The sequence below is a fragment of the Lates calcarifer genome, unplaced genomic scaffold (assembly GCF_001640805.2).
Source record: "Lates calcarifer isolate ASB-BC8 unplaced genomic scaffold, TLL_Latcal_v3 _unitig_5444_quiver_468, whole genome shotgun sequence".
Classification (NCBI taxonomy): Eukaryota; Metazoa; Chordata; class Actinopteri; family Centropomidae; genus Lates; species Lates calcarifer.
The window spans coordinates 291532-363620 of NW_026117523.1; the positions used below are offsets into that span (position 1 = coordinate 291532).

A 72089-nucleotide genomic window follows, 5' to 3' on the forward strand; every position below is an offset into this window, starting at 1 on the left:
TAGCAGCAGGACTGTGCTATCCACAGAGAAGATACCGCTGAGTTGTATCTCCTGTACAGGAGTGTGTATTAATATGAATACAGCGTGTTTCTGTTTTCAAAGTGTTGGTTGAAACTAGTGTGTAAACTTTTCACCTGTTTATATTAGCATTCATTAATGTGGTGATCAGAGAGGACACACTGATTCTTCAGTTCACCCACAGTGTGTGGGTCTCTGCTGCAGTTTTTATTTCACACTTCAAAGAGTTTAAAATTATTCTATTAAATCTATCAGAGAGGCTCTGAGATCACAGACAGGAAGAGGAAATAAATCACAAGGTCACAAACAGATGAAGTACTACCACCACAAATATTTGCTGAAGTAACATTAGTCATAGCAGTACAAGTATTTGCAGTAATAGCTGTAGTAGAAGTAGTGGTTGTAGCAGTAGCAGCATTAGCAATAATAGTTGTAATACTAGTGCTAGTCATAGCAGTACAAGTATAAACTGCAATAACTGTAGTACTAGTTGTAGCATTAGCAGTAATAGCTGTACTAGTTTCAGCTGTAGCAGTATTAGTAGTAAAAGCTGTAGTACAAATAATAGTAGTAGTACAGCAGGTAGCACATAGCATATAGCTTAGTACTGGTGCAGTAGTAGCCATAGCATGTAGCAGCCACATTAGCATTAGTAGCTGTAGTACTGGTGGTGGCAGTAGTAGCCATAGTATTGGTGGTAGCAGCAGCCACATTAGCAGTAGTAGCTATATGACCTTGAGATGACTTTTGTTGTGATATGGTGCTATATAAATAAAATTGAATTGAAATTAGCTGTATTACTGGTTGTAGCAGTAGCAGTAGTAGCACAGGTCCTCTTTAAAAAACATTCCTCAGGCTGTAGTCAGGCAGATCATGGGTTATTAATCAGTTTATTTCAGATTATAGTAGCATATACTATTTGAGATGTGTTTGTATTGATACTAGTTTATTAGCATGGGTATCGACTGTTATTTCTAATGAAGCACTTCTTAATGCCTTGTTACCATGTTGCACTACAGGAGGTTTATATGGTGGTATGAGCGTGTTTGTCTTCATCCTGATGTGATGATGTGAGTGAACAGAAATGTGGCGGTAACATGAGGACACTAAAAACAGACTTCATCCATCATCATCATCATCGTCAGTGAGTGTGTGCTCATGAATCAAACACCAGTGTAGAAGAGGCTTTACAAGAAGAATAACACAGCTTTATTAAAATTTAATTTGGCTACATTTATTCGAGCATGGTCATTTCCAAGAGAAATTAAAAATTCAATAATAATACTTCAGACATTTCAGGAATTCCTTCATCATCATCATCATCATCATCATCAGTCCTTCGTCACCTCTTCACTGGGATGAATAAAGTGGATTTTTTTAACTCTCAAAAATACAGTGTTTTCACAATAATCATTGTATCAAAAGTTCCCCAAATTTAGAATTTCCAGTAGTTTCAAAGGAAATAAAAAAAAAACAAAATGAAAAATTGAAATTTTCCAAATACCATAAACGCTCTCTATTCATATTTTTGCTCCAATAGTCAATGACAGAATCATTTTTACTAAAATATATCTATTTGTGAGGAACTCTAATACTGTACACTACAGTATGAAATAAATAAAATTAGGAAATATAAAATGAGTCACATAAATAAAATGGTAAATTCTCAAATAAAAACAAAAAAGAAATTTGTGTTGGAAAATTCAACAAAAAGTAATACTGACAAAAAATACTGTCATGGAACAAAAAGTACAGAAATTGCACAAACATATGTAAACTAACAAACTGCCGTCTATCTATGCTAATACTGACGAATCAAAAACAGGATGAAATATTCATTTTAATACTGAAGCAGAGCAGAGAGGACACAGGTGATGTACACTGTACAGGGATGGCACTTTGCAGAAACGCACAGGTGAAAAGGTTTGCATATAATAAGGCTTTCTCTGGAGAAAAACACACACAAAAAGGCTCTGTCCTTTTTTATTTTCATTATCTTTTTTTAAAACTGAGCCCTTTCATATTCCCGCTCCTTTCCTCTCTCCTTTTTAAGACTCACATCAACATTTTAATTTGAAAATCACACAGGTTTAAATGTTCCTTCACATATAGAAAAACAAACAAACAAACAAACAAAAAAACAAAAAAATCAGGAGGCCCAAAATCGTGTGGTTAGTTGGCAAAAATAATAAAACAGGATAAAAAATAAAAAAAAACGTCACAGTAAATAAAACGACAAAAAAATACAACAATAACACTGACAGAATGTGACCAAGTATTGGAGGCTTTATTCCCTCTTTATTTTTTTTATTTATTTTTTAAAATTATTTTGTAGTGATTCGGGGAGTCGAGTGCAATTTCCTGATGTGGGGTTTCAAACACAACAAGATACAAGAAGTTAAGAACATTATAGCACCACACAGCTTTTAGGCCTTTATAATACTGTACATTAAAACAGCTTCACTTCATTATAATGATAATCATTATTACTTCTTCTTTTATTTCATTATTTTTTTTTTCTTTTTTTGCATAATGTGGATTTTTAAACAATCCCACCCAGCTTCATGACAGGTCGTTGACGGTCATCGTGTTGTATCTCCAGTTAGAGGCTGTACAAAAATGATTTAGGGTTTAGAGACTAAAGGGAATTTAAAAAACCCTCCCCAGAGATATTAGTATTTTCTTTTACCACCTTTATTAAACTGTGGATAGATAAAGCTTCAGGGTCAACTGATAAGCAGAACAGGTTGTCAACATGTGGTGTTCAACTAAACACAAAGAATTTGTGACTTTTCAAATCATCAGGTTCAATCTGTGATCTAAAAGCTTAAATACAATTTCACATCTGAAACACTGACGTACAGCAGAGTAGAGCTGCAGTGATTATTCAATTGAATCAGACAATCAGCAGAAAAACCCAAATGCTAAAAACTGTCACACGATAACAAATTGAAAAGATGTGGGTTTGGGACTATTAGTCCAAATCAAAAAATTAAGAGATAAGTTCTATTTTTAAATGTGTTTTTTCTAGATCAAATGATTTTAGCTAAAACTTTAAGGCCTTTAAATTATGAATTAATGTGTTAATGCAAAATATTTGGTCGTAGAGACAGTAATCGGAACACTTGCAGGGCTAACTGCTAGCTAACTGTTAGCACTATACAGTATCCATCTCTCTTGGAACTTTATCTGATTCGATAAATTAATATGGAGATAAATTATACAAGTTTTTTTTTCTAAATCAAACATATTTCAGCTAAACCTTTCAGTAAGCCTTTAAACTATTAATGAGTCATTACAAAATATTTGATTGTAAGGAACCATGCTGGGTACTCACGTAGGGCTAACTGCTAGCTAACCATTAGCAAAATTTAGTCACAACCTCTCTGATCTAGTCACTTCTAGCATTTTAGTTTAGTTGAACTTGCTAACAGTCAGTTAATAAACTTGTTAGCTCAGTTGCTAACGGCGGAACAAGTGTCCACAGTAGTAGTACAAGTTCACAACAGTTTGTAAAAAATTACTGAACTCCTATGAAATTTTGGCCTTAGTCCTGTTGTTGCTGAGTCGTGAATAATCACATTAATCTTTTGTTAACAAAGGTTGGCAATAGCAGTGTCTGACATGTTAGCTAACGGTAAAAAAGAGCTTTATACGGAGTGTGAACCAGATTTAAGAATGACTCCTTTTAGTTGACTTTTTGATAAAATCATGAGCTTTGCAGTTGGATGATGAACACGATTCTAGCCTTTTCTTTTTTAAATTTAGTGTCTAAATAAACCAAATGTTGATAGCTTTATAGATAGTTTCATGTTAATTTTTTTTTACTGTAACCGGATAAATCCACGGGCTCAGACATTATTTTCTTAGAGAGAGAGAATTAACTGAATAAAATACCAAAATTTAATGTAAAATTGGTGTAAGATGAATGGATAAATCCTCCCTCCTCGCGGACTGCCCCTCCACCCTGATAATTTCTGTACAGCCCCTTCACAATAAAGGATCTTCTTTCTGAAACAGGAGAAGCTGAATCGCGCCAACAGGACAAATGTTCGAAAGCTTTTTTCTCTCTTTTGTTTTTTTGTGATTTTACATGTTCTGGATCAGTCCTTCTGGTCCGACTTGCCGTCTGTCTTCCCTTCTCGTGAACTCTCATCCATCAGCTGCGTCGTGTCTTTGCCCTCCTCGTCCCTCGTCGAGTCCATCTGGCTCCTGCTGTCACCTTCCTCCTCTTCCTCCTCCTCCTCTTCTTCCTCCTCTCCTTCCCTGAAACTTGCCTCCTGTCTGTCTGTCACCTCCTCATACGTCTTGTTGTCCACTTCCGTCTTCTCCCGTCCTCCTCCTGCTCCCTCGCTGCCGTCCCTCAGGATCGTACCGCCGCTGCCACTGCCACCTCCGTCCTCCTGCTGGTCCTCAGGATCCGAGTACCCAAGTGGCCCCAGCCCCTGCAGGTAGGCCCTCCTCATCAGCAGCTCAGTGGGCTCCAGACCTCCCACCACCACACCTCCTCCTCCGCCGCCCTTGTCCCGTGCCTCCCTCTCGGCCGCCTCGCGCTCCTCGGCCTCCCTCTTGCAGTACGAGTAGCGGTGGTTCATGTGCTGCGAGTACGAGCCCGAGTGCGAGAAGCGCTTGCCGCACTTGTCGCACTGGTAGGGTTTCTCTCCAGAGTGCAGGCGCGAGTGCTCGATGAGATGGTGTTTGTGTTTGAAGGCCTTCTTACAGATCTGACACTGGTGAGGACGTTTACCTGCAGAGACACAACACACAGGAGGAGACGGGAGAGTCAGGACGCTACGACGACAACCGAGTTAAAACACAGTTACAACACAACAGGATTAATTTCCATTGTCTTTACACACACAGAAACATTTTTGTCATGCTTGACTTTCATATCCTGTATTTATGACTGATGCTGAAACGATTTCCTCTCTGAATTAATCATCAGCAGGTTTTCTCAGTGTTCTCTGACTGAGGCCTGTTTTTCACACAAAACATTAAAATGGAGGAAACTGTGACTGACATTATGACAACAAAGCAGTAACTCATTCATTTAAAAACCACATTCATATTCATTTTACCTGTAGCTGTTTTTAAAAAACTAAATTAACAAATAAATAACTTCTGTGTCATGTTGTGTACATCAAAACTTACAAGAGTTATAGGTCATATTTATAAAATCTGAATGTTACAGACTTCATACATTTTTATTTTACGGCAGTATTTACATGTAAATTATTCTCCCTTGAATAAATCATGTTTCCATTAGAAACTAAATAAAAGACTTAAATCTACACGACTTGTGCACTCTGTGCACATCAGATAATATTAAGAATTACCAGATCTATAATTTGTTGTGATTATGAAGTCTGTAAAAGTACAAATTCATACCAGTTTTTTTTTAAAATTCAGCTGTAAATTCAAGTGTTTTTGTCTCAGCCGACACTGTATTTTTCTATTTCCTACATGAATTTGTTCATAATTCTACTTTCAGTAAGATGTTTTTCCATTAAACAATAAGTTCTTGTTTACAAAGGCCTTGTTGACATTAACTTGCATGGATTTATACGTGTGCATATATAAATCAGTTAAAATGTTCTATCTCTAATTAATAAAACTGACAGGACAAATCTTCAGTCTGGGTTTTTTTTCCCCTTTTTTTTGTCTGATTTTCTTTTCTTTGGTGATTCAAAGCTAAAAATTCGTATTAATCTAAACCTAATTTTAAGTTAATTTAAACTGCAATGAAAAAAATGGAAAAGATAAATAATCAAAAGTTAATTTCCACTTATTCTCACCAATGTATATAGATATATTTATACACGTGTGTGCATATATAAAATTAATAGAAGTGTAATTAATAAAACTGACAGGACAAATTTTCAGTGTTTAAATGAAGAAAACTGACATTTTTGATTTTTTGTTTTTTATTTTGTTTGTTGTTTGATGTTGTGTCAAAGTCAGAAATTCAAAGCTGAAAATTCAGTTTCGAAACAAACTTTTTAATAAAAAACAAATTTTAACGTGTCACAGAGCTAACGTTATTTCCACAAAAAGACTCCTGGTTGCTCTGTCACCGTGATGACAGTGAAGCGAGACGAGCTGCCTGAGACGTCACAAGGCAAGGCAAACCTTCGACGAGCTGCAATGACGTCGTAGCACCAGATTTAAACCCGAGGAGGAGCAGGAATCCTTCATGGCCGTAACACCACCATCGCCACCACTGCCCCCCTCCTCCATCTTGACACCAACAGACAGAGTGCTGCGTTTACTACGACTGCGTACGAGCGGAAATTTCTTCCATCTGACTGAACAGGATGCTTCAGTCTGCTGCCAACCGACAGGCTGAACAACATCCAAACGCACGTCCCACGCACACATGGACCAACAACACGGCTGCACCGCAAACATGCCAACACACACACACACACTCCTCCTCACAGACACACACATGCAGGCAGATCGTAGCCACAAATAGACCTGGATTGCCTGTTACATCCACCATAGCTGGCATAGTTCACTGTAACACACACACACGGTGCAGCAGCAAAAATAACCGAGACAGTGGATTCCTGCTCCTGAGTGACGGAGGGGGGGCAGACATGAACGAGGGATGATGCAATGGAGTGAAAGAGGCGAAGGTAGAGCAGGTCACAGCTTTTAAAAGAGGATGGCACTCAGGTACGATCTCCAGTTTCTACCAGATGTCAGTGAAAAAAACATGAATTTCAGCCTAAAGCTCAGTTTGGATTCGACAGAGAAAATTTAAAGAAAGTCAAGAGAAAAATGTCCAAATTCTACAAAATGATTTAGGTGGAGATCTGATAACAAAATTAGCTGTGAATGGCTTAAATAATGCCTGTGCTCTTATTCCAAACTACAAATTTATTCACTTAGCGCCTTAAATTTTGTTGGTTACGAGTCCTAGAAATGGCATACCTTGAACAGCTACCACCTTACACGACGACTCTAGACAACACACCAACTCACGTTAGCATCCATGCTAACGTGAAAACAAAACGGCTAACAATCTGCTGACCAGAGCTCTGACTATGTAGTCCCACTAACTGAACTGTTTATTGCCCATGATCTCTAGTGTTGTGGCTGTAACACCAACATTTGATATTTGCGTCAGTTTCCTGGATCTCAGAGATGAACTCTGGTTTTTAATGACTTCTAAGTCTCTTTAACTGATCTACAGTTCAGCATCAGTCTGGAACTGGCTTAAATTCCCATTTTACACACTGTCTCACGTTAGCATGGATGCTAACGTGGAAACCAAGACGGAAAACCAAAACTCCTTCTGGAGTTTCCATGAAAACAACAGAAAATAAAACCGACAGTCCCTGCAACCACATGGTCACTGAATGACAAATTTATTTCAACGACATTTTGACCCATCAAATCTTCCATTTTGTCAGATTTAGCATAAAAATTTAGTTTTAATTTTCATGTTTCCCATAAATTTATCCTGATAAATTTTGGTACTTTGAGATCTCCAGAAAACACACATGGGAGTCTGCTATTATATCAACTTTTACTGTTTTTATAAATCATATCCTATTGTCCCTAAAATGTTTACTCCTGTACATGATGTATTTATGTGTGTGCGTGTCCATATCAAAGATAAAGGCTGACAGATGAGATGTTTACTGATGTGTTTCTATCACAAACTGTTTGTTTCCAGTGTAAAAATGGAAGAAATGGACCGTTTCTCTGCTGTAATTAATATTTCCTTTTGATCTTCCCGTACAGTCAGAGTACACACACATGCACAAACAGCAACACATGCAAACATGCACACCTCCTCCTCCTCCTCCACCTCCTCGCTCCATCTCTCTCTACACAAACACATCACAGTATGAATGAGATGCCGGAGAAAATGTTGCTTATATTTGGGGCGCTGAATGTTTATGTAATCCTCTCCATATTAAATGATCCCTACCCCCCTGCTGAAAAGAAAGGAACATGTTAAAGGCCATGGTTTACAGAGAACAAAACAGAAAAAAGAACAGAGGAGAGAGAGAGAAAAAACTACAGGTGGGGGAAGCTACGTGACTAAAAAAAAAAAAAAAAAGAAATAAAGGAGAGAATGAAACGAAAATCTGAAGACATAAGATATGAAGGGTGGGGGGCACAAAAGCATCGGGGGTGGGGTAAAAAAGAAGTGTCCAAATGTTATATATACCTGTGTGCTCATATTTGTGTCTTAGGAGGGAACTGGTCTTCTGGAATGTTTTGTCGCACAAGTCACACGCGTACATACCACTTTCAGTCTTCTTAATCTTCTTCCTGGAGAGCAGCGAATCGCTGTCTGTCAGGTCGTCCAGGCCTGACAGATAGTCCGCCGTCCCGTCCAGCAGCTCCCCCTGAGACACAAACACACATGCTTTCAGTACGTCTGATAACCCCATGCACCTGTCGACTTCACACCCAGAGACACCTTCTGCTACGACCCCCCACCCACCGTCTCCATGATCCCAAGTCTGGACAGAGCTTAAAGGCCCAACCTGGGTAAGTCCCTTTCATCCAGGAGACACTTAAAAAAGGGGGGAACATATGGGACTCAGAGGTTTTTGGAATCATGTGTTGGAGTTGTGTTAACAGATAAAACATAGCAAGATTTATGCCTCGCCTGCTGCAAACCAAATCAACCTAAAACCTGAACCTGAAACTGATACCTGGTGAACAAAACTGGGTGATTTTTGATGATAGATCTCGAGTTGTGGCCAGCAAAAAAAGAACTCAGCACAACTGACAAAGTGAGACTGCCATCCCTGGAACAACTGGCCATGGAAACCACCTTTATTCACTTGAAATAAGCTCACCACAAAGTCCATTAGTTGCTATTCTGCATCTGTAGCTTTCGACTGTATCACACCATCCCCCTCACCAGGAGGAGTTGCCCAGTTGTCGTGATATTGCATATTTTCAGATGACCAAGATGACTCGGTCTTAAAAACAGTAGTTGATGGGGGAACCCTGGCCATGCTAATATAGACAGAAAATGTATGTTGATAGGAGGAAAGCAGGTCAGAGTGGGTGGTTGGACTTACAAGGTTTGAGACTTTTATCAGAAATTTTTGTTGACTCCAAATAAAACACTACATTGATTTATTTTTTAACATTCCTGAACTTTAACCAAGAGGCTTTATGGGTCCACCCATGAGCTATGAGGGGCCAACAGGATTTTACTCCAAGGACCCCACACAGGGATTAGCCCGCCTCAAGCAGAGAGGAAGAACTCACAAGTGAAATAATCTGCTGAGGTGATTGGTTAGAATTATACCCTACAGGCCTTTTGGCTCTCCTTAGCACCTGGCTGGAAAACCCCAGACAATTTCAGGAAGGTCCTGACAAATGACCGTTTTACGTTTGAAAATTTGGTTTACCTGGAAACCTGGTTTCCGTTGGTACTTTCTCCTCTGCTGCATTTCAGCAAATGTGGCTGCCCCAGTAGCATAGGTGTAGGCCATGTGGGGCAGGAAGCTCATGGGGTCAAGGCCAGGGTAGGGCCTGAGGCCTGGGATGGTGGCCTGGGCAGGAGACATGAAGGTGGGTGGGGGAAACGCTCCATGAGGTGGCAGGGAGGTGTAGACAGGGCCGCTAGCGAAAGGATTAATCCCAAAGATAGGACTGGTGCTTTTCTCCAGCCCTCCACCATCAGAGCCCAGAACCTCCTTCTTGATGTTGACCAGGTCTAAAGGCCCGGACCCCTGTTCTCGTACTTGCACCTCTCCGTTGTGCTCGTTGATGAAACCGTTGGGCCTGGGTCGCTTCTCTCCCACAGCGATGAGCCTCTGAGCCATGTGTTTGGGCAGTGACAGATCCAGTGGTATATCCCCATGGGCATCTTCAGAAGCTAGGCTGTTTGGAGTGTAAGAGCTACTCTGAGAATTCTTGGAGGAAGTAGAAGAAAGGTTGAGCGGCGATGGAGTGTTGCTCCTCAGGTGGTCCAAGGGGTCTAGTGGTTTGTCCCCTGTTGTCTGCCTGTTGGCTGTAAACTGGTTGGCTTTTGTGAGTCTGTGGGAGGCGTCACCATTAGTGAAGCCTCCGTGTAAATCTACGGCAGGAAGCGACATTGGTGACCGGCTCAAGCTGTGCTTGATGTCTGGTCCGCTGCGGTCAGGAGGGGGCGACTTTTTCCTCAGACTGCCTCCGTGGTGGTTTTGGCTCTTCCACTGGGCAAACCACTCCTTCACAAACTCCTGAGGAAGGCCGACAGCAATTGAAATCTTAAGCAGTTCCTCTGAGTTTGGCTCAGTGTTCATGGCAAAGTAGGCCTTGAGCACCGACACGTGGTCCTTGAAGGGGTTGATGGGACTGGTGGCCCTATCGTTAGTTGGCAGCTCAGAGGTCATCGCCCCCCTGCGGCCAACGGGACTGCTCTCGGCTGGCTGCAGGACCGCTTTGATCTCCTCATTCATTTTGCACAGGTAGCGCTCATGTTGATGCAGCGGGATGGGCCCAGGGAAAGTCTCCTTGCAGTACTGGCAGGAGAACGGCAGGAACTGGTTCTGGCCATCGTGGGGTTTTTCCTCCCCGCTGAGGTCCGCTGAGTGGTTTGGTTTCTCCTTCTTGACGTCCACTTGCCTCTTGGAGTCGTCAATCAGACTTTTGGCCTCGTTGACCTTCTCCAGTGTGTAGTCGATGATACTTTTTGTGGGGCTGCTGTGGCCCACCACCTGGAAGCCAGCCTGGGCCAGCTTCTGCTCCTCCATCTGAGCCCCTAACTCCTTCATGTAAGCCCTGAGCTTGGAGATCTCCTCTGGATTCCTGTCCATCTTCTGCCTGCACACCGTGTTGTCCACGATCTGAAGCACCTTCTGAACTTCACTCAGGTTGTTCCCAAGAGGCCCTGTGTAGCCCAGCAGGGGGAGGTCGAGCCCCATGCCTCCCAGGTGTTGAAGGGGACTCTGGGAGGAACTGTGGATGCCCAGGGGGCTTCCACCACGGCCGTTCAGATAAACTCCCGGTCCTCCAAACCCGTGCTGGGAGGCCATCAGCAGCCGGTAGTCGTTGAAGTCCATAGGCTCGGCTTTGATGTCAAGCTGACTCTGCTGATCTGGAGGGCCGAGCGGTCGCCCATTTTCCAGTTTGTGGCGGAGCTGGGCGAGGGCGGGGCTCCCCGGCGATGAGGTCGTGGAGTTGGGGGACGAGCTGGGCTTGCTGTTGTTTCCATTACGTACTCGTCCGTTGAGGGCGATGAGGCCAATGCATTTCTTGCTGCTGATGTGGGAGCTGTAGGAGCCGGAGTGGGAGAATCGCTTCTTACAGTTGGAGCACTCGTATGGCTTCTCACCTGCAACACAAGATGAAACATGGATTGTTGTAGTGTTTCAAGTAAATACTGATTCATCTTGAGGTTAACGCTTACTTTTAGCTTTGTTGGATAAAAATGGTTTTGGGCAGCTTATGATAAGTGGACCTACTTTTTTGTACCATTTAGTTTTTGCTAGATGCCAATGAATAGAGAAATTAGCATGTTAGCACTCCCTGTTCCCTTGTCCTAAAGTCACATTAGCTTTTTACTTCTGGAGATTGGATTTAGTCTTCAAACTAGGGATAGGCCGATTATTGGCACCGATATTTGGCATTTTGACGCATGTTGGCATTGGCCGTTTTTTTTAATCCGACAGCCGATAAGAGATCAATTTAAAACTCAGTTATTTTGGCTCTGATGCAGCCGTGCCTCTCTGTCTGCAGTCACTACTCTGTCTCCAGCATTGTCCCGCCCACAGCTCCATCTAATTGGTTACACACAGAGCCATAGTAACAGCCAATCAGCAGTGAAAGCTGTGCATGCACAGTGCTCACACACACTGAACCACTCTGCTTTTTGCACCACAATCTGGTGCTGCTCAACTGGGACTACTAATTGATTTGAGACTCACATTTCTGTGCAAATTTTATTTAACTTTGTTTTATTTACTTTATAAAACTTCAGGAAGCTGTTTATCTATTTATTTATTTAAAATTTCAGTTAAGTTTATAAGAGATGCTGCTGACCTGGGAACTCCCTGCACTTTTTGTTTTTGTTTGAACTTAAAACAAAGATAGTGAAGATAAATAACATTTCATTATATTGAATTTTTACTTTATTACTGTATTTATTTTATTTGTTTATTTTCATTTAACTTTATAAGACATGCTGCTGAGCCTGGGAGCTCCCTGCACTTTTTGTTAGGACTTTAAAACAAAGATGTTTATTGTCTAAGATTAAAAAAAAAACCTTTAACATTTTGCAAATCTGAAAAGCTGTTTAATAAACATATGATTAAGAGACATTTAAACAAAGTGTTGGAGTTTGGATTATTCAAAATTTTGACGCCAATGTTTTCACTTTTACTGCAAATGAATATCGGCTCCAAATATCAGTTATCAGCCTCCTTGACTACTAATAATCAGTATCGGCCCTGAAAAAACCATATCAGTCTATCACTACTTCAAACATCAGAACAGTGGTGTTCCATCTGTGAAGATTATCTGATCAACTAAACCTGGAAGGATCAGAAACCTCAGTTGGTCACAGTTTATTTTCTGGCATAATCCAAAAAAAATCTCATTGGCTTTTTGTGGAGGGAACCAGGCTGATGCTAACTTCAGGACTGGACTACAGAAACACATCATCTCTGCAAGAGTCTGTATTGAGGTCAAATATTTACTGACAAGATGCAACCAACAAAATATCATCAACCCTACTACTTAGAAACAAATCATATATATCATGTACGTGTCTATATCGTTCCTTATATATTTACTTTTCCTTTATGGTTTTCCCCTCATGAGAATTTGGCCTCCTTTTACTTGGACGACCTCTCAGTAAAATCAGTCAGCTACAGAAGAATGACTTGACATAAATGTGTGTGAATCATTCATGTAACTGCAGAGGGTCAGAGTCACAGGAAAATGTGTTGAACATTCGTTGTTCATTAAAATTCACTGCTAACTCTATTCAAAGAAAAAGTTTTGTTTCTGTTTGTGTTGAGCTTTGATCTGGTCCACACAGCTGAATCAAGTCAGATCTGAAGCAGGTCGACTAACTTCAGAAGACCTTGTGAGTCATTTAGCAGGAGGGAGGATTATGAAATGACAGATATGGATCAGTCGGGGTAAAGACAACTCACCACTGTGAATACGAAGATGCTCCTTCAGGTGATGTTTGTATTTGAAGGCTTTTCCACACTCGCTGCATTTGAACTTGCGGTTTCCAGCTTCCTCGTTGAGCAGTGGTGGCTGCGGAGAGAAAAAACAAAAAGTTTTCATGTGATGGAGTAAGAGTAGGAGTCGGCGAGCAGGGAGGGAAGCAGATTACGAGGCCGTGGAACAGAAGCTGACGGGGGAATTTAATAGTATTTAGTGAAGCAGATCTGATAGCGACAGAGAGAGATTCTCCTCGAAGCTTCTTAGACTCTTTTTATCTTCAACACATTCTGAGAAAGTGTGGGCTGACTTTGTTCAGAGGTAACCGTTTCTCGTGTAGGTGCATTCCCGCCATTTGAAATGCAAATAAAGAGATAAACAAACACAAACAGAGTCGGGGAAGGAGGGGGGAGCAGTGAAAAGTTGATGCTGAGAGAGAGGGAGTGGGAGCTCAGAGTGTTGAATGAAATCCTTTGGTTTCAGATGAACTCCAGACTCAACACAGCTGAGGGAGGATTTATTTTACAGGAGGACGAGGTCCAACTGCTGCGTCTGACTTCAGAGACGAAGGACGTTAATGAAATAAAAAGTGTTGATTTAGACACAACAACTGCTTTAATCTGTTCTGATGGAGAACGTTGAGTCAGAGTGAATCTGGTAGAAGAGACATGAAATGCTACGACTATCATGTATCATATATTTTTATTAATTTTGATCAGACTGGACATGATCCAATACTTCACTACCACACAGTGCAATGCGCAGGATAACACGATTGAATATTTTGAGAATCTTCACATCTTTAAATTGCATTTAGTCTGAAAGGGAGGAACCTCAACCTTTCTTCATCACATCAGCACATATAAAGAAACACAGTATTTCACAGACTGGGGGGAGTCACAGTATTCTAATACACAGTATTCCAATTCTTTTTTTTAAATTAAATATAAAATAAATGATTATTTATGCAGTTGTGAACTGAAACTGTCAAAATTTAAAACCTTTTTGCTTTAAAGAGGAAAATCTGATGGAGGTTTGTGGACGACGTTCTCACCCTGTGTTGTTCCTAAGTCCAGGTTAGTGGACCTCAGGTTTCATCAGTAACCACTTTTAAATCTATTATCTTTATATAAAAAAGCTTTTTAATGTTTTAAGGCAGCAGCTCAGTAGAGTTGTTTTTGTTTTCTGGTTGTGTCTTTACTTTATGCTTCTTAAACGTTTTAATTTCACTGTGTGTTTTATTTCACTTTGTTGAGGAAGGAGCAGTACAAATAAAGTTTATCATCATTTATCATCATGTTAAAGACGCTACAAGATTCGCTCATTTCAATCCTTTGTTTTTAATAAAGCCGCACATGAACAAACCGGAAGGACAGGAAGGAAATAAGATGTAAACATTAAAAACCTTGTGAAAAAAACTTTAAAGAGGAAAAACTGCTGAGGTTTGCAGGTGACGCCCTCACTCCACATATAAACATTAACATCACTGTCGTTAAATGAGCAGCTGATTTAAGCCTGAACATCAGAGTGTGTTTCATTAACAGCAGCTAACCTAAACACTGCTGAGGTGTGTGTATTAAAGGTGTTACACACTGATGTGTATCTATCAGACACCACTGGGTTAAATAAGAATAAAACCTATTATCTGATGGATGTTAAACCTGTGAATGAGAGAGCGCACTCTCCTCTCACAGTCTCTCTTTAACAGTTTAACTCAGAGGAAGTACACAAATAAACAAGCACTTAAAGTCATTGGAGGATTATGATTCTTTAACCCAGCAGGGAAAAGACCATCTGCTTCTGGTTAAAGCAGCAGCAGAGGGGGCAGGGGGGTCGGTCTGGTCCAGGACTGGGACCAGGACTGGGGGGAGGTCAGGTATGCAGAGAGGGAGTCTGAGCTTCTGTGATGGTGATCTGAAGCCGACGGGCTTAACTCAGGAAATCTCATTACGATCACGGTGTAATTGGAAAATTGAATGATTCAGTGCTTAGTTACCGAGTCTAATGTGAATTCTGGATCATGAGGGGCAGCAAACAGGCGTGTGCAGGAAACATTTAACACCAGCTTATTATTAGATTACTACTTAACACCCTGCACTATATTTACACGCTGCTGCAGAAACACACTCAGTGTGAGATGTTTACAGTGAAATAAAGGAAAAACAGCAGCAGCCATGTTTCTTTATTAGTGGTCATTTCTAATCTAATCTGTTCCAGCTTCAGTTCCAGCAGCAGCTGATGTGAAGAGTCAGATGGCCTCAGGAAGTCAGTATGCTCTCACATCCAGCACTGAGGAGGAGGGGGTGGCTACAAAATACAGCTGCTAATGAACTGAACCAGACCCAGGTTTATTACTGAGAGTCCAGAGGTCTCAGAACTGGACTGATGTGACAGGTTTCATATCTGTGACACTGCAAACTTTTACTATTATCTTTTAAAAACCCGACTGATACAAGACTTTTGAGGCTGACGTTAGAAAACACCCACAGGTCCAGATACTATATTTATCATCCATCAATCTGATTATCATTTCCCGATTAATTAGTTAATAGTAATGTCAAAAAAACTCCCAGAGTCCAAGGCCAAGTTCAGATGTCATTAAAGCTCAAAGAGTTTCAGTCTACTGTGATATACATTATAAACAAAGGAACCATCAAATCCATTGCTTATCAATCCATTTTCTATCCATCTACTAATCAATTAATCAACAGCAGGACACCTTGTTGGATCTGTCTGTGGTTCGACAGTGTTTTTTCTGTCCCACTTCATGAGGTGGAGTTCCCCAAGGCTCCGTCCTCGGTCCTCTGCTGTTCAACACTGATGGAAAACAGTGACTTGTGTGATCCAGGTAAAACAAATGTTTGTTTTTTGATTTGTTTTGCAGAAAAGGGGCTACCACTACCATCTCTACTGTAGGGACTTAATGTGGTAATTACACATTTAATAGAACAAAGACTGTCCTCAGACAGCTCCTGCTCAACATCTACATCCCTCTACTACCTCAAACTACAGGAAACAACAAATTACATTAATCAGTGACTATGGTGCTGTATCATCATTTTTATTATATTTCATTTCTCATTAATGTATTTATATACATTTCATATTTTGTCATCTTACATATTATTGCATATATTTTGCAAAAATATTCAGCTTTTCTGCAAACATTTTGCTATTCAAATGAATGCTTCAGCTACTGTTTTCATCAACAAGTTTTTCTTCTGCATTTTTGAGTTGTTTTCCCCCACTATTTTCTGCCATTTTTCAGCATTGCTTCAGCAATTTCCATTCAGGCTTTCAGCATTCACACTGCATTTTCAGCAGGGAAAGCATTTTCTAGTTTTTATTCAATTTCATTTCTCATTTTAAAGGCTGAAACATTCAGTCAATCTGACATTAGTGGAGGACAGTTTTAATAACTGAGCGGCCACCTCAGTCAGTATCTGATTTGTTTAATGAGTCATCTGTGACAGAATATCTGATTATCTTTGATATTAATAATTATTACGAAAATTGATTCATTTAGAAAATAATTGATAGATGAAGCCCTAGATATTTTCATCATTTTTATTTTTATTTTATTCCTTTTAAATCCTATTTGTGTCTCTTTTTACATCCCATTATTATCTCACATTTACATCTTTTTACATTTTATATCTTGCATTTGAAAACAAACATACTTTTAAAAACTAATGAATAACTAATTTATTCCCCAAGTTTCCACTGAAATGTTTCTAAAACGAAGAGCAGGACAGGCAGAATATTTTAATGTGGCCGAGTTTTAGATGTATGCCAACCTAAAGGAAAATTTCAAGGGAAAATCAGGGAGTTAATGTGAGTTAAAGGAGGTGAATGGCTGTAGATTAAATGGAAGGATGAGACAGGGAGTTGTCCAGGTGTGTCTCACCTGGTCTCTGGCAGGTTTGTGTGTGGTCATGTGACGCTCCAGCTGCGTGCGGTGGCTGAAGGTGTCGGCGCACAGCGGGCAGGTGAAGCTCTCCTCGTTCTTCTCGTGACGATATTTGATGTGTTCCTTCAGAGACGTCAGCCGTTTGTAGCCACGGTCACAGTACGGACAGGTGAGCAGCTGGGCAAAGTCGTCCGGTGTGCCGGGCGGCAGTTCTACAGCCAGAAAGGTCAGAGGTCATACCACAGATAACGGACACCTCTTACTCTAAGTGTCTTAATGTCAGTGATCAGCTGTTTTACCGTGCTCGCTCTCGTCCTGACCGATGGCCTCGGGCGTTCCCAGCCTCGTCACCTCCTCCGGGGCTTCTGGGTAAATGATGGCGGTGTCGCTGCGCTGCAGGTACTCGGCGATGGTCGCAGGGTGACCATCGCCCTCCTCCAGTTTACGCTTCAGAAAGTACTCGTCCAGCTCAGAGACACCTTCCAGTCGCCTCACTGAGGAAATCAAGGGGAGATGAGTTCAGGGACACCAAACTCTGAAAACTGACTTCATAGCATTTACAATAATCCTGTGTTTAATTAGAAAAGGACTGGTCATCTGCATAAAAATGTACATTACTCTGGAATAATATCATAAAAATACTGAAGCGGAGAGGACCCAGGATCGAGCCCTGTGGGTCACCTGTACTAACTTCAAAAGAACGTGACTTGAAGCTGGTTTACATCTTTTGTTGAACATTTACAACATGCAACTTAACATCTTTCCATTGTCACAAGTTCTGTTTTTGTTTCCATTGTTATGTTAACGATATGAGGACAAGCTTCGAGTCGAAACTACAGGGGTAGTTCACAAATATATTTCCGACAGGAAAAAAAAAGACAAAAAAAATGAAAAACACTCTTTCTGTGAAAGCTGCTACAGGCAAACAAACAACTCAACATATTTAAGTTTCCGATATGAACTGATTCACGGATGAAGCATTTCTCTTTCTTTCACAATCATTCAGAAATGCATAATTAAATATTTAAAAAAGGAGAAAAAAAATCACAGAAATCAGAGATAAGAAACCAAAATTATGAGATGCATTAAAAATGTTTTTGTTTTTATAAAAGAAAGGATAATTAAAAATAATAAGAGGATTAAATACAAAATCTTAAGTCAGACGTTTGACTGTAATTTACAGTTTTGATAAGTTATTATCTGATTTCAACTTATCGTATTTTATTTTGTCATTTAATTGTTTTTTCTTTGGTATGACTGGGCTTCTGTACTGCTGACTTACAGATTTAGTTTTTGACCAGTCTCAGTATCTGTTCTCACAAACTGACAGGTCATGATGCTGGGATGGAGGGTGAGGGTTGGGCTCTTCCTCATCGATCACCTTCATATATGATCATTATTATTATTGATTATCACATATTGATCTCACCTGTACCATTTCCCACGGCGTGCAGTGACGCCTCCGGACCCAGAGGTTCATACTCGTCCTTCCTGTCATCTGTTAATGACAGAAAACAGAGATTTATTCACTGCCTCCTCCTCCTCCTCCAGGTCCTGGTGGAGGTTTTTGGGTAATCGGAGGTCTGAGCGCTGCAGGCGGGTCAGCTGGATCCCTCCCTGACACAATCACAATCTGAAGGTATTTTCCACATAATGACTGAACATACAACTGTGGCCTATTGTGTTTGTACCTCCTGGGCCTCCTCATGTGACTCCTCCACGGGAGTCACAAGTATCATAAGCTTCATTCAGCCCCTTCAAAGGAGGGACACACCTCCCCCCACCTCCTCCTCCTCCCACAACAACAGAGAGAAGGATGGAGGAGGGGGAGGAGCACTGCTGTAACCCAGAGGGGAAGAGGGAAGAATAAATAAATACAAAATTATATGATAACGACGATCTGAATATGAATATAAATAACAGAGAGAAAATCGTAATAATCTAATAATCTAATCGTAATAAGGTTTTCAGAGGAAAACATTACGCTTTCTGTCAGGGCTGTTTAATGACACTGATAGAAATCCATCAATAAGATGAACATGGCAGGTAAAGTAGAGAGAGTGCTGACTGGTTTAAAGTCCGAATAAAGCCTCTAAAGTTTAATATTTTTAAAAAGGACAGAAGACTGAGACTGGCAGCTGGAACTCAGCTGACAGCAGCTGGACTCGGACTTGGTTGAGGTGAAAGTAAGAGATCGCCTTTCTTTCAAATGCTTAGAAAATGTAAAGAAAAACTAAAAAATGAAACAGAATTTTAGCTTCACCAAGGCTCCGCCCACGCCGATACGTTTTCATTTTCAGACTAAAATAATCTCCATCCACCTACACCAGGCACGTAGTTTATGTAATGTAATTCATGCTCCATGTTACATTCAGAGTCGAGGCCGGAATGGGTCACGTGATCGGAGCGTGACCAATCGGGTGAAGGATACGTGGTGAAGAACCAACCAGGAAGTGACAGTGAGCGGCTGCGTCATTCTTTCTGTCCGTCCAGACTAAAACACAAACCTGGAGTTTCCAAACTAAAATGGGTCCAGCAGAGTTTCCTCCAAAACCTTTCGGAGTTGTGGGGATATTAGCCGTAACCATAGCAACAGCCACAATTTTTATAACTGACAAGTATTACGTGGATTCTTGAATTTGAATAAAGTCTCTATCTGAAGATGTTAATGGGCAGTAACAGAGGTGGGCTTGAAGATTATTTCTATTTATTTCTACTAAATACAAATGTGTTTACATCTGATTACAAACCAAATGAAATAAAAACCTTTTATTAATTTAAAGCTTGTTTGAGAAACGAGTCTGCATTTCACAAGAGCTTCACTGTTCCCACACTGATCTGTTCACATGACATATTTATGAGATCTTCATCTTAACGAATAAAGACAGAAAAACTAGAAAAAGAAATGAAGCGAGCAGCAGTTCAGAGTTTCTTTAGGATTAAACCAGTGTCTACATTTCTACTCTCTGCACTCGTTCTTCTACTCTCTCCTTTCTATTTTCACCCACTCCTCCTCCTCCTCCTGTTGTTGTTGTTGTAGAGAGTAAAATGGAGGCTCTTTGTGTTTTCATTCCTCTTTTTTTTTCTTTCTTTCCTCGAGAGACAAGATGGAGGTGAGGGCAGAATAATGAGGTTTTCACTTCTGTTTGTGGTTCGAATGTTTCTCTGAGTCAACAGCTGCTGCTTCTTCTTTTCCTCTGTCTGTCTGAAAACACCTCTGCTCTGTTTACTCCGTTACCTGTTTTTCTTTGCTTTTACTGTTCATTTATTGTCTTGTATTTTCCTCCTCTGGTTGTTCCGTCTTGCTTCCCTTTCTTTTTCAGTTTTCCTTTCCTTTCTGAATCGTCTTCCCTTGACATTGTTTCCTCATTTTTTTCTCTCCTCTTCCCTCCATTCGTTCTTCCCTCCCTCCCCTCCTCCTGTAATTATCTGTTGCCTCTGATTCAGTTTTAGATGTAATAGTAGCAGCTTCTCTCCTCTCTCGGTGTCGGATCAGTGAGTTTCTTCACCCGGAGGTGTTGTTTGTACTCGAGAATATCGCTCAGAGACACCATCTGCCCCCTCACAGGAGACAACAATCAGTACTATGAAGGAAACGCTCGTACCAACGTGATTTCTTCTGAAAGAGTTTACAGAAATTTAACCAGAGTCGTCACTAACATCAGTCCACATCTATCCTACGAGTCCTGAACATTTTGGCAATTTTACAAGCAAACTAAAAAACTTTAACTGACACTAGTTGGTTTATAGAGTCGCCCTAAAACCCGGAAATTTGTTAGCATGTTAGCACTTCCTGTCCCCTTGTCCCAAAGTCAATGTGTTCAAAGCAGTCTTCAAAGTAATCAGTATCTATAGACGTATGGTGGAGTAAAAGTGTTAAGTAATATGAAATGGAAGCATCTATGTTGAGGACAAGACCCTCAAAAAACTCAAGACTTTTCATCACAAAAGATTTAAATATACATTTGTTTTTCTGCTTTGGAAAATTTGTACGAACAAACGTGACAGAAACAAATCAGAGAGGTTAAGAAGAAGAAAACCAAATGTTCTTTCTCCACACTCTGATACTTCCAGTCATATTCATATAATTGAGTCATTTAACAGAATCCAGTGCCTTTAAATGTGATGTTAATCTAAACTGCTGGTTGAGCAGACCGAGCTGTTAATGTGTGTCTGACTTTAACACGTTCTGTAATCTGGATGCTGTTTCATGTTTTAAATGGGATGAGTTTTTCTGGGTTCAGTCGAGGTCGTTAGCGCTGATGGATGAATGCCGGGGTCGGTTTGTTACAGCGTCTGTCTCCGCTGACGTCTCTCTGCGCTCTGTATCCGTCGCTCTGCTGGCCTGATTATACATGTAAATGGCCGTCATAAAGCTCCAGATTTCATTTAGTTCTGTTAATGAGTCCCGCCCCCCCCCAACGAGCCCGTTTGAATCCTAATTAAAAGTATTTGTCTTTGTGGCTCCGCCGACACCAACTGTCCTGTCAGGGACGTCGACTCCATCACCTGCTGCTCTACATGACGTTTGTCCTCATTTTACCAACGTACGTACAAACACCTGAAGACCAGGTCCTCCCAAAACCTGGAGGAAGACGTCACCTGAACCTGGACCAAAATGTTTAAACATTAAAATTCAGTCTTTACCTTTGGGCACAGTTTGTTTAATCAGGAGATACCAGCAGAAAGTTAATCAGCGACTGTTGTGATAATCAATTTATCATTTCAGTCATTTTTCAAGCACAGTGCTGACAATATAGTTCCAGGTTCTCAAATGGAGGATTTGTGGCTTTTCTTGGTCTTAGACTGTAGTAAAGTTGGGGGTTAGAGTCTGGACTGTCACTTTGAACTGGAGGATGTCTCAAGTTTTACAGACCAAACACAAGACAACAATCACCATTAATTAGATACTGGAATTCCCTCCTCTGATAACGAGCAGCGTCACAGGAAATATGGTCATATGTTCCTGAGTTATAAGTCCTAAAACCCGGAACTTCATTAGCATGTTAGCATATTAGCACTTCTTGTAACCTTGTTCCAGAGTCAGTGTGTTTCTGGTTAAATGTCTGAAATAAGGTCTGTGGTTTTAACACAAGCTCAAGACATTTTCAGGTTTGATTCTCCGACATAAAATGGGTCAGTAAATCCCCCACTCCTGATGTTTGAAGCTTTTACGTGTCTTAAAAAAGGCGGTTGCTAACGAGTGTCTAAATGAGACTACAGAGGTTGTTGGTGTCATAATTGGATTGTGTCTGATTTCTTGGGTTAGAGACAAAACTAAAAATAAAACATTTTCTAGTTGTCACTACGAAGCCTCCTACGAGTTGAGTCGGGTCTCACCGTTTCCATTCAAGTGTCCATTGGAGTCGTCTCCGAGCCTCCAGCCATGGTGGTGGTGGTTCTGTAGTCCGTCCCGGCCCTCTGAGCCCTCCTGGCCCCGGTACGACAGCAGGGCATGGGCGACACGGGGCGATGCCTCCAGAGTGGGAACCCCGGCTGGGCTGCCCACCTCCTCATCCTCCCCTGCTGCTCCTCCAACACCTCCTCCGTTAGCGAGGCCACCGTCCTCAGAGACCAGAGTCCTGTCGTCCTCGTCCGTCTCCGAACCTGTCTCCACCACGTTCTCATAGTTCAACACTGCAACAGAAACACAAACAGGCATATTAGGGCATCAACCAGGACCAAGACCACAACCAGGACCAGGACCAGGAGTGGGGAGGAGCAGGAGGTGGGGGAGGGGGAGGAAGACACATTCCTGGACTGGGAGGTTTTTTCAGTCCAGCTCAGACTCTCTGGGGACTGGAGGCTGTAAATGTTCCATGACTAAACATAAACCTGGTTCAGAAGGGGGACAGAGCACGAACTCCTTTACTGAGGTACTGCACTGTAAAAACACGAGTGAAAGGAACAGTTAAAACAAGCTACAGTCCGTCTGAACAAAAACTAAAGTGTAAAATGAACAGTTTGGATTTTTACGAAGCCTTTAACACTTCAGTAAAACTTTAAAGTAGGTATTTCCTGTGCAGCGCGTGGAAACAAACCTTTTGTAAAACAATTTATTTTGCTTGAAATTTAACTGATAACTATTTGACTTTGAGTTCACGTCGACTCGTGCCTCCATCTTTGTTTGGGCTCTGATCTTTCAGCTCTGATCCCTGACTGATATAAACGGGGTCTATGGTAAACCTGCCTCCACAGTGTGATGGAGGTGAGGGGGGGGAGGCAGGGAGGAGGAAGGGAGGAAGAGGAGGAGGAGTAACAGCAGACAGTAAAGCACCATGACATCATGGGAACCAGCGAGCGGGGCCTGAAGTCGGCCAGAAAAGGGAACAATTTTCAGCTTCATTTTCACTTCAGTGTATGCCTAATAAAGCAATATTTCGACAAGCTCTCATGCATCTTATCTGAGGAGGCGGCTGCCAGCTCAGGAGCGAGTGGGAAGTGGCTGAAGTGAAGCTTTTTTCTCCTCCAGGGATTTTATCTGCTGCCAGTTTCCAAAACTGTAAACCTTTACATCCGAGCAGGTTCCCAGGGAGGAGAAAATAAAATACAGCTTCTCAGGTTTTTTTTCTTTCCTCTCTTCCCCCTTCGGGTACATGGAGATTAGTCTGTGCATATCTGTTCATAATATGATCTTTGTCTGCCCGCGAGCTGCGGCACTTGCCTCCCGGACAACTGCGCAACAGGTGCAAATTAAAAAGGGGGAGCCACGGTGGGCCGGGCCGAAATCTGCTGACCTGGGCTGAATACCAAGAGCAGGGGCGGGGGTGGAGGGCGTGGGACAAAACCGGCTTTAATAAGAGGTGTGACCACCAGGATTTAGGGGGAGTTCAGACAGGGTAATGCCCTCTGTGATCAAAAAAAAAAAGAAAAAGAAAGAAAGAAAGGAAAGAGGAAGAAAAGAAAGAGCTGAAAAGTGAGACGTGAATGCTCGTTGTGTGGTCTAAGGTATATGTTGGGATATAATATGATCTCACTCAACGACTTAACCCCCACCAACCCCCCCAGCCCCCACCCCCTCTACACCCACTGCTATTGTGGTGCTTTGCCTTTTGGCTGCAAGAATTTCTGACCTGCTGCTGCAGGAGACATATTCACATCTCACTGGCAACTACAGCACTGTTTATCATTGATAAAATATATAGATGTTAACGTCTCACTGAACTAAATACAAAGTGAATGTAAAAACTACAAAATCGTAAAAACACGAACCTTTAAACAACATAAACAGGAACACAGTCACACAAACACAACACACAACATAAGCATAAAAAACACAAAACACATGTAACGCGAACTTTTAAAGACGATGAGTCCAAACAACACAAACGGGAATATAAAGAAATATTTTCTTAGGTCACGTGATCACGCAAACATGACAAAACTCAACCAACCAATCAGCTGCCACTTTGTAACCTCTTAGCAACATTTCCACTAAAGATCGACCAATTAGTTTACAGCATCTGAAGCGATCAGTATCAATAACCAATAACCAAACCATCGCTTTGAAAATGTAGGTAACAACAGACTCCATTTCTTTACATTAAATAAATATATGTTGATTAAATCTACAACCTACATTTATAGTTTTAGCTGTAATCACAGTTTATTATCTTTGTCATGTGACATATATTTAATGCTGTTTATATTCAATATACACGTCAAACACGTGTTATCTTGAAAAATGTACGTAAATATTTATACAAATATTACATACAATAAAGTTGCTGATTAAGTCTGAATAAATATTAAAAACTGCACATATCCATGTGAGTGAACGTTTACTGTAAAGTTAGTGTTTATATGTGAATTGTTGTGTGGGGATCAGCTGTCAGACAAATGATAAAAATGCAGGACAATTATAAAGCAGAACAAAAAGGAGACAACTGGAGTAAACTGCCTTAAATCTCTGTGTAACTCTGCTGTGATTTGTTGCTGTTGATTTTGTTTGTTGATGTTTTTCTGTTGGTCAGTGTCAAACTAAAATAAAAATCACTAAACATCACGATGAACAGAAACAGGGTGATTTCTGCTCTCACAGAGATAATTCCACCTTAAAAGCTGCAGCCTGCACGGAGCTTCTTCAGCCTGCAGCGGCAGGTTGTGGGTTCGTGTGCGTCCCTGTGCTGTGATTGGTCGGCTGGCGTGTTGGTGGGCAGCAGTGACCTCCCAAACAAAAGCCATTCACGGCGCTGTTTGCCTGCCGGGTCACATGATCTGTGGCAGAGTGGCAGATGTCACCGGGGGCAACGCAGCCGAATGGCTCGCATCTGAAAACACGGCCATCCACCATTTTGTCCCTCACATCACATTGCAGCACTTTGACTAAAGTATGAAACTTTTCTCTCTTAGCGACGGAGCGTTCTCGTCGTTACCGTCGACAACTCGTCCGCTCTGGCATTGTTGGCCACCGCCGCTGCTGCGACCTGCTAATCTCACAGAGCTCTATTGTCTGTGGCCGTCACCTCTGCAGCCGTCCGTCCTTTGTGTCCATTCAGGGAGTCGAGGACAAAGCAGAGACGACACATCGCAGGGCATTACCCCCCTCCTCCCCCCTCTAACCAGGGCGTTTTACAAAGACACATTAATCTTCTCCCTCTCCTCCCCCCTCCTTCCTCCTCCAGTTTCGTCATCCTCCTCTGCTCAAACATTTTCTCCGACTCTGGAGAAAGAACACGCTCTGAGGGGTTTTTTCTTAATGCAAACAAATGCGTCCAGCTGTTTCAGAGGGGGGAGGATGAAGGGGTGAGGACGGGTGAGTTTCCGGGCAGGTGGTCACGAGAAGGTATGTTACATGGATCAGACCGAACACTGGCTCGTGTGTCCGGACTCTCAGCCTCCGAGGCTCGAGTGCAGGTGCTGCAGCTCAGAGACAGACAGAAAGAAAAAGAGGAAACACTCGTCTTTTTTTCTGCAGCTTTTATCCTCCCTGTTGCTCCTGCTCTCAGAGACACACCACCAGAATCTGATTGGTCAGAATGTTCACGACACGATGATATAACACGTACAAACACGAAAAAACGTAACAAACAGGAGCAGGAAAACAAAAGAGGCACAAACACTGAAAACCACAAGCATGAACAAAGAGCAGGACACACAAAGATGACAACGGATGACCTCAGAATCAGGAACGCAAACGCGAAAAACGCACAAAGATGAAAAAAAAGAAGAAATACGAGGAATCATAATTCAGGACAAAGTAAAAACTAATCCACTGAAAAAACACAAACAACAGGACACACAAAGATGACAACAAAACAAACACGATAAAATGCACAAACATGAAAAAACGTACAAACACGAATAAACACACAAAAAAATTACAAAAAACACAGGAACAACAGGAACACGAATAAAGTCAAGCAGATACAAACATGAAGGTATAAAGAAATCTGTCTGATCGTGATTTTGCGTTCTTTTATGGAAACGTCATTGGACTCCAACACGTATTTTTTCAACCTTTACATTTTTTGAAACATTAAAACAAAGATCGCAACTACAGAAACACCCAGTATCAGTTTTTCAAGCTCCAAACATCGCAGTCACGCATCAACCAGTGATTTTCTGTTTCAGATTCTACAGCTTTGTGGATTCATTAGAGAACAGATGTCGTCCTCCACCCGCCCACCTACATCTACTCCTTCACTTCATGTCTGAGGACAAATCAATAAAATATATCTGTATGTTTGTCTTTACGTTGTTCCCATATAAACCAGGGTTTCTGTTCTATATTCTGAAAATCACAAGGAAATCAAAGATTAAAGGACAATATTTTAAAATCCTCTCAGATTTATCTTCAGGAGAGGAACCACCATCTTAGACAGAACTCTGGATATTACCTGATTTATTATCTGCTTCTTTTAAACCAGGTAATGATTATAAGATGCCAGGAAATTATTAAAGACGAGATATGTGATTAAAATGTTCAGATTGCTCTTGTAGTTCCACCAACAGACCACAAACCAAATATATTCAACTCTCAGCTAAATAAATCTGAACGTCTGAGAAGCTGAACCAACAAATATTTTACATAATAAATCTACTATTTCATCTCTACATCAGACCGTCAGTGTCAAACATCCAATCAGCATCCAACCTTAATGTGAGGCTCAGATTACAGCAGCCAATCACAGCTCTCCGTCTGACAAGGGCGGGGCTTCAGGGTGGATCAAGTCACATCCAGCAGCAGATTTTTACAGGACAATCCACGAGAATAAACGTTATAACCTCCACGTCAGGTCACAGCAGACGACCGCAGGTAAAAGGTTTAATTCCTGTGATAATCACCCAGGTGTCCTCGCTCTTAACGAGGAAATGAACATCCAGACTGATCAGATCAAGCAGCCTCGTCCAGGTGCTGCGTCCACATCCTGCCGCTCGCTGTAAGGTAATGAGAGATGAAACCAGCTCTCCTCTCCTCTCTCTCTCTCTCTGTGTCTCTCTCGCCTGAGAGCAGATCACCTGAGTGAACAACTGGAGGGGGAGGAGGGGGTGAGTAGGTAAGACAGAGGCTGCTGTTGAAATGAGGTCGCTGCCTAGCGGCTACGAGCTGGAAGTGATTCATCACAGAGGAAACACAGGCAGGTAACACAGACAGAAGTATGTGGACGGCTCAGTGCTACACCCACATGCTGTTTACATGGAGAAGCCTCCAACGCTGTCCAGATATATAAGGACACATCCTGTTTCTGTGTCACATTTACTCTCAGCTTATTTATACTCTGTCGGTTCTGGATGAGCAGACCCCCAGAAATAAAACCTGACACAGGTTTGATGTGTTAGACAATCACATATTCAACGCTTTTAACGAAAACTTTAGGAGGTTTGCTGGAAATATGCTGTTATGACTATAACAGAGCTAGGCCCCTGTTTCCAGTCTTTGTGCTAAGCTAGGCTAACAGTTCCCCCTGTTTCCAGTCTTAGTGCTAAGCTAGGCTAACAGTTCCCTGTGTTTCCAGTCTTAGTGCTAAGCTAGGCTAACAGTTCCCTGTGTTTGCCAGTCTTAGTGCTAAGCTAACTAACAGTTCCCTGTGTTTGCAGTCTTAGTGCTAAGCTAAGCTAACAGTTCCTTGTGTTTGCAGTCTTAGTGTTAAGCTAGGCTAACAGTTCCCTGTGTTTGCAGTCTTAGTGCTAAGCTAGGCTAACAGTTCCCTGTGTTTCCAGTCTTAGTGCTAAGCTAAGCTAACAGTTCCCTGTGTTTGCAGTCTTAGTGCTAAGCTAGGCTAACAGTTCCCTGTGTTTCCAGTCTAGTGCTAAGCTAGGCTAACAGTTCCCTGTGTTTCCAGTCTTAGTGCTAAGCTAGGCTAACAGTTCCCTGTGTTTCCAGTCTTAGTGCTAAGCTAGGCTAACCTCTGACATCAGTATGAGCAGAAATGTTGACCTCTCTTTTCCTTCACGTTGTATCTGAACGTGTTGTTGTGTTCTGGGTGTGTCTGTGTTACAGGAAGTGGTGGGCCGTTTTGCTCAGGGGTGGGGGGTGGGGGGGTGTCAGGGAGGGGGGGCCCTGCCGTGAGGCGTCGACAGTGTCCGGCCCCTAATTGAATTAAAGTCCCATTTATCTGCAGGGGCCCGGTGCAACAGGCTGGAAACTACAGCCCCCCCCCCCCCCCCACCTCCTCTGATATGAAGCCACCATCTGTGCCCGGCCTGCACATGTTGCTGCTCCCAACAAATGTTCACCCCCCATCACCCCCCCACCCACCCCACCCACACCTGTCAGACTGAGAGCCAGCAGAAGCCTGATCCTCCTCACCCTGTCAACATGAGGACCAGTACAGAAACCAGACCGGATCCAGGAGGACCTGAACACAGAGTACACCTGGAGGATTAAACCATCATTTTCCTGCTCTGACTGTCGGCTGCTTCCCTTCGTCTCAGGCTGAAGTCTGAATAAAGTTTTGACAGATTTCATCACAGAGAAATAAAAACTGATTGATCAGATCTTTAACCATCAATACATCTGATCAACAAAACAAAAACATTCATAAACAGAAACACCTGACCTGACACCTGCAGCAGGTGACTCTCACCTGTCCTGAGTGAACCAGTCACATGACTCACAGCACCTGGGGACAATCACATGGCAACACACAGTGCTGACCTTTGACCTGTGACAGCTAGCAGGAGGTCACATGATGATCACAGAGCTATAGCCTGAGGTCACATGATCACTGTCTCACCTGAGTGACTGCCTTTACCCTCCAATACTTCCCTACGTCCTCCTTTCCTTCCCTGCCTCCTTGCTTCGTTTGTTAGCTCCTTGTTTCCTTCCCTGACACCTCTCCTCGTCTTCCATCCTTTACCTCAGGCCTGTTTGATTCCTTTCCTCGTTGTTCGTCTCCTTGCCTCCTCGTTCTCCTCCTCTGGACTTCCTGACTCACTGTTGTACAGAAACATTGATGCTAACAGTATTGTGAAGGATCCATAAACAGGAAAACATGGCGTCTCTTTCCTCCTGCGTCCTCCCTCTTCATGAAGACGTGACAGAACGAACCAGAATCAAACGCTCTGATGCTGTTTTCAATTAGAGATAATTAACAATAATTATTCTGCTGATAATTAACGTGAGAGGATAATCGCTCTCTGCTCATAAATCTTCCTGCAGGTCGACGATGAGCCCAGCCACAGTAAATATTTGAGTCTCTATTGTTTCTACTGTTTCCTCTGAGACCTCGCCGGCTCCTCTGGGACGCCTGCCGTCCCTGATCACATGACCAACCCCCCCTCACCCTGCCAGGAAGGAGGCCGAGGCTGCTGCTGATGAAACAAGGAGGAATTGAACGGGATCTAATGAGAGTAGAAATACTGAGTGGGGTTCTATCGTTTCTACTTTTAGAAGACGAGTTTTATTTTTGGATGAAGCTGAATGTTGCTGAAAATCATCCTGAAAGTTTGTTGGATAAAGTGGCTGAAGGATAATATTTACAATCAGTTAATTGTTTAAATTCTGTTTTTATTTCTGCAGTGACTGAATCTTTCTGGGTTTTCAACAAATGTTATAAAACCCAACAATCGAACAATTCAGCAAAAAGAAGAAAAACAATGAAACTAAAGTTAATTTCAGTCCAGTTTTACTGTTACAACCAACATCCTAAGGAGTTTTACACTGTGAAAAGAGGCCTCTTACAAAACCCTAACGAAATCATATTTACTCTCTAAAACTCTCTAGAGCTCTGGAAAACATTACTGACATTAAATTATTTAATTCAACTCTAAATACTTGTTGGGCAATTTGAGGAAAGTGTGGTTGCAAACACGAAAACACACAAATGATTCATTCAAACGCATCAAAACAATCAAGAGAAATACAATTCTAATCATTTCAAAGGCTAAAGGCAGCAGCCAATCTGTGGCTAACCAACAACATCCAACATCGCGATCGTATCAGTTTGAACTGAAGAGAAGACGACGACACCGAGCGTCTGATGTCTCACTGAAAACAGTCTGAATCTGTCCGACCTTCAGACCGAGGCCTGGCAGCTGAAAACCGATCATTTCTGAGGTATGTACTGTAGATGGAGGATCTAAGAATGGAGAGAAAAATCCCTAAAAGACAGTGGTGACGGTGGGGGGAGGACAGGGGAGGAGAGGGGGGAGGCGGGGCTGAGCGAGAGTTTCCATGGCCGACCTGTTGGCAGGCTGCTGTGTAATTACAGTCACCACATCCCAGCCTTTTCCCCCATGTGGTCGACCATTTAGAAAACAAAAAAAGGAGAGTCGCTCTGTAATTCACCCCTCGCTGGGTGGGAGGAGGGGGGAGAGATGTCTTTGCCTAAAAAAAAAACACCAACCACAGAGAGAGAGAGAGAGAGAGCAGGATATTTTACTCTCGGACTCAAACACGCCAAGAAAAATGTTTCTGAGCTCCTAAAAACAGAGAGAGAGCAGAGTGTGATTTATCTCGGGTGTCGCTCGCCCATCGCTGAGAGACAAACAGGCTAACGAGACAATGTCTGAACGTAAAGAAGAAACTGTCTGAACGTAAAGAAACTGAACGTCAAGTACAGAACTGAACTGTCAGAACAGAACCTTTTTGAACTGAAACTGTCTGGAAAAACGTGAATTGTGGGAACATACAGAAACCATCATAACCAACAGAAATCTGAGGCAACTGTTTGAACGTTAAAAGTAGAAAATGTCTGAACATAGCAAAACCATCCACAAGTATACAAACAATTTAAATGTAGCACTACTGTCTAAATGTTAAACACACACATCTGAATGTCCAGGACTGTTTTAACTTATGGAAACAGTCCAAATGTCCAAGAACCATCAGAATCAAACCATCCAGAAACGGCCTCAGACTGAGCAGTTATTTAAATATCTGAACACACCTTGAATCTGAACATGCTGAGACAAAGCTGACCCAGGGTCAGGTGAGACAGACACAGATATCTGAGCTGGTGCAGACGTTCAGCCTCTTTGTTTCAGCACAGAGTGTTTATCATAGAAAATGTACAAACAGTGAGAGAGTGTGTTGTTATCAGTGAAGGTTTGACAGCAGAGGAAGGCTGAGCAGCAGAGTTCCTCTTTGAACGAGTCAAGTCACACCAAAAACTCTGCAGGACTTTAATCAGGTTTTAACACCTTGAGCTCTGCAGGTCGGTTAAAAACAGAGCGTTAAAAAAAAATAAAAACCCTCACACCCCACCCCCTGGTACGAGGCATCAGAGAACAGGAACAGCAGATAACCTCACAGTGCCAGACTCCATTCACATTTCACCTCGTTTTACAACACTGCACAGTTTACAGACCAACTCACTGAACATATACAGTAACTTCAGAGCCACTGATGATCAGGTTTGTCTTTTCAAGGACGTGTTCAACATCAAATTACACAGGAAATCTTGTGCTCAGGTTTACAACACCTTGCATCAGTTCGCCACCTTTTACCAGAGATATATAAACCACAGAATAAACAGAGACGAGGAATAACATGTTGTTGATACTCTGATTTATTTTCAGCCCGATACCCTGAGTGTGTGTGTCCTCTGACACTGTGTGAATCAGGGATGTTTTCACAGTAGGAACTGTGTGGATGTGGAGGTGGTGTGAAGGTGTAGACCTGAGACTCTTAACGTTAACCTTATCAGCGTCGGTTGAAGCCCCACCCTGTCTCACCTCGGCCTCGGTGTGTCGTCTGATTACAGGGAAACTAGAGAAAACACTGCTGCTGTGCTCTGATAAGACCTGACGCTGATAGCCACCAACAACACACACTCTGTCGCTGAGTGTGTGGGAGGTGAGAATGTGTGTCTCAACCAAAGAAGAAGAAGAAGAAGGTCAGAGGTGTGAACAACTCTTTTTCTTTTCTTGTCTTTTTGTTGCAAAACACAGTTAGTCAACCGTGAAGCTGCAGCAGCCGATCGGGCCGGGTGCGCTGCCGTCTGAACACACAGAACAAGTCGTATATGAATAAGTAAATCGAGCTGCAGAAGGTGGAAAAATTAAAAAATAAAACTTCTGGTTTGAAGTCGGGATCTTGTTCTACATGCATTTTGAAGCCCATCAAACTTCATCTTTCTGTGTAAGCCTTCAATTAATCATCAGCCTCTGTGGCTGCCAGGGTGGAGGAGGCTGGGTGAGGAGGGGGAGGGGAGTGTAGCCTCGACACCCCCCCCCCACACCTCCTCCCTCCTCTTAAGGCAATGTAGGTTGCCTTAAGAGAAAGTCAGATTCCACTGTGAATAATGGATACAGACGTTCACACTGGTGCTGGCAGTGATGAGGCAGTTTGAGGGTTTACAGCCCACCAGCCTCTCTGGAGGGGTGAGGAGAGGGGGGAGGAGAGGGGGGAGGAGGGGGCGAATATCCAAAATGTCTGAATTATTCATCTTCCCAGGTGGAAGAGAAATCTTTACAAAAGGAGAAGAGGAGGAAGAGGAGTTATTAAATCCCTCCGATGAATACCTTCTTCCTGCGAGAAGCGGCGTTAGAAAAACTTTCTCCTCCAAATAATTAATGACTGCAGGTGTTTTAACTTCCCGCTGCTTTAACACTCATCAGACTCTTTATTTCTGCTCTGACTGGCAGCAGCAGCAGACGACGACGGCAGGTCTGAAATGTTTCTGTCTGCCTCCTGCACCGATGGATCAGGATCGTCGGTCCAGATCAAGTGAAACCTGATCCTGTTGGTGAGCTCTGACCTTCATCTCAGAGACAGCTGAGAGCTGGACCGTCTCCACACCGACACTCAGCCACGCTCAGCCCGACCTCGTCCTACAACTCTGAGACATGTCTGGCAGCCGGCACTCTGCCGGGACTCAGCCACAGTCTCTGATTGGCTGAGGTGAAACATTAAATAAGAGATCGCAACGAGAAGCAACATAAAACTACACAACATAACAACACCTGCTGATTTTCTTTCTACTGTTTGGAAAATGTAAAGAAAAACTAAATCTTAGCTTCATTAAGGAAACTCATTCTCCACGTTGGTAGTCGAAGCTGAAACGGGTCATGTGATCGGAGCGTGACCAATCAGGTGAAGGATACGTCCTGACTGATCAGGAAGTGAACGTGGGCGCCCGTCGTCTCTGTCCGTCCAGACTAAAACACAACCCCCGAGTTTTCAAACTAAAACGCGTCCAACAGAGTTTTTGAACATCTCAAAAAACTCTGGAATAGCACGGACGCCAGGTGTAACCATAGCGACAAAGATGAGTTTTACAACATATAAATGTGGATGTAGCATTGATCCCTTCAGCTGCTGATCGTGATTGGTGCAGAAAACCGAGAACCAAACGAATGTGAAAAGGTAAAGTGTTGCTGCTGATGAACAGACAGTCAGTGGGAGTCAGGTATTGCTTCATCGGAGGTGCCGTGGATCTGTTCCTGGAACAGTTTGCAGTAGTGAAACTGCTGACCGAGCCACTTTAACGTTGACTCACAAGATCTCCGTCCACCAAAAAACCTGCAGCCGGACACAAGAAGAAGAAGAAAACTACCGCTGTCATCAGTTTCTCCTCTCACACATTTTCACTCAATTCATGGGAAGTCCACACAGTTTTGCCGCCTTTTTTTCTTTCCTGACAGTAAAAACATGTGAATGAGGAAACTTTTTTCACCAAACAAAGACTTTTAAATAGACACTGAAAATACTGTGACACTGCTGAATTACTTTGGATAATATGACAGAAAGTGGGTAACGCAGTATATTTACACTGTGGTACAGAGTTACATTATAAATCCATGAAAGCTGAGTAAGAGGCCCTTGAGTTGGCCTCGTGGTTTTCAGGCTGTAATCTGAAGAGTTGGGAAACACGGAGAAAAATCTAAACTCGACTAGAAACTTCAGCGTAGTCAGCCTGAATCACCGTGACAGTCACTGTGTTCGTATAGAAACCACCTAGCAATACCTAAAAACATAAATCTGAGGTTACCGTGGAAACCGCCGCCATCGCCACGACAGCAACCTGAGCAGGAGCGAACTCATTTCTGGTCTTTTACTGAAAGTGTTTTAGAGGAACAGCACGTATCCCAGCATGCACTCTGTCCAAACTACAGCAGCAGTCTGTCTGTGAGTCAGCTCTGCGGGGGGGGGGCTGCTCATCGGGGGTGAAGGACAAACAGGAAGTGAGGTGTCGTTGGAGCGGGTCAGCGCTCGCGGTCACACCTTTGGACTGACAGATGTGTTCATCCACCATGTGACCTGGGAACAGCCACCCCTTCCTGCCCCAGACCCCCCCGGGGTGGGTGATTACCCCCCCACTCCCATTTTTCCCACCGTTTGATGGCGGTGAGGCGGTCTGAGGTGACGTGAACTGACAGGCGTTCGGGCCCTGCGGCCAAACTTTCCAGTCAAGTGGACGAGTGGCCGCGGGGCCATGAAATCAAATAAATGACTGATGAATCGTCACCTCGCTGCCTCTCTGCTGCTGTGACTCACTGAGAGGCTGCCGGCCAATCACAGCACAGCTGAGAGGTCACCTGACCTACACCTGAAAACACCTGAGGATGATTCAGCTCTGACTCTGTTTTAGTTTACCTCTGTGTCTCGGCAAAAATTAACACAATAAAGTAAAATGTTCATTGTTAAGTCAAAACAGCTGGAGGATGGTTTTACGACAATCGTGATCACATGATGCGATCGTCACTTCCTGTTAGCCTGATTTAAGACAACACACTACATGACCTGAGACTCAGTGACTGTTCTTCAGTCAAAGCTTGATTTGAATTTATGGCAACATTTCAGTTGTCTGACTGACGACATCTCACTTCCAAACTTTAATCAAACCAAACAGAACTTCCTGAAACCTTCAGGTGGAGCCAGCAGCCGACTCATCACAACAACAACAACAACATCGTCCAATCAGGAGCCAGCTAACACCTCCGATCACAATCCACAACACGTCAACGCCGACTCAAACTTTCAGCTCCGTCTGTTTGTCAAGAACCCGTCGTCAGATCCAAGTGGTCTGAGCTGGATCTGGTTCTCAGAGCCTCTGAGATCTGATTGTGATGCTGCTGCTGTCCTGAACAGAGCAGCATCTCCCCGCTGACAATAAGAGCTGAGGGGGGAGTCAGAGGGGGAGTCAGAGGAGGGGGGAGGGAGGTGGAGAGGTGGGAGGAGGATGTCGGTACAATGAGCCCAGTGTTACCGCGATGTGGTCTCCATTGTACCTCCGAGCTGAGAGGTGTCTCCACTTCCTGCCGTCGGCTTCAGAGAAAAAAACACCAATCACTTTAAATCTGAAGCAGCTCCCAGTAACCCCCCACCCTCTGCTGGGTCCAGTCAGACCTGTGGTCCACGTCCTGGACCAGAAAGACCTCAGAGAGGACGAAACCACCTGAGGACAGGATGGTGTCAGAGACCTGAGGACTGATTCACTTTAAATCACAGAGGAGATCAGAAATCAAACTGCTGAAGAAACAGTTTAAAACACATCAGACGATTAATCAATCGGCAGCTATTCATTATTCGTATTATTGATTCAATCGTCTTGTTTCCAGGTTTTCTGAAGACATCACTTAGTTTTTACATGTTGAACTGTGACAGCCTGTCTCAGTGTTTATTTCAAGTCTCAGTTTTATTTCTCCAGTCGTCTCTGTCTTGATAAACGTCAGGACTGATCCTTTAACTCTTCACATGTGAAGCTGAATTTAAGGAGTAAAGATCTGTATTTATACCACCTATATCACCTCTGTCAAATATCCTCTTAATCAGTTCAGTTGTTTGAGTCTGTCACCTTGGCCTCGGACATTTTCATCCGATGTTTTTATCATTTTATCTTTCTGTTGTGAAATGCTACAGGTCTGATCCTTTAACTCTGTTTGTCTCAGTGTTCCAGTAAAACATGTCGCCCATCGTCCTCCTCCTCCTCCTCACCACCATGTGGAGAGTAAAAGGTGGTGGTGGTTGACGTTAAAGGCTCTGAGTGCAGCTCGGTGGGTAAATGATCCATTTGTGGTTTTTAAGCAGACGCACGTTTAACATCAAATATGGATGTGATGCATTAGAGACTGAAACAGGCTGAAGGATCAGCAGCCAATCAGAACCAGTCACCTGTCGGCTACAGCACACCTTCATCATCATCGTCATCATCTATACTCCAGCTCCTCAAACAGGACAAGAAATATTTCACCTGCAGGAACAGGAAGTATCTGTTGTGTCTGTACCGACTCCAGCTTCATGAACCAGTTCTCTGGTTCAGGTTCAGAGAAAGATCCTGGTCTGGTTTGATCCAGGAACAGTTCAGACACAGTCTGTTTATTTACACTGAACCTGAACCACAGAGCTTCAGTCTGAACCATCTTTAAACCAGTGTTTTCTCTGTGGAAGAATTAAAATCATTCTATTATTATTACGATCACTGTATCTGTGAACAAACATTTTCTTTATTCAATCTATTGTTGTATTATTGTCGATATTTCTATTTACGTTACACTTTATGTTCCTATCACAGCACTTGTTTTTTTACTTTTACTTTATCTCTGAGTTTATTATCACTGTCTGACACCATATATATATATATATAACTGAAGCCTCATTGAAGACTGAATCTGGAACATGAAGATGAAAGTCGTCCTCTGTGCAGACGAATCACTGGATTATATTAATGATTATTTAACGACCTGTAGTGAGAGTGAGTTGAACTGAAACTGGTCATTCAGAGTCAGTTAGAAACTAAAATCAGGAGTTTCTTGACTTTTCACGTCTTTAAATAGTTTCAGTTCACAAAGCGAAATCATTAAAACATTAAAACATTAAAACTGAAAACAATGAGCAAAACATTTTGAAATTCAGGGCATTTCTTGCCCTGAATTGAATTTTCTTTAAATTAACTGTATGATGTTATCTGAGAGTTCAGTTCATTTTACAGTTGTATTCTCTGTTTTAGTTTCATTGAGTGTTTTATTACGCTTCTCACTGGGACCTGAGTTTCTGAATGTATCAACAGGTTTTGGAATCACAACAAACGATTTGTTGATCCTTTATACAAAGAAAAATCAAATATTTTATTATGGTTTTAAATTCTCCTTCACAAAGAACTTGTTTTTAAATTGTGTGAAAATGAAGAATTTCAGAGGAGTTTTTATTACAGATCAGAGCTGTCTGCTTTAAACTGTGTATTTATAAAAACTAACGGTTTGTCAGTAAATAAAACGTCTGTTTGATTTAAAACTTTAACTAGAAATATTTAGTCAAAATTTCTGGACTTTTAAAATTCAGAGATCTTTTAAATGAAACAGCAGATTGATCAGTTTGTTGTTGAAACGTTTTCCCGATCAGACAGAATAAAGGACGTGAGTGCTGGTCTGAAACACCATGTGGTTTAATGTTTTAACTCTATTTCGAGTGTTTTCCTGACACAAAGTGTTTGTACAGTTCGTCTGTTTTCAGGGCGTTCACATGACGACCAAACAGCAGCAGAGAGGAGGAGGAGGAGGAGGAGGAGGAGACGCTGCAACTTCCTGAAAAATCACATTACACAACCACACCACTTTATTACCTGATCAAAACTAAAAACAACCACTTCTGTCTTCTGTCTGACTAAACCCTGCACGGGGGGGGGGGGGGTTGAGGAGGCTTCCTTCAGCCCAGCAGGCCTCGGTCATAAACGCTGGTCCTTTTGTTGGTGCACAGTCGGCAGCAGGACCGCGAACAATACGAAGCCCCATAATGCCCTCTGCTCCGAGGCTGCCGTCTGAACCCAGAGAGGAACACAGCCGTCTGAACACGTTAACACTTTAACACACTCTCATCACCGATACAGAACAACACCTATTCAACATTAACTAGCTGCTCATTAGCATGAATATTGGCTCTTTATCAGTCGTTATACAGCTACAGCTCCTAACAGAGTTTTCCCTCAGTAACCTCCTCATCACTGCTCATTGATAATAAGAAGCTGTTGAACATGAATTATGATCTTGCTTTGTAGAAACACAAGAACAGCAGTTTTCCTTTGATCAATATAAAAGCAGTATAAAAGAAGAAATGTATTTTTCATTGCACCTCAGACATGAATAAAAGAACAAATGCATGCTTTTACAATGACTGATAAAGAGCCAATATACATGATAAGAAGCAGCCAGTTAATGGTGAATAAATGCTGAAATAAAGTGTTGATTAAACCTTCATTTCAAGCCATTTAACTAAACTCCAGACTCTTATTTTCTTAAAACCAATTAATCTCCGACCAGTGAAAGCAGACCAGATCATTTCTCCTGATTAAAAGTTAAAACTGTTAAAACTGAACAACACAGGTTCAATTAAACTCTGATCTTTTAATTATTTTATTGTACATGTGAAGGATTAACAAAGTATTTCTGATTCTGAATTTTTAATTCATTCAATTCAATCAGCAGGATTTTAATTTTCTTTCATTTTCTTCTTCCTGTCACACGACGATAAACTGAACGTTTCTGTTTTTCAAGACATTTTGTTTAATCTACATTTTATGGAGGAAAAAAACTGACTGATTTATGATCGATTGATTTCTAGAAAATTGATTTATCTAGAAAATAATCAGATTAATTGATAATGAGAATAATCTTTGGAAGCAGCTGATTGTCAAAGTGTGGAACAATACTTTGAGTTTTGTGTGACGTGGAAAACGCTGAAAAAAGACACATTTAAAGAACTGGAGGCAGATTCTCTGAGATGTCGCGGTTTAAAAACGTTCTTTTGTTTTCTGTCTGAAACTTTTAAAAACCAGATTTCAGATCTCATGTAACCACTCTGTGATCAGGTCTGGATCAGTGCTCAGGTGAGGTTCGTTCAGCTGTGAAGACTCTCACAGTTACAGTGGATAAACTGGACCCCCCCTCCTGACCCCCCTCCCTCAGTGAACGCTCTAACTGAGTTCTCCACAGCAGCTTCCATCTGATCTCCAGCTGTGACTGTCCTTCCTCTGCTCTTTGATTTTATTAATCAGCGTTGTAATGTCTTCCTTATGACCGACCTGCTGAGACACACTCAGGCCTCTTTGATGACGGCCTCAGATCCTCCACGCCACGGTTTACGACTGTCGTCACGGAGATAACGACGACGACGACGACGCGACGCCTCCTGACCGCGTGCTTCGTCTTCTCCACGCTGCGGTGCATTTACTGCATCACTGTACTTACAGTAACTCCGAGTACTGCACTGGAGGATTGTACCTCAACTACCTGCTCCTTTAAGTCACCTGAACACACCTGGGCTCCACCCACCACCTCACAGTTTGATAAATAAACTGACTCACATCGTCCAATAAACCTCCACAAATCCACAACTAAGTCAGTGACAACACAGAGGTGAGGCTGGACAATAAAACACTAATTACTCTGATAGAACTTTTCTATTCCACAAAACAATGACGAGACTAACACTGCGTTGAATCAACGACGACACAAAATGTTAAAGAAAACTCGAGTGACAGCGTTAGAGAAGACAACGATGATAAAAAGAGGAGAAGACTAATGAGGAGTCGGAGGAATCCAGTAGAGTGCAGATATTTTGGCTAACTGGAAGTCGGAAGTCTGAACCTGAAGTTGGAAGTTCTGAAGAGTTTGTGTTAAAATCTAACGTTCTAACAGTTCAGTTCTTCAGCAGCAGATCTGATCAACAACAACAACAAACGTCCATGTTTGAAGGCGCCTGAGGTCAGATCCTCTGATGTGAATGAAACAAACCAAAGACAAGGATCAGAGCTGTTCCCACAGAGACAGCTAACACCACCATCTCCTTTACAGCACAGTGCAAGACTCTACAGACCAGGACCAGGTCCAGCTGGTCCTCCTGAAACAACCAGAGAGAAACCTGAACAACAACAGAGAGACTTTCTCCAGCTCCACATCTCAGCACAGAAACATGAACCTACAGGTTGAACAGTGGCTGGTAGCAGGGCCTGCAGGTGTTGTTGCAGCTGTTCCAGGTGTGTTACAGTGTGTGTGTGTGTGTGTGTGTGTGTGTGTGTGTTGTGGTGTGTTGGAGTGTGTGTCTCAGCAGCAGTCTGATCAGAAGCAGATGTCTCACAGATGGACTGAAAATAGAAGCTCCTCGTTGCCGTCGTTCATTCCTGACTCATGCTGCCATCGCTCCTGCTTTAGACTTCACACCCCGACACACACACACACTGTAACACACACACTGTAACAGACACACACAGCAGCCCCTCCCTGTAGAAACCTGGTAGGAATGTAACCACGGGTCAGTGAACTATGAGGCTGCCTCTCTGAGTGTGTGTGTGGTCTGATCAAATATCAGCCTGTCGTCATGACGACCTCACAAACTCTTTATCAATCAGCCTGCTGATTCTGTTATTGATCAGACACATTGAGGAGACGGGGGTGAACGTCCTGTCTTTAGATCCACGCTGACCTGATGAATCCTCTCTGATCTCAGGTCAGGAAACGCTCAACGCTCGGTTGTCCTCTTTTCTGTCCGTTACCATGGAAACCGACTCTGTCAGGCGATGGAATAAAACCCAGATTTTCCTTATTTTCCATGTGTTTGGGTGCAAATCACTGACAGGGACCTAAACCTTTGGAATCTGTGCAGGATTCATCAAGAACTGTGAACCTGGAAATCAGTACCAGACTCCATTGACAAAAACAGTGATTTTACCGAGCAGAGCACAGGAGCTGCTGGAATACCACTGCCTCCATCTGTTAGTGTGTCTGTGTTACTGGTGACTTTCAGTGCTGGAAGAAGTAATCAGATACTTTACTGAAGTAAAAGTACCACACAGTAATACAGACAAACAATTAACTTCTTCCTGCTTCAGCTCTGTAAAATCTCTGTTTTTGTCAATGGAGTCTGGTAGTGATACATAGTGACGTTTCTGGTTAATAAAGAGCTCAGTCTCTGTAGGAATCCTATCATAATGTTATTGCCTGAAAACTTTAATGGACTCTTGTGGATCAGTACCATGGTTACCATGGTTACCGCGCAGGTAAAGAGGATCTGCTCCACCCAGCCGAGGTGGACTAATGGTTTCACAGCTGTGGATTTTTTACAGTGTAAGATAATACAGTGTGTGTTGGAGGTAAATAGACCAATAAATCGTTCTATTACGAGCAGATTACATCTCACATTCCCCCACTGCCATTCAGACCGGTGTGGGATCGAGGGGGGGGTAAACACTTTGAAACCCAAACCCCGTCCTGCTGCAGTCAGAGCGAGGGGGACATTTTTAATCCTCTCCAACCACACTCTCACTGCTCTTCAAAATAAAAGCCCCTTTATCCAGCAGCCTCTCCACCAATTAAAGCGTTTAAAGCAAAGCGGACTCATTTGTCGAACATCATCAGACCACAATTTTCTCAAGACTCTGTTCTTTAAGTCCTGAGTGTGAGAAGAGAGAGTGAAGCCACACTAAACCACAAGAAGAGGAAGGAGGAGGAGGAGGAGGGTTTTGTTAACAACGTGAAGAGGCTGTGAGAGGTCGTTGACACACAATCTGACCCCTGAAAACACCGCAAACATCCAAACATGACGGGGGAGGACGGGGGAGTCAGGTAGTTACCGATTTCTCAAACAAACGTGTCGTACGGCTGCTGCTGCTGTCATCGATCAGTAAACAAATCGACAGTAAACCTCCAGTACTGAAGTCTAGAAACCAGCTCCTGACTGAAAACAAACCAAAACTGTGTTTTTAAAACACTGAGACAAGTGGAGGTTCAGTTCATTTCAGCTGCAAACAGCCTCTGAATGTAAATGTAAAGGTTTGTTGTGGTGCTCCACAGAGATCTGTTCTGGAGCCTCTTCTGTTTATCACATACAACAGTGAGTTAGCTGTTTCTCCACCTCAGATTAACTCACACAGGACAGAGATCTGTACTGGGATGGTTTATTCTCTGGATCACAGGTGGTTTCTGTGGTGGGGCTTCTTTTGTTCAACGAGAATAAGATCCTGTAAATAATAATAGAAATCTGTTTGGAATCAGCGTTATTTTTACAACACCCTGTCTGTCACCGTCTCTCTCTGACTCAGCCTGAAACAAACTGAAAACAGCTGGAAAACAACTGGTTTGCTGAGAACATTAGAATCAGTCAGCAACACAGTGACAATCAAACCACACGACGATCACCAGCCGGCAAACAGACCTGCTGCAACCTGTTTTAGACTTCAGCCACTGACATGAGTCTTTAAGAAATGTATTTATGTATATTTCCTACAGCTGTAATCCTTCTATAAGAACAAATCATTTTACAGTGCAGTTTATTCAGTCACGTTCGGCTCCTTCAGTTCATTTAAAAACCGATATTTTTGTGGTGATAATAAAAGAATCCAGTAACACACTGAGGTTTGTGTCAGAAAACAGTCTGAATGAACTCTGCTGCTTTATCACGGAGGAAATCAGTTTTCTCTGCAAATGGACCGTTTATGAAAAAACAGTGAAGTGGAGCAAAAACAGAAAGGCATGAAAACAATACTGCGATGATGTTTGAAGGGGAAATGAATATTTAATCAGTCTAATAACGTCTGCTCCACCTGAGGGAGCGCTCACAGTAAAACCACAGAAACAAAAGACGGACTCCTGCTCCTGCTTCAGCCTCGTTATTGAGTCAACATGGAGGAAACTCTAATGAAGCCTGGCGTCGGTCCTTCAGCTCTCAGACGATCTAACGCCTTCAGCCTGTTACATCGTCGTCCATCTTAACGCACAGTCACTGGTCTGAACCCAGGGAGGTCAAACCCTGGTGTCAGTGACGAGGTCTGGGCCGTGTTGGGTTGAAGTCAGGACTCTGTTCAGGACCAGGTCTCCCACACCAAACTGGGGAAACCCGGGTCTTTATGGAGCTGCTTTGTGCTCGGGACATTGTCACGTTTAAACAGGAAACAGACAAACACAAAGTGTTGATACACACTATTGTATGAATGTCATTGTGTGACCAGGGACCAGGGAAAACAGACCCACAGACTGATCTGAGGTCTGATCTGAGGTCTCTGATTAAACTGAAGCAAGTCATACATCTTTTTTACAGCGAGCTGAAATAAAGTGAAGCTAGAATAAAGACAGGAAAACCTTCTCAGGTATAGAAACGGGACAGAAACCGTTTGGACCAATGGGAAGCGTCTAACAGCCGAACAACAAACCAATAACTCCGTCAATCAGTCACAGACGTTCGTGTTCATAGGGTTTGATCCCGGAAATCAAGAAAAACAGGACTTTGCTCCAGTGACGGAACAAAAAGGACTTTTAATGTTTATTTTCACAATCAGAAAATCTGATGACTATTATTCATCTTTTGTCTAGATCAGAAAACAAATGCTTGTTAAACTGTCCGACAGTCCAACCTGACGTCTGTAAACATCTTGTTTCGTCTGAACCAACGGTAAAGAAAGACGTTCAGTTTATCATCCTGTGCAGAAAAGAAAAGCATCAACTCCTTATCAAAGCATCAAAGACAATACACACTCTTTTCACTGTGTTTCATTCAGTCTCCTGCAACCAGCAACATTTCAACAGAGCTCTGGTTGATGAAAGCCTTTCGAAACACTTGGATAAACTCAAAACAATGCACTCTAAGAAGGAAACTGTTTCTCCTACTTCCTGAAAAGTGGACACTTTGGCTGGCACAAACAACAACGAGCAACAGCAGCACAGGGATCCAAAGAGTGAAGAAGGTAAGAGGAGGCGACGTTAGAGAAGTGGGAAGTGTGACAAGAAGAAAAGGAAATAAAAAGAGAGTGAAGGCATAACGGGAAGGTGTGTGTGTTTTTTAAAGTGTGTGTTCTCAGAAATGGAAGAAGAAGAAGCAACAGTGTGGTGACAAGGTCAACAAAACCCCGTGAAACAAAGTGTCAGCAGATTACAGCAGCAAAGGGAACTCGAGTCTCAAGGACACTTCAGCCCAGTGTCGACAGAGAAAAGAGGAAACTGTGAATGTGTGACTGTTTTTATCTGCCTCTGTTCCTTACCTGCATTTCAAACGTTCACCAGTCGTTTTCAGGCCGAGGCGGAGACCAACAGCAGCACCAGAACAAAAAGACAGAAGAAGAGGAATTAGTGCAAACGACCAGAGAGTTTATCAGGAAATAAAATAACAGCAGGGTCATTTCACTCAAACAAGCTCTGATGGTTTCACCAACAAAAAAACTGAAAATAGACATCTGCATGTCAGAATGAAGGCAGACATACTGCAGTCTACTGATTAAACTGACTGGTTGATTGACAGAAAATGAACAGACAGTTCCAAATTCTCAAAAGTTTTCTGTCTTTACTGAATATCTGCAGGTTTTAGATGTTTGAAGAAGCGTTTGTTTTCAACATTCTCTCATCAGCCAAACGTTTAGTTGATTATTGGAGGAAATAATAACCAGACTAATCGATCTATGTGCGGCCTAAACGTTTGAGTCTGATTCTGTCGACAGGAAGTACAAAGACATTTATAGTCATCAACATTTATAGCCTCTTGCCAGAGAAAGAAGAAGTGCTTCAGAAAATGATTATACAGCATTAAATGTACTAATTGTCCAGAAGACGGTGTCAAAATAAAAGTCTTCACCAACCACACCTTTGGACTTTAAGGTCGGATTCTCTAAGAGGAACCAACCAACTTAAATTTCTTTGTATTTCCAGCCTTCATTCTGGATTCAAATCCCTTTATTCTTCATTTATTTCATATTTAGTATCTCTTCTCTGGAACGTGACCTAGGTGTCCTCAGTTCTAGCTTCAGCCCTGGACGTCCATTACATAAAATCTCCAAGACTCAAACTGGCAGTTAATGAAAAGAGCTGTAATGCTCCCACTGCAGCATCTGTAACAATTCTCAAATTAATCTCTAATAAATATAGAAATTACGTAACATTTACATAATGTACGTCTTTGTCTGGTTTTAACAGCCTGAGTCGAGGAGGAACCGTCCCTCAGGTTCACGGTGGTTAATAATTAAAGTTATAACAGAAATAAAGTCTGAAAATCCATCAGAGAAAACACAGTTACCAAACTTTTATGTAACAGAGATAAAATCTTCCTCTGACAGTCGGATGAAGCAGATTTATTTAAAGACTGATGTACAGTTTAGGGTTAAAACACCATCAGGGTCTGATTGACTTGGATGGGGGCTGCAGAGAGATATATCCAGGTCTTATTGAATTCTCTTCTGGTCTGCTGCACGTATACATAAGTCGGATGGTAATTATTGTCTGGTATCGCTTGGATCAATTTGCATTTAACCCAGATTTTGGGGACCAAAGAGGATTGTGGCGCGTCAGGCCCACTAAGAGGCGAGACAGAAAACGGGGACAGGAAGCCATCTTATCGGCGTCTTTACTCCTTCATCTTTGCTCTGTGATGAAATAAACATCTCTGCTGTTTTTATTCCAGCTCTTCATTCAGCTGCAGATCTTTTCAGTGCCGCCATAAATCACTGTCCTCACGTTTCAGTTTAGCCAACGCACCAGACGTCCAGAACAAAGGAGGCTCCTGAGACGACGTCAAGACCCCCACCGCCACCGCCACCGACACCCCGGGGCAGGCTGTGTCCACTGGGTCACCTAGTTCTGCCCCAGAGGGGGGGCTTTCTTTTCCCAGGCTCATTAGAAATCTGGAGGAGGGCCGGGGGGGTCAGGCCTGGTGGGACCATTAGTTTCAGGTGAACTGGTTTACACAAGAACTGGACAGACTCCCACTATAACACTCACTACACCTCGCTGGACTCTTTCACAGATACCACAGGACCAGTGGGGGAATGTAACTAAGTTCATTTACTCAAGTAAAGTACAAGTACCTCAGAATAGTACTGGAGTATTTTGATTTCTGCTACTTTCTACTGCTCTGCCTGACAGCTGGAGTTACTCTGCAGGTACTCTCTTTCAGGGGCTACTCTGCCCGGGGAGTACTTTTACTTCTGATATTTGAAGTACTTTTTTCAATAATACTTTTGTTCTCATACAAGATTTTGAATGCAGGACTCTCACACTTTTTACAGAGCTGGTTTGTTACTTTTACTTGAGTACATAGTAAGAGTACTTCTCCAACTACTGCACAAAGACGGAGACCAGTTTCATGAGTGTTAAGCCTAGCTTAGCACAAAGCCTGGAAGCAGGGGGAAATTGTTAGCCTAGCTTAGCACAAAGACTGGAAACAGAAGGAAACTATTAGCCTAGCTTAGCACAAAGACTGGAAACAGAAGGAAACTGCTAGATCCAGATGCACCAGATCAGTACTGCAACAAAGACACAACTCTTACCTGTTAGCATGGCGCTAACATACTATCACTACATGATGTTCACTGAGGTGTTAGTGTGGAGGCCACCACTCAGAATACCATTATTATAATTTATTAGCATGATGATGTTATTTCAGTTTGCAGGTGTTAACACGAACAAAATCCTCTCATCATTCAACACAGTATTTGCTAAATGAGCAGTGTTTGCTAATGTGTTTTCTGACTTCACAGTCGGGCGTGTTTTCAGCTCCACCTGTCCTCCAACTGTCCAAAACACATAAATCTGTTTCTAGCTGTTTTTTTCACAGCGTTTCCCTTTAACCTCCATGTCTGACACTGACTGACTGGATTCGGGCATTATCAGAGCGAGGTATCGATTGACCCGTTTACGCCTGTTTTCCTGTCACATCATCATCATCATCATGGCGGCGGCCGTGTGAAGTGATCCAGACGTTAACGGGCTTCATCTGTGTCACGTCGATGGCTCCCACTGACTGAAAACTGATCACACACACACTCATCACAACACTGATACAGACTCATAAAGTGCAGTATAAACACACAGTGACCGGCGACAGAAGAAAAGAAAAGAAAGAACCACACACACATCAATGACCTCTATTGAATCTGGTCCCTTTGAGCGAGGCACAAACAGCCAATGAGCGCACACAAAGCCGGCCTTTCAAGTTCATCTGGACTGATGTAATAAAATTGACACATGGAGTCGGCTGAATTCTGGGGCGCCTGTTACCTAAACTCTCATTTCCAAAGCACTGTCACCTCCCCTCACTGCAAATGAATCAATTACAGAGCAGTATAATCCTGTTAGGGGGGAGATGAATGCATACCTCCCCGTTGGCAGGTGCTGGCAGGCTGAAGGGGCTTATTGGAGCAGGCGATATCAAAGCTGGGGGTTTTATCTGCCACATTAGAACCACTGCAAACCGCCGAGTACAAGCCGCTGTGCCTGCACTCGCTGTCTTAGCCTACACAATCAAATACTATTCAAAATGGTAATGTCAGAAACAAACAGTGAGCACATCATGCTGCAGATTCGGAGACGATTGGAAGTGTTTATTTCAGCCGGGATTCTTCATCTGCCGCTGCTGCGTCTTTACACACTTAATCTGCATTCTCCTCTTTTACTATCACCACCACATGAACTGTGATCATCTCATCGTTTCATTAAAGCCTGTTTCTATGGCTGCAACATTTCATCACACAGAAACATTTTACATCTGCTGCTTCCATTTAAACCACACAGACATTCTACAAAGTCTGGTTGGTTCTAGAACTCTGACTCTCAGAGAACTCTGACTCTCTGACTCTCAGAGTTCTAGAACTCTGACTCTCAGAGTAGAACTCTGAGTCTCAGAGTTCTAGAACTCTGAGCTCCAGGACTTCAAAGTCACTGTAGCACAGAACTTTACTCTGAAAATCTCCAGCTAGAATTTTAATTTTTCAGTTGTAGTTCTAGTTTGGAAACTAAACTGGAACTAAACTAGTTCTAGTTTCCAAACTACATAATATGTCAGGCTGAGTCTGGAGGAAACGTGTCTTGAGTTTTATTTTCAATTAGATTTGTTTTTAGTTATAAAATCCAGAACTCATCATATTTTGTCTCCTGGAGTAAATCAGAGCATCTCAGTTCAAACTTCATTTTTATCTCAGGCGGCCATGTTTGACCATGATCAACTTTTTCTGTCAGAGTTTTGGATCAGTTTGATTCAGAGTTTGGTGTCAAACATCAGCGATCACTCGTATTAACTGATGTTTTCTAACTGCTGCAGCTGTGTGAGACACTGTGTGGTATCAGGAGCTGATCTCAGGTCAGACTCAGCTGTGAGTTAAACTGCAGCTTTATTGTCAGGTACAACTGTTAGTGGTGGAAGATGGAGCAGCAGAGGGATGAGGGTGGGAGAGGGGGGAGTGTGTGGGGGCTGGGGGGTCGGTGGGAACCAACAATCCACCTCATTGTTTTGGCGGTGGCGGCGGCGGCGCTCCTGGGCGCGCTCAGCTCCGACACATTCACAAGGTCCAATGTGTCTGGCAGCGGCGGGCGACATTCTGAAGCACCTTGTCAGATAACGCCTGAACCAGAGCGAGGAGCGAGGAGCGGCCCGGGGGGAAATAATGAAACCAACAATGACAGAGGGGCTGTGTGCAGCCAAGAGGGGAGGGCCGGGGGGAGAAGGGGGAGGCGGGGTCAGAGACAACAAGATGGAGGGAGAGAAAGAGAGAGTGGGAGAAAGAGAGGAGGGAAGGGGGGACAACTAAAGCCCCTGCTTCAGCCCACCGTACCTCCCCCATCCTCCCCCCACCGTCGGCCCCGGCTCACCCAGACCATTGTGCACCCAGGGGGGTTCAGGAGATAAATGGCCGCATGTTAACCACGTTTGACAGGCTGCACAAAAGGGGACACCTCGGGTCCCATGACGCAACCTGTACACCCCCCCACCCCCAAAACACCCCCCCACAACCACAACCACAACCATCAGCACCACCCAAACACAGGAGGTGCAGCAGGACAGTCCCAGACACAGATGGGGTCTGAAGAACCACAGGAAGTGGGATTTAATGCCATTAACATGTATCAGTCACTGTTTCACAATAAAAGTCTCAATCACACATCATTACAAAATAAAAGTTCTCCATCCAGAGATCAATAGCTCTGATCGCTCTGATGGTTCACCATCATGAGCTCAGTCTCTAATTAAGTCCTTTACAAAGGCCATTAGCCTATTAGCATGTTAGCACACTTCCCAGCATGCATTGTACTTTGGTTATTTTCTGCTTGAACGTGACTTTGTTACCAACTTTTGTCAAAACAATCCCAACTCAAGGGTGACTCACCGGCCATCCCTGAGCTTTCATCCCACTCACATGATCTTCATCAACTGGATCCGAGAACACGACACAGATGCTAACAGATGCTAACAACAGCACTAATTTAAAACTCACAACAGCGTGCCATAACAAGTGAGATGAAGACCATGAGGTGTGGTCAAAAGGCGAGTAAGTGGAGGAGACTCAGCCTCAGCTCAGGCCGAGGTCTGGGAGGATATTAGCAGCTGTGGGGGGGTTGGTTTTGGTTGGGGGGGCTGCTAACCTTTTCAGCGCTGCCTGATTCTTTGATGGCTGACAGGACTCACAAAGGCACCTGCCCCATCCCCAAGTGTCCCCCCTCCTCCCCCCTCCCGGCCTCCCCCGGCTCTCCTCCCCTGACCTGATCGGCATTCCTGGCCTACAGGGGGTCCTCCCCATGGCTACCTTTACACTGCCCCCCCCCAACACACACACACACAAACCAAAGTCTGGTAATCCCACTGCAAACAAGGTTGAGGCGACGCACGAGACTTCTCACAGCCGCTCGGCTAAAAGGTGGACGACCGATGAAGCCCGTCGCCGTGGGAACCAGCACACGGATCATTAAAATGCATCATGGGACGGCACAGACGGGAGGGTCAGATCCACCAACACCAGTTTTAAATCATCATTTCAAACTTGTGGTGACGCTGCAGGTCTGAGTCTTGGCGATGATACAAAGATTTATGAGCAGTTTTCTAAGTTTCAGTGATTCTGTTTCCCCAAGTCTTTTCACACGATGATGAAAATTATTAATCAATTACATTTCATTTCGGAGAAATTTCTCGAAAACACTTTGATGTAGTAATTTCACAATGAAAGTTTCTAGGAAAATGTGTTTTCTGTTTCTGTATTGGTGAAAAAGACATGTTTCAGATGATTATATTACTTTTTAAAATCCTCTTACTCAGTGTATTTTTGATGGTTTTACTGACGTACAGCACATTCTCATTATTTTATGTTTTTGCAAACTGTGGTTTATTTTGAAAACTTTATTTTTTAATCTTTAAAGGTTGAAAACTTAACTTCTCTGATCACGTCTTTAGGTTTTTGAGAAGCTTGTTGGAAAATATTTTCATCGGAGAGCAAAATTAATTGAATATTTTCAGCATCGCAGTAAAGACGAGTTGAGTAAAAACACACACACACACACACACACACACACACACACTCTTCCTTTATTCGCAGTTTAACAAAACTCTGCCGTCACGGCCGTTTAGCTCGATAAAAGATGGTTGACAGCCGAAACCCTCATCAGCCTCCAGCTGTCATCTGAGGACAATGAGACGAGTTTAAAAGGAGACAGACAGAAATGTTCGAGTCCATCAGCCGCCGGGAGTGATGTCATCGATACAGGCCCCGCCCCCATCCCACCTGCCCCGCCCCCTGAAAACAGCCACGGGAGGAGTTGGGAAGGTTCTGCACGTTTTTTCATTGCGATGGTTGACAGTCACAATGTCAGTGAGAACTGTAAGGACTCAGTTTTTGGTTTTACTTGTAAACATTTCAGATTTCTGCATATTCTCAATACACGAGTGTTTTACATGAAAAGTTGGAGATTTTGTGTCTGTTTTAGACAACGATGGATTTGTACATCAGGCAGAGCGAATACGAGTCTTATATTTCATCATTTACACACATTTATTACATTTTTTATTACGTTTTCATTCCTCATTTTACGTTTATTTTTTGTCATTTATTTGATTGTATTATTTCTAAAATTTTAATCATCAATTTTTTGTATTTCTAAATCTTTAGATTTTACCACTTTTTATATTTTTTTAATAACTTAGTGTAGTTTGTGTTTTAAAGTTTTATATTATCATTTCATTGTGTTACTTCATTTTTATTTTGTCAGTTATTTGATTGTGTTACATTTTATTCATTAATTTATCATCATTTATTTTAACTTGTTTTTTTAGTTTTGCTTTTAGTTTTGAAGTTTTTTTAATTTATTTATTATCTTTACATTCTGTTTCATGAAAAATATTCTAAACTCAAGGGTCACTTACTGAGCTTTCTGCTGTATTCCCGTGGTCTTTTTCAGCAAGTCCACCCTCATTTATTGATATATATATTATTGATTATTGATTGATATCTGTTGAGATGTTTATCTGATCACTGTGTGATATTTGCTATATTCAGTTACTTGGTTATCTTGTGAACCACCTCATCATTCAGGACTCTGGTGGCCTCTCTGCTGTCCCGTCTCTGATGCTCGTGGCGGTGGTGGTGTGTTCACGGTCACGCTGCAGCCCGGCCGACTCACCGAGGCTGCAGAGGTGGAGCAGTTTCCCTCAGACCGGACTGTGTGCAGCAGCTTTGACAGGAGTGTCAGCTCAGATACCTCAGACCCAGAGGTCAGTTCGCCCCGAGGCGGCCTGGTCGCACCGAGCAGCGCTCCTCAGCCTCATTACTTTAATTGGTGGATCTGTGACCAGGAAGTGGCGTCCTGAAACCCTGGCTGATCTGATCTGGCCTGAGGAGGTTTTCGCTGACAAGACCGAGAGTCCGAGTGGATGGACAAAGGTGGAAGTATCTGAGCACAAACTCTGACAGACAGAGGCGACTCAGAGAAAGTTTTCCTCACTTATCAACTGATCTCAGTTCAGTTTAAAACATGAAAAGAAGACCAAACACGGGCAGAGTCTGGCCCAGATTCAGATTTTTTAAGACGTGTTGATCGCGAGTTTTCCGACGATACGATGACGAAGGTTTTGTGATTTCTTTATGATCTAGTTTTTGACTTTTGTTATTTTCTATGTCGATGATTTGTCTTTCTATCTGAAGGTTAAACTCTGGAGCCAAGTTCTAATTAACTTGTCAGAGGCAACAGAAAACATCACAGACTGGGGTGGGAGGTGGTCCAGGACATCAAGGACCACCCTGACCCCTCCTCCCCCCACCCTACTGACCCTGCAGCCCAACAACCAGACTTTAGGGCAGTTTTTACGATCAGATTATTCATTCATTCATTCATTCATACAACTGTTGTTTTACATCTGTATTAACAAGTTTCTCTTGTAAGAAGATGCTTAAAATGAATATGACGTATTTTAGCTTAGCATCAGCTCCAGTTAGCAGCAGCTAAATGACCTCCAGTGACCTCAGAAATGATCAAATACCCATGATCCTTTTCACTGATTGTGACAAATAGGCACAGCCACCAACACTAAAGCCTCAGATGTCTGAGGCTCATTGAATGTAACATCCTGAGGAGGTGTTTTTCACCTGCACAGCACACCTGTACCTGTTCACTGCTGCCATGAGAGGTTCAGTGACAGCTGGGAAAACACAGCGCTCATAAAGGCGAGCAGCAGCAGTGATTGATTTTCAGCTGACAAACAGAGGTGGGTCGGGCCTGGAGCCGTGGGACATAGAGGTATATGTGTGTGGGGGGGTGGTTGTTCGGGGTGGGGGGTGTCGAGTTATTCGGCCATACGCTGGCGGTCTGGACACACAGATGTCATGACACCTTAATCCAGCCATCCGTTATTGATTGTTCCATGTGTGGTTGACCTTGCCGCAGGAGCTCGGCCAATCAAACGAACTGTTTTCTATGGGGGGGGTTTTAACGAGAGAAAGACAGAGGGACTGATTCACACTGAACCTGAGCAGGTTTACAACTCTGATCCGACCCGGTCCAGTTGAGTCCGGTCCAGTTTACACCTGAACCTGACATCAGTAAAACTTTATTGTTTCAAACAGATGAAACGAGGCCACGGACTGACACGGACGGAAAACACTGAAATAAGAGTTTTTAAAAGGTTTATGCAGTATATTTAATAAAAATACTTTTTAAAAATTACTTTAATTTTAAACATTAAAAAAACACCAAAATAAGACTTTTATACGTTTTCAAAAGTATAATTAATGTAAGATACTTTTATTATTTTTTAAAAGCTGTAAATAGACTGAAAAAAGTAAAATGTTTATTGTTTCAAACAGACGATAAAAAGCTACAGTTTTTAAAAACTGAAAAAGTGAAATAAATAAATGTTTTTCTTTAATAGATATCTGAATTAATCTCTTCTCATTTAAACCTTGATGTTTCTCTTCTCAGATATAAATGATTTTATTATTTCTCTGTTTTATCTGTTTAACCTAAAGATCCTCTGCGGCTCTGATGAACTCGTGGTTTTATCAGTCCTCTCCTCCTGCGCTTGGTATGTGAGGAGTTTACAGTTGTCTTTGTAGTTTTATTAAGTGTAACAGTTATCAGCAGTGACCCCCCCTCACCCGTCCTCACCCCTCCTCACCCCCCCGGTCTATCAGGCCTCTGTTGTCTCTGCGGTGACGTACCTCAGCTCTGACCTTGGTGAATCTGCTGTGTTTAGGGCTCACGGCGACAAAATGTCACCGGGCGGCTCAGAGATCACTCATGAAGAAAATCTGCACATGGCTACATGATGGGGGGGTCGATGAGGGAGGGGGGGTCGACAATACACGCATGTCAGTCACCTTGAAACATCAGAAACACCAGAGGAGGTTTACAACAACACCACTGATGCATCATGGGAGGTGTAGGAGAAGGACGAGAGAGAGAGGAAGAGACAGAAAAGCAGCAGAAAGAGGAGAAAGAGAAGAGGTGGTGCGGTGTTCCCCCCTCCCTCAGTGACAGATGTTAGAGGAGGAATAAAGCTGTGGAGGTGGAGGAGGCTGACAGAGAGGAGGAGGAGGAGGGGGTGTTATGGCTTAATGAACAAGAGCTTAAAGAGGCTGGGGGGGGGGGGTAGTTTAACAAACCTGCAGACAAACAGAAGTCAACAAGTCAGAGTCTGACGGACGAGTTCATCCCTGGAATCACAGGATAAAACAGCAGGACTCCAGGACATGAGCACTGTACCCGACCCTGGAGAATAATTCAAAAACTCCAGACCTCTGGAGAGTAAAATATAAAATAATATAATCCTGAAGTAACCAGAAAAGATCGAGACCTGAAATGATCCTGAAACGAGCAGAGAGAAGAAAAATCTGGAAACAGCTCAAACAGCTGGTCCAGAAGAAAATACATTCAAAATAAAAATGGAGAAAAAGGAAAAATCTGTTCTTTAAAAAACAGAAAAAAACAAAAAACTTCCTGAACCATGAACGACATGAGTTCTGGTCATGTGACAGTGATGTCACTACGATGCTCCCGTCTGTGTGTTTTATTTTGGCGGGGGTGGTGGTGGTGGGGTATTAACCAGACAACTTCCTGTTGTTAATATAATGCTGCACCTCCCTGAACAAAGGGCGCCTTCTTCAGAGAGCGGGGGCCCGGCTCCTCCTCCACTGTCCAACCAGAGGTGTTCAGAGTAAATCTGCCTAAATCCTGAAGGGGGGGGGGGGCACGGGGGGGGTGAAGGTGAATAAAGATAATCTGCTTTTCTTAACAATAAAACAGCTCAGGGAGGGAGGGGGGAGAAAAATTAGGAATTCATATCACATGGTTCATTTTCAACTTGATTCCTGACCTGTTAAGAAGCAGCTGACACAAAGTGTGTGTGTGTGTGTGTGTGTGTGTGTGACCCCCCCCCCCCGAGGATGGACATGGTACAACAGTGAAAACACCACGACAACTTTTATCCTCTAGAAAACACCAAAAAAAACATGAAAAATCTGAAAAATGTAGAAAAAAATGAAAAACTGAAAAAAAAAATTGTACAAATTTATTATCTGCTGTTTTATCTTTTAAGAAGCAGACAAAGGCTTCATCTTCCATTTCTACACATTTTCAGGGAAAATGTTTGAGGAGTCTTTTTTCCTTCGTCATAAAATTAATTCTACGATTCTTTACGCTGCTGTTTGACTCTGAAAATAAAAAGTTCTTAAAGAAGTTTTAAGGCCTGAAAATGAAGATTTTATTTCTGACGTTTAAACAGGTTTTGAGGAATCAGCTGAATTTAAAAGCAAAATGTTGTCTGTGCAGCTGAAACCTGATTTTAAAGATTCAGATTTTTATTTATAATAAAGATGTTTCCATGTTTCCTGCTCTCTCTCTCAGTGTTTCTGAATGTCTCTCGCCCTGTGATTCAGCTGTGGCATCCGTCCGTCCTGTAACTATCTGTCCATTAGTGAGGGGGGGTCAGGGTGGTGGGGGTCGGGGGGGTCTATATAGGGCAGATACACAGCACACACCTTCCCTCCACCTTCTTTTATTAACCTCTCTCCTTTCTTTTCTCTCCTCCATCTTTTTTTCAGCTCTTTTCATCTGGGACGTCAGCGGCGGCGGCGGCGGCGGAGGTGGTGGTGGCGAGCTGAGCCAGCGAGCCGAGCCGAGCTGAGCCGGGCCTGGCGGCACTGAGAGGGTCTGAATAGTGATTAAGACGGAGGAGAGAGAGGAGCTGCCTTTCTTTGTTCTGCCCTCAGGGGGGTGTTTACTGAGGGGGGGGGGGGCAGATATGAAAGGCATTCAGGTCAGAGAGAATGACAGCGACGGTTCAGAGGACGCTACGTTACAGGGACGTGGTTTCACTCAGCGTTACGGGGACACGGCTGGTCCTCACAACGTCAGACTTTCTCTCTGGTGGTTTAAAGATTTTAAAACCTCCAGTCAGATCCTGAACTACACAATCATCTCTGGACTCTGGTGTAAAACCTGCTCCATCAAAAACCACCTCGAACTGAGACCAGTTGAGTCACGGCAGCGCTCGCACCTCACTCTGAGGGTCTGAGGTCTGGGCTTTATGAAGTCCTGGATCTCAGGGTTTCAGCTGAGACTCTCAGAATGTCTACAACAAACACCTGGTCTCAGATTAGTACGATCTGGATTCGGGACTAAATAAAAACCTCCTCTACTCTCTGAAAACTGATCTGAACCTTCAGGAAACAGCCTGACTCAGATCTGGATCCTCAGCTGGATCTAGACCACGACGCCCAAACCTCAGCTAGTTCAGGTCTGACTGAAAACCTCTGTCCTCTATCATCATAAATACACACTTGTAAACACCCGACCCTCGTGGGTCTGCCTGTGATCTGGATCAGCAGCTCTGCCAAAGACTCTCAGGTCCTGAGAGACGTTAAACCAGCAGCAGGTTTTACTCCTCACAGACTCATCGTGGACCCCCCTGACCCCCTTCACCCGGACCCCTTTCTACTTCACATTGTAGTGAATTATGTCGAACATGTCGTGCCCTGACGGTTCAAAGGTTCAGGACCAGGACCACCTCAGTCCTGTCAGCTCTAACAGAGACAGATATATATTTAAAGTCTGGTGGACTCTGTGATCTGGATCCAGGTTTCTCTGCAGAGCGTCGTCATCAGTAAACAGCAGCTGAGCGACGGCCTCTGACAGGACAATGACACGGCTGTGAGACATGTGGCACGAATGGTCCAGCAGGAGGCTGACAGGGAGACCACACTCCTCCACCAGAACCAGAACCAGAACTCTAAACCCCTGACCTTTGACCTCTTCACACGCCTCACAACATTAACTGCTTCCTGTACTTCATCAGGATCCAGGTCCTGGACACAAAACCAGATTTACAACACGATTAAAACCTCTTTTTTCTTCCTCCAGCTGTTCTCACGTTAACGTCAGGATTTTAAATCTGTAACTTTATTTATAATCTGTGCGACGGCCTCCGTTGTTACAGGAGACAGATAATAAAACACACTTTAATGGAGATAAAACACACACACACACACACACACACACACACACACACAGAGTACATTTAAAATGAAAATATCTCCACCACAATTTAAAATCAACGTCGTCTGCACCAAACTCCATTCAAAAAACACTGGATTTAAAAGCCCAGCTGCAGCCTCACACAGCTGGATGTGACGGACAGAGGTGGAGGAGGCCGACCGGTCTGCACAGATCCTGTTACCAGACCCTGGTCTGACCCCCCCCTCCCGCCTCACCCACCACCCCCATCATCAACAACCCCCCTGGGACCCCACTGAGAGGAGGAGACGGAGACTCATCCTGAGGAGAGGAAAAACCACGACGGCGACGACGACGGGAGGAAACTTCAGCCCGGACTGAGAATCAGATTTTACATGTGAAAATATTTAAATTCAGTTTTTATTAAAATCTAAATTTAATGTTTTCATTTGAGTGATTTTAACCTGCAGGAATCTTTAGTTTTATTTTGTGTTTTCAGGACAAATGTTGGTGAATTTTTTACAAAACTTCTGCTCAATGAAATAAAATAAAAACGTGTTTTTAAAATTAATTTAATGATGATTAAATGTGCTGTGTCTTTACTGAACTGACGGATTGTTCCTTTAAATAAAATCAGGCCTTTAACTTTATTTTCCTGCTCAGAGAAGAATTAAAACCTGAGTCTGAGAGTTTGATAAAAACAAATAAAAATAATCCTGTGAAATAAAAGCGGCTTCATTATTAATGCAGCAGCTGCGGGGGGGTGAGGAGGGGGGGGGGGGGGGGGCACGGCTCCTCGCGCTGCGACACAAAGAGGAAAAACAAGAGTTTTTAAAAAAGGAAGAGAAAAGTGTGAAGATCCAGAGACTGAAGAGATGAAATGTTGAATATTAAATGTAGATGAAGTGAAAACAGGATGTTGGTTCACTTCATGGTTTTATGAGTTTATGATAAAAACTGGACCCCCCCCCCCCCCCGCGGAGCAACAAACAAACAGAAAAATAAAAACTAAAAAAGAAAAGCTGAAGTGAATCTGTTCACTTTTTAAATTTCCGCAGATTTTTGTTCAAATTTAAACGAATTTTAACGTCAAACTTTTAGTTTTTTTATAAATTTGATTTAAAGAAAAAAATTCAGATGTTTTTTATTCTCCGTGCACGCGCCTCCCTGACAGTCTGACGGTCGGATACGCACGCGCCTCAGGGAACAAAAACCGGAGAGAGAATAAAAAGTGATTAAAGAATCCGATCCGGACTCAGACCCGGGTTTAAACCCTTAGCCGGATTCGGACTGACGCGGTGCACGAGCCGCGCGGAGCCACAGGTCCTCACGCGGGGCTCGGGTGTATAACGGTTTTTCCTGGTTTCAGCTCAGACCTCCTCCACCCGGCGGGTCCCGGTCCCAGCGGGTCCAGGCCCCGGCTCCATCACACACCCTCAGCCCCCTGAAACCTCCTCACGGTCCCGTTAGAAAACTTTCTGTCCCGGGGACCGGCGGACAGAGACGGGGACCTCCCGGGTCCCGGGTTGGGCTGGCCGGGCGGGGACTCCCGGAGTTTGTGGGACTTTGTTGCGGGACTTTGTGTGTGTGAGAGTGTGTGCGGGTCTTACCGTTCTTCCTCCGGGGGTTGGCCTGTTTTCGCCTCTTGCAGCGGGGACCCTCCGCCATGATCTCCTGCTTCATTGATAAGTCAGTCCAGTCCGCATGGGCTCCTCGATCCGGCTCCGCTCCGCCGCTCCTCCCCGCTCCCTGACAACCAGCAACACACACAGTAAATCCCACGACCAGGACCCACCCGGACCTCACCCAGCGCACTCTGAGGACCGGGCTGAAGTTGTGATCCGGATCAGTTCAGACCGTCCGGACTGAGAGTTTGTGGTTTTTAGTTTGTTTGTTTTGCTGGAGAGCGTGCACCGAGCGCACCGCACCGCCCCGCGTCCCCGTCCGCCTGATCTGAGCTGAGAGGAGTCTCTGCTGGTCTGACGGGGGGGGCGGACACACACACACACACACACACACACACACACACACACACTGCTCCTCCTCCACTTTCTGACACAAAAACTCAAACTTGTTGATTTGCTCCTCGCGCCTGTTTCCCGCGTGCCACCCTCTTTCTCTCATTTATTTATTTTTTTTCCTGTGCGTGAGAGTTCACCTGATCACCCTCATCGATCAGTAACCGGTACCTGGACCAGGACCGGCTCGGGGACAGGATCTGGATCAGGTTATATAAGCTGAGAGTCGGGCCTGTGGTTGTGTAACCTGAGCGCGCGACACATCAATAAAACTGACACATAATCAATATGTTTCTGATCAGGTTTGATGACCCCACCCTCCACCCCGGGTCTCTGGTCTCCATCCTGGAGTCTGGACCTCCGGCAGCTCTGGATGTGAGAGCGGGGAGCGGCGGAGCAGGACGCGGGGACAGACCTCCTCCTCCTCGGCCTGCCTGCCTCCCTCCTGCCGCTCCTCTCTTCCTGACCCCCCCGCTCATCTCCTCTCCTCCATCCATCCTCACCTGAGCGAGCGGGAGCGCGCACCTGCCTCCTTTGCTCTCACCTGGCCGCACAGGTAGAGCGGCGCAGGTGAACGGCGCGCGCGCGCTTTGATTGGCTCCTGAGAGAGCGCGAGCGGAGGTGGAGGACACCTACCTGCCGGAGAGGCTCCGCGAGTCCTCCCGCTGAACCGCACGAGCCGCGAGGAAGAGGAGAAGTGCTGTTGCTGCTGCGGCGGCGGCGCGTGCACCCCCTCCCTGGAATATGACAGAGACCTGGACGGGGTCCCGGTGAGTCCCGGTGAGTCCCGGTGTTGGAGCAGCGCCGCGGCCGGGCAGCGGAGCGTCGGTCCGGGCGGCAGGTCGGGACTGATCCGGTATCAGAGCGGTCTGAGAGCCGCCTCCCGCCGGAGCCTGTCACCGTTTTTTTCCCTGCAACATAAACAGGCGCGAGACCTTCTAGCACCACGCGCCACCTATCTTCACGCGGAGGGATAATTGAGGAGTGTTTCCCGCCTCCTCCTCCTCCTCCTCCGCCTCCTCGTGCACGCCATCACCTCCTCCTCTGATCCGGATCACTCTTTGTTCCTGATCAGCTGCGGGGTTCTGGTCTCAGTTTGCGGCTCGTGCCGGTTCACAGAGTCCACGCGGCCCCTCGTGCCGCACACACACCGTAAACACACCTGACAGGTTCACACAGGTAGAGTTACCTGAGCAGGTGAAGCCTCTGAGCAGCGGCACGCGCTCTCTGTCTCTCCGCTCAGACAGGAGGCAGGCGCACGCGCAGAGGTGAGCCGGGCTGAACAGGTGGAGCACACCTGAGACCTGTCACCGCCTGACTGATGGTCACGTGTCCGGTCCAAACACAAACACATCCGGAGTTTGATTGACAGGTGACGTGACCTCAGGTCAGATTCAATAAAAACTGTAAAATCTGTTTTAATTTATTACATATAAATATTTTAAAGTAAATATAATAAATACATGTGACGAAAAATCTGTTTATTAACATCAATAAATAAACAACAAACATTTAAAGAAAAGAAAAATGTGAACAACAGATTAAAAAAATATTTATTTAAAAAGATAAATATGTTTCTAAATTAAAAACATGTAAATAAAATATTTAAATGTAAAAAATAAAACAATAATTGAAACATATTTTAAAATGACAAAATGTTTTAACTATTTTTGAAAACAAAAACATTTAAAAACATAAAAATTAGTTAAATTCACAGATTAAATAAAATTAGTTCAATGTTTTAATAAGTTTAGATATTTTTACTTTAAAATAATTTGAAATGTGTTTAAAGTTTAAAAAATTCAGGTTGAACTCAGGTGTGGTCATGTGATCGCACCTGTACAGAGGTACACCTGACAGACAGGTGACGTGTCATCCTGTTCAAAGCTACACCTTCAAATTAAAGTAGTCTCTTTCCTGTCAAAATAAAAGTCCCGTGTGTGTGTGATTTCAAAATAAAGTTGTCAGGTGGGAGCAGCTTCCTGTCTGATCTGAGATCAGTTCAAAGAAAGAGGAAGTGAGAGGCAGCGAGTCAGAGACCTGTGAAGGGTTTGTCATCATCATGTGACACACACACACACACACACACACACACACACACACATTGTGTAGTTGTTGCCTCAGTTATGTTACAACATGAACGGAAACACTAAAGGTGACAGATGAAGTTCAAGAGAGGACGACAAAGCTGCTGAGTCACTGACTCATCACAGCAACAACACAACAACAAACACAATGACAACATAACAACAAACACAATGACAACACAACAACAAACACAATGACAACACAACAACAACACAACAACAAACACAATGACAACACAACAACACAACAACAACACAACAACAAACACAACAACAAACACAACAACAAACACAACAACAAACACAATGACAACACAACAACAAACACAACAACAAACACAATGACAACACAACAACAAACACAACAACAAACACAACAACAACAACAACAACACAACAACAAACACAACAACAAACACAATGACAAACACAATGACAACAAACACAACAACAACAACAAACACAACAACAAACACAATGACAACAACAAACACAACAACAAACACAATGACAACAACAAACACAACAACAAACACAATGACAACACAACAACACAACAACAAACACAACAACAACACAACAACAAACACAACAACAAACACAACAACAAACACAATGACAACACAACAACAACAAACACAACAATAAACACAACAACAAACACAACAACAAACACAATGACAACATAACAACACAATGACAACAAACACAACAACAACAACAACAAACACAACGACAACAACAACAAACACAACAACAAACACAATGACAAACACAATGACAACAACAAACACAACAACAAACACAATGACAACACAACAACAAACACAACAACAACAAACACAACAACAAACACAATGATAACAAACACAACAAACACAATGACAACAAACACAACAACAAACACAACAACAACAACAACAAACACAACAACAACAAGAAACACAACAACAAACACAATGATAACAAACACAACAAACACACCGACACAGCTCCAAACGTACAGTAAACTATTCTGATCATGAGAACCATAAAAGGTCAGAGCTTTTAATTCCACCTCATGGTCTTCATCAGTGAGGGGAGGCTGTCGTCATGTGATGAACCTGTGAGCCAATCACAGCTGAGCAAGACGTGACATCATCATCATCATAATAATGAGTATAATTTAGATTTTAAATTGATGAAACTTTAAGCATTATTATTGTTTAATATAGAAACATGATCAAATATTTATTAACATGTTAACGATATAAACTGTTTAATTTCAGCTGTAACATTAAACAAATGTTACATATATTAATGTCAGTATGTTCCCCCCCGACCCCTCTGAACAGACCTCCTGCTGTGAACTGATCCAGAGTCAGTCAACAGGAACATTAATCTGTAATCTGCAGAGATCACTGTCATACTGCTGCATGTTACACCGGGGGGGGGGGGGGTAATCCTGTAGGGAGGGGGGGTGATGAGACACTGAGCTCATAAAGGTGGGACGACCTGCAGAAACTGATCAGGTGACCTTTGACCTTTACAGCCAGGTCTTTTATTTTTTTTATCATTATCACTTTAAAACTTTTATTTTGAAATGTCCTGTGATTGGTGGAGGAGGTGGAGGCGGAGCTTGGTAAACTTGATCATTGGTCATGTGACAGCTCAGGTGGATGATGATCTGTGATGGAGACGGGTGTTAAAGGGGTATTACACTAATCACAGTGTAAGTGTTCCCATTAGGCTTACAGCAGCTGGGGGGGGCTGGAACCAACACTAATGACACTGACCCTCAAAGGTCTCTGGCTGAGAACTGAATCCACCTGGTCTCTGGATGTGGACCGGTCTATCTGGTCTCTGGTGTGGACCTGGTCTACCCGGCCTCTGGATGTGGACCCAGTCAGTCCAGTCTCTGGATGTGGACTCAGACTGCCCGGTCTCTGGATGTGGACCTGGTCTACCCGGTCTCTGGATGTGGACCTGGTCTACCCGGCCTCTGGATGTGGACCCAGTCTACCTGGCTTCTGGATGTAGACCCAGTCTGTCCAGTCTCTCAATGTGGACCCCTCTTATCTGGTCTCTGGATGTGGACCCAGTCTACCTGGCCTCTGGATGTGGACCCTGTCCAGTCTCTGGATGTGGACCCTTCTTATCTGGTCTCTGGATGTGGATTCAGACTACCCGGTCATCTGGATGTGGACCCAGTCTACCTGGTGTCTGGATGTGGACCTGGTCTACCCGGTCAGTGAAATGCACCCTGGCAGTGGTAGTTCTCTCCCTCAGTGACTCTGCTCCTGATGCTGATGATGATAAATGTCGAGTGAGTCCCACACACTGATCTCAGACCTGAATCAGATCTGGAGTCTCTGCTGAGCCTCTGGTTTCACATCGTGTTGTCAAATGATTCGATAAACTTTAATGATCCCACGTAGGAAAATAAACTGAGCTGACTCAGCATCAGTTCTCTGTTTCTGTGTTTCACAGTCCCCATCAGTCTGATCTGGTTTCTGCTGATTTCAGGTTTCAGTGTTTTCAAGGATTCTCCAGCATAGTGCCTACATCAACTGGAAGATCACAAACTTTTACTTTGGAAAACTTTCTGTGTTCTTACTGTATTTATGACCAGCTAGCTAATCCCTGCATCCTGTAGTTACTCAGTCATTTTTTAAACAACCAGCTTCTGAATTCTGCTCATGAAATGATGAAGTGTTGAAACTAATCAACATTAGCTTCTAGGTCAAGTCCAGCAAGCCCAGAGTTAAGTTCAGTTAGCTCAGTTAGTCAGTTAGTCTCGAGGTTCAGTTAGCTCAGACTTAGCTTCTAGGTTCAGTTAGTTCAGTTAGCTTCTAGGCCCAGTTAGCTCAGAGTTAGCTTCTAGGTGCAGTTAGCTCAGTTAGTCTCGAGGTTCAGTTAGCTCAGACTTAGCTTCTAGGTTTAGGTAGCTCAGTTAGCCTCTAGGCCCAGTTAGCTCAGAGTTGGCTTTTAGGTCTACTTAGCTCAGTAGTCTTGAGGCTCAGTTAGCTCAGAGTTTGGTCTACTTAGCTTATAGCCTTAGTTGGCATCTACGTATACTTAGCTTAGAGTTAGCCTCTAGGTTCAGTTAGCTCAGTTGGTCTCGAGGCTCAGTTAGCTCAGAGTTAGCCTCTAGGTTCAGTTAGCTCAGTTGGTCTTGAGGCTCAGTTAGTTCAGAGTTAGCTTCTAGGTTCAGTTCAGTTAATTCAGAGTTAGCATCTAAGGACAGTTAGATCAGAGTTAGCTTCTAGGTCTTGACTCCTGTCTCTTGTAAACTAAATCCTGATGACAACAGGATTGATTGTTGACTAGTGTGTTAAGATAAAAGCATGTAAATCAAACAGATGGAGGATTGATTGATTTCTTCTTGTTGTTAATCTAGGCCTGGTCCTCTGTCTGGAGTGACAGGATGTCAGTGTACAGATATTTTTAACCCTGTGGTTGTTCCTGGTGGTGGTGATGCCTTCAGGAGCTCTGATAAAGACTAACAACATCCTGTGGAGTCTGACAGCAGAAACAGCCTGTTCACAGCCACACTCAACAGAATAAGAATGGAAAAATTAAATATAATATTTCAGTAAACACTATATAATACAACCTTGATCAGGTCCCTATAAAACAGTGACTGTACTTGGTTTGGTGACAGAAAACCAGACTGGGAAGAACTGGTCCAGCTCAGACTGGTCCCTGCTGAGGCCTGCAGAGTTGCTGCTGCAGCTGCTGAGATACCTGAGGAGGAAACAGGAGGATGTGAGTGTGGACAGATTACAGTGTCAGAGTGTCAGTGTTATCTGACAGTCTGACCTCAGGAGGAAGCTAATGTGACGACTGATAGTTAAACACAGAGAGAAACTGACATATTACAGAGGCCGCAGGAGTCCGGACGTCAGGACTCAACTGACAGAAACCAGACGAGTCTGGAACTTCTGAGGCCTCCTGATCAGCCCTGTAACTGTAAAGGTGATGAATCTATTGTACATAAAACAACACACTTTACATCAGAACGTCCCATAGAAAATGGTGCTGGTGTTGCAGTACCACAGGTGGCCACTGGCTGACTGGTGGAGCTGTAACAGTCACAGGATGTTTGTGGAGCAGTACTATATGCTAACAAACTGACCTCAGGTCAAACCAGGCAGAATGAATGTAGAAAAACATAGTTTGACGCCAACAGGAGCTAACGTCAGCCAGCTAACCTAGCTACTGTTAGCACCCACTGGTAAAAGCAGGTATGCCTAATGTATGATCTGGGTTTTACAGGGTGTTTCTCGCTACGAGTCCATATCTTCATGTTTCATTTGTCAGTTCCTTTCCGTGCTGCAAAGTGAAGGTGAACACAACTGGCTTTAGCTAGCTATTTTTGCCAGCTAAGGGGAAAATAGACAGCCTTAGCTGGCTATTTTCTGTATTTTTGGGTACTTGCTAACGTTAGCTATGTGAGCTAGCTAATACTTTTACTGGCATGTGCTAACATTAGCTAGGTTAACCCATAGCTTATAGGGGTAACAGCTTTTACTAGTGGCAACAAACTTTGCCTTTGTTTATGTGTTTAAAAACTGTAATTTATCAACTGCAGCCATTACCAGGAAATAGTATTTTAATTGGTTGTTACCTCAGATTTAACAAGCAGAATGCTGCTGTTTGAAATGTGGCTACAGTATCTACTGCTAGCAAGATTAGCATTGAAGATACGGTGGACCCAGTTAGTACAGCACCACCTACAGTTCAGGAGAGGAACGACATGAGCCTTGTTTATGGACAGACAGAGGACGTCTCTCTCAGCCTACAGAGCTTTAACTTGTTAATTAATGACCACCATGAGTGTGACGGACTCTTCCTCTTTTCTCACGGTGACAGAAGGTTGTTGTATGTTTTTCCGGTCTGTAATAAAGAAATAAAGAGAGCTGAAACGACAGCAGATAGTGTGTGCAGTGAGAACTCTTCAAACTGTCGTCTTTAAATAAAATACAGCTGCAGGAAACCTGTGTTAGGATGCCAGTTCATCCTCCTACCTGACTCACTGTTAATCCCACAACAAACCCTCAGGTTTACAGGAGCCCTCTCTGTCTAATGAATGGACTCTGCCGGACCTTTCATGTCCACACGGTGACCTTCATCATGGTGGGGGAGGATGGACTGTGACAGGCTTTGTCCTTTAAAAAAGAAGCAGAGATGGAGTAGAGTTTCTCTTTAATGTGAAGCAGAGACGGTTTGACTTTGGATTAGTGTGAGCGGCTCAGCGCGAGCCGGCGGGCAGGATTAGTTTGTACCTGTGAAAAGGCTGTCAGGTAGATTGAACAGGAAGCTGTGATGAGAGGAGGATAAGTGGGAGGAGGAGAGTGGAGGAGTCTTATTCCTCCTCTTTAATCCAGCCTGAAGAGGAGTGAGTGGGATCACATTCAACAGACCAGGGACAATAAGTCAGCATCATTGGAAGGGAGACATGGAGGGAACAGAGAGCACCAGGGCTGAGACCAGGAAAGATATCAACAGGCTAACATGCTAACAGATCAATATGTTAACCTGTCATCTGTACTGTTTCAGATCAGGTCTAATAATTTGTGGGTCTATCTGGACTACAAAGTGACTTGATCCATATCAGACTGGGTCCTGCTGATCCCTCTTCTACCTTTTAAATCATCCTGTTGGAGCCTTGGATCAAGTGTGCTCATCAGGTCCTGCCAGACTGGTTCCAGTTGTCCTCAATCTATTTCAGATCTGGCCTGAGTGGATTCAGGTCCCTCTTTCATCGCCTCTAATTATCTTTGTATGTAGTCTTCCCTTTGCTCCAGGTGGACCAGGCCTGACTGTTTGAAATTAAGTTAATCTACGTTGGATTCAGGCAGATTTCTACAGGTTGGAGACCTCTGGTTCAGAAACATTCTGTTCCTGGATCTTCAGCCTGAAAGTTTCTGAAATAAGAGCTGTAAATAACATGATGTATAATGTGATCTCAGGTCTTAACCTCTGCTTGTAAAACGTGTTTCTGTCTCATAACGTCTGAATAATGAGCCGTCAGGAGTCGTTCCAGCTTCAGTCGGAGGATCTCTGAGGATTCTGGACTGTTGGAGGTTCACAGTCGTGTGGGTGCTGCTAACTGAAAACAGACCTGTGCAGTGTTTTATGAGGCAGAGGTTCAGATCTGATCCAGATCTGCTGCAGAGACTACGACTGATCTACAGCTCAGGATCAATCAACCTCTCCTCAGCTCCTGTCTTTAAAACAGGATGATTGATGAGTTGACCTGTGAGCAGTGTTTTCATGTATGCAGAGTATCTTATTATCACATCATGTCAATAAATACTTTGTGTCTACAGTCACGTGGATCTGAGCTCAGATAAGTTTGGTGAACCAGATCTGTGGTTTCACACCAAATCTGAATGAAATCTTTATTCACCTGTTTCCAAGGTGCATGGAAAGAAAACATCAGAAGATAAAGTCCAGCATCATTTGGAATTTAAATTAGTCAGAAATCAGACCAAACATCAGTCAGATTAAACCAAACATCAGTCATGAATTGTCCTGTGTTACAGTAGCAGCGTAGACTCTTCACAGTGAGGTCGTATCATTGTGTCAGAGTGTAAATGTAGAAGCCTGGTCCAGCTGCGAGTCCTGTCTGTCCTCAGCAGCAGGTTTCTGTCTCGCTCTGACATCCAGGCGGTTTTCAGCCTCTCTGTGTTTACCCAGGAACCAGAGTCGGGTCAGGACGTCCCGACAACTTTGTGTTTGACCCCCCCCCAGCATGTTGTTTTAGGGAGGTTTACTCTGTATCTGTCTGTGGACTCCCTGAGGACTGAAACTGAGCCGACAGAGATGAAGACATTAGTGAGGGGAGACACATACAGTCTGAGGTTTTTACAGATATCTGATCTGAACCATCAAAGACTAAGAACAGAGAGTTAAAGGAAGTTCTAAAGGCTTTTCTCTTGTTTTTCTGAAGCGCCTGTGGTGGTTCTTTCTCTCCATAAAACACGTCCACCCACTCCCTGGTATGAAAACACAGTCTGCTGGAGACAATGAGGACATCCTACATGCTGTATAAGCCTGTCAGTGTGGGGATGGAAGAAGAAAAAGAAAAGGGCTGAGAGTGACGAGGCTGGAAACAAACGAAGCTGAAGGAAGTTAGTTTGTGTAGAAGAAGAAGGAGAAGGAGAAGGTCCACTCCTCCTGTTGAGAGTCTGTCAGACCAACAGGATGTGTGTTTTAATCTGTGTGTAGGAGGAGGAGTCGGTCAGGACCAGACATTACTGCTGCAGGAAAACAAAAGCTCTGACGGTCGGCAGGAAGCTTCATTAAGGAGGATTAAAACACAAACGCTCAGAGCTGCTGCTGCTACAGAGGTCTGTTCAGCAGTCAGTCAGGACAGGACGGTAGCTGCAGACCTGGGGGTGTCAACTCATAAAGACGTTAGCATGTTAGCATCCTCTGTCTGTATAAGAAGCACAGAGGTGGTTCATGTCATTTTAATCATAAAATTCAATTCTCCTGGTTGCAGACAGCCGTCATCATTCCTCTGCTTTCTTTCCCTCTCGTCCTGTCTATCTCCACTGTCTCTGTCAATAAAGGCGTAAAAAAAACTGATGCATTCTGGGAAATAAGCAGCATGTAATCCGTCATTATTTAATCTGTACTGTGGTTATAGTGAGCGAGCTCGTCCTCAGAGTCTGACTCTGTCAAACCTTTTCGGTTTTACTACAAATGGACGTTTGACTCTGGGTTAGAGTGAGAGGATGAATTATATCAATGACAGGCCCCCACACAGACAGGTGTACAGGTGTGTGTTGTTGTGTTGATGGTGTCGAGCTTGAAGCTCAAACAGCAGGTGGGCCATATGGACACACACACACACACACACACACATCATTCTGCTCCTGTTAAACACCTTCGATGCTTCGTTAGTGACGGAGGCTGGTGGAGGTGAACAGGTCCTCACAGGTGGAGTCACACACAAACTTGTTACAGAGGCCAATACAACCTGTTTTTATTCATATACATCCACCTTATGGAGTCAGGATGTCAGTGAATTATCAGGTCATCTGTTGAAGCTGTCAGACGTCCACTCTGCCGGACATTAGTCCTGGATTACTGACGTCCTGCAGGAGGAACAGGTGAAGGTTCACAGGTTTGACCACAGGTGAGGTGTTTGCAGTTTAGAGTTGAACTGTTTCCTGGTTGTTTGGTTTGAGCTCAGTGACGCCTTCTTCAGAAAACCTGTGCAGGGTCTTGTTCACAGGAAGTGTTGATGCAGATCAACAGATCTGATCTTGATACAATCAGTACATCTCATATTAATACAAAGAATTTCTTCTTTCACAGGCCTCATATGTTCCATCTAATACAGTTTAGTTCCCTTCTCCAGTTTTACATTTAACTTTATTTTTTTCATTTTGGTTCGACTCCTTTAACTACTCCTTCATACTTTCTGCTACAGAAACATTCAACTATCAAAACTTTCAACTGTTTAGGACATTTATGCTTATTCTTTTTTCTAATATTTATTCATATATTTACATTTTTCAGCTTTTTCTTATTTTTTTTGCCATTCAAATGAATGCCTCAGCTATTATTTTCAGCTTTCAACTTCCAAATTTTGCTTCTGCATTTACCTGTTTTTTTTTCAGTGATTTCCTGCCATTTTTCAGCATTGCTTCAGTGATTCCTTCAGCTCTCTGCAGTCACTCTGTAAATAATGAAGGTTTCAGCTTCTCAAAAATCAACGCTCAGTATTTTTACATTTATTTATTTATCTTTAGGATTTAATGAAGACATGGGGGTTTCATGCTGCAGGTCGAACAAAACAAGCAGTTTACATACAGTGTCAGTGACGTCCTCTTCAGAAAACCTGTGCAGGGTCTTCAGATATAAAAACATATTGTATATAAATTCAGTTATTCAAAGGAACAGTTCAGTATTTTCTGAAGATGTTTGGTTTTCATGCTGCAGGTCGGACAGTTGGGGTTTGTGAACTCAGTCTGGATCAGAGTCAGATAAGAATAAAAATAGCAAAAAAAAAACAAAAAAAAAAAAAAACAGGCGTCACAGTTTCCAAAGCAATAAGTAAAGGTCCTGCAGGCTGATGACTGTGCTGACAGGTTTCTTCCATCAGGTCCTCACAGGGCTGCAGTAAGTCAGGTCTGAAAGTGGTGATGCTGTGGGTGAATTCCTCATCACCAACCTGCAGCTGATTCATTCAGAGACAGAAAACAAACCTCAGAGTTTTTATGTTTTCAGCTGAAAAGTGAACGTGCTCCATCCCTGAAGAGAAACCGCTCTAAGGCAGAGTTTAAAGGTTTTCCATGACACACACACTCTCTCTGTCTGTGAAGCTGTTTAAACATGCCAACATGGCGGCAGCAGGTGGTGCAGGCGTGTAGCAGCAGACCTCTTTGGCCTGATCCAGGATCAGCGGTTCAGCTCTGTCACATATGGTGCTGTGAAGATGGTGGCATTAAAAAGTTTGACTCGACCATCTGTGAAGCGCCTGCAGTCAGCGCTCTGTCAACACCCACCGTTTGTTCTCTGTGTTGACTTCACCTGTTTGATCGACTCGTACCTTCAGTAACACACCACAGGAAGTCCGACACAGCCCAGAGTCCGACACAGCCCAGAGTCCAACACAGCCCAGAGTCCAACACAACCCAGGCCGGCCGGCAGCCTCCCACAGGTGAGCTTCATCAAAGGAGGAGGTTTATTTGAGGGTGGACTCGTGTCAAAATACCACGGGGTGTCCCAACGGCCTCATGGGAAAAACTCACTGAGAGTCTGATGAAAGGTGTCACAGCTGCTGTTTCAACTCTGATCAATACAACCAACACTCTTCATGTCCTACAGAACCCACAGTCACTGATCCTCTGAGGACTGAGTCTCTCAAAACATGAACAACCCTCCTGAGTGTAGTTCAGCTGTGAAACATGTCAGCTGAGCTCTCAGCAGTCTGAGGATTATATCTCACACTGAGACTGGAGGAGACCCTGTCAGGACTACAAACATGGCTGACTCACCCTGAGACAGCTTATAAATGACAGTCAGATGCTGACATGTTGAATAAAACCACAGACCTGGGCAGCATTACCCTGCCTTCATGTGGCTCTGTGTCAACAACCAAAGGCAGAAGATTCAGGGGATTTCTTAAAGTGAATGTTTCACAATCTTTACTCCATGACTACTGATGTTACTCTGAATGTTACTCTGCAGCTGTGAACTTTGGATGTTACCATGTATGTTTCTCTGTATGTCATTACTTAGCACGCCGTTACGTACACTGCACATCAGTGCTCTGTACATCGTTACTCTGTATGTCGTTACTCATGTCGTTACTCTGTACAATGTTACTCTGTACGATGTTACTCTGTACGATGTTATTCACGTTGTTACTCTGTACGATGTTACTCTGTACGATGTTATTCACGTTGTTACTCTGTACGATGTTACTCTGTATGATGTTACTCACGTTGTTACTCTGTACGTTGTTACTCTGTATGATGTTACTTCACATGCTGTTATTCCACGTTGTGTTCATTAGGCTTAGGTCTACGCCTGCTTTAATCTGTACATTACTTCATGACGAGGTGTGTCATTGTGAGACTCTGAGTTGGTTTCTAAATGTGAACTGAAAGACTTGAGTGTCAGAGTCTAGTGTCTGTGTTGTTTCTGCTGAGGTGAATCAGTAAACTGACTCTTTCCTCAGGAGATCATCCTGACTGATTCAAACTCTGTCCATGGCCATCACATTATTCACCAGTGTTAGACTGAACCTTGTGATTTCTGCTGATTCTGTGAGAGGAGATGTGCTGATGGAGACAGAAGCTGTTAATGTAGCAGAGGAGGAGGATGGAGAGTTTCTGCTGAAGCTCTGGA

General features: G+C 43.4%; 1 protein-coding gene across 2 annotated transcripts; it reads right to left on the reverse strand.

The window, feature by feature from the left end:
- Positions 1-1204: 1204 nt before the first annotated feature.
- Positions 1205-60108, reverse strand: zeb2a (zinc finger E-box binding homeobox 2a). Of its 2 annotated transcripts, XM_018662988.2 has the most exons (10): positions 59785-60108; positions 58741-58879; positions 22409-22705; positions 18498-18566; positions 17368-17562; positions 17066-17280; positions 13143-13251; positions 9408-11317; positions 8204-8384; positions 1205-4765 (listed from the first exon to the last, which is right to left on the reverse strand). In XM_018662988.2, the coding sequence occupies exons 2-10, from the start codon at positions 58811-58813 to the stop codon at positions 4122-4124; spliced, it is 3693 nt and encodes a 1230-aa protein (XP_018518504.1). In that variant the 5' UTR covers positions 58814-58879; positions 59785-60108; the 3' UTR covers positions 1205-4121. The 2 variants fall into 2 exon arrangements, with proteins under 2 accessions (XP_018518504.1, XP_018518505.1); XM_018662989.2 differs by lacking the exon at positions 59785-60108 and having other exon boundaries at positions 8282-8384; positions 58741-59089.
- Positions 60109-72089: the final 11981 nt, after the last annotated feature.

Excerpts from the sequence above, each read along its gene's own strand:
- zeb2a (XM_018662988.2), bottom strand. The coding sequence starts at position 58,813 with ATGAAGCAGGAGATCATGGCGGAGGGTCCCCGCTGCAAGAGGCGAAAA. Across the intron at positions 22,706-58,740 it reads CAACCCCCGGAGGAAGAACG|TGTTGAACTATGAGAACGTG; the intron begins GTAAGACCCGCA and ends TTTCTGTTGCAG. Across the intron at positions 4,766-8,203 it reads ACACAAATATGAGCACACAG|GTAAACGTCCTCACCAGTGT; the intron begins GTATATATAACA and ends GTGTCTCTGCAG.